Below are 72,089 nucleotides of genomic sequence, written 5' to 3' on the forward strand. Positions count from 1 at the left end.
TTTAATTTTTTCACCCCCAAAGCTATAATAAAATATTAGTACCTCTTACACTCAACATCATATAAATACTTAATGTTAAAATCCCAATTTCAAAAGAGAACCTATATCCCATCTACCTAGATGACAGATTAAAGACATCTGGAAAATGATTGTGATTTCAACACAATTCTTCAAAAAAACCTCTTGCTTCCTTGCACACAATTTGGTACATATGCATTAATAAACCTGACAAAAATGTAAATGAGAGACATGCCAGGAGTGAAACTTCTCCTTCAGAATTTTTTCAAACTAGTAAAATTCTTCTTAATCAAAAAATGCAAATCTTATAAGTCAAATGCTTTGTTAGAATCTCAATTCATTATTTTAAGATGGATCTATATTTAAAATTTCATTTCAGTGTCAGGGAAGATCACAGATGACACAGTAATTCTCAGCAAGAATATTTTAGGTGTACAATCCTTGAGGAGTCTCATCCCCGCTCATGGAATGCCACCACTTCAGAAGTAGAATTCAGCAGTTTTTAAAAGCTGCACACAGCTATCAAATGTGACCAGTCTTCTGAACAATCATGACTCCTTTTGGCTCCTACCCCTGCACATAATATGTGCTCAATAAACACTGAATTGACTAGCATTTAGCATGTCAAGCATGACATGTGAAAGACAAATTTTAGTGAGATAGTCATAGCTGTTTAACACCAGAAATCAAGAGCATCTGGGATAGATTTTTTTTTTTTAAGTAGAAATGGAGTCATTATTAACATGTTCATTTTAATAACCTCTTACGTCTGTTTCTCAGTGAAGAGTTTATAAATTAATGAAGCTATTAATTCATTAAACCTCACTCTAAGAATACTAGAAAGTTGGTATTTGTGTTTTCCTGCAGTAACAGAAAGCATGACCCAAAAGGTTAAGTGATATGCCTGAGTGTGTAGAAGGCACAGTTTGAACCCAGGTTTCCTGCCTCCGAGTCCCTGGTTGGCTGAGTGAGTTCAGATGCCTGTTTGGGGTTACTGATCCTATAGTATTTCAGCAGGTGCATCGCAACCTTGATGCCTCAAGCTGGACCGGGCCAGGAGAGGCAGATACCAACACCACGGGGCATCACCCTGGCCAGCACAGAATGACCATGATTTGTTACTATCACACTCCAAGTGTTATCATTTGCAAGTGATGTTCACTGCACTAAGTCAGGGGTATGGATGCCAGCCTTCATGGGCATACTTGAAATGAAAAATATGATCACTGTAGCACAACTGACAGGCCCCTGTCTGTTTTCACCATGAAGGGGAAAAAATGGATCATTTCCCATCCCAAGAAAGCACAGGTCTCTGTTTGAATCTAAACCCAAATAGGCATAATCAAACATGGCTTTAACGAAATGTCTGACCCACCTTACTAAATCAGATGTCACCTGTTTATTAGTCCCACCACCTTCTCACCCCCTTCTTTCCTTACTGCCTCACTGATGCTGGTTTTAGCTCCCTTCACACACCCACTGCTTTAGGCTGTGGGGAGGAATACTGACACTTCTAGGGCAGAATTCAGCAAAAGTTTTTTAAAAGATGTTCACAGCTATTGACGATGATCTGCCTTCTGAACAAGTAAGCCTGCTCTTAAAAGCAGCTCTTTTATGAGTCTGACATAAGGTGTGCAATTCCTCCCCTGGTATTAGAGAACTCTCAATATCTTCAGGAGCCCCTTAGAAGAAACCTCCTATGAAGCACCCTTAGCATTATCCACTTTTGGCAAAATGCTTGCCAATGTGTGTGCTATTGGGCCACTTTCCTCATCTGTAAAATAAATGGGTTGAGTCCATTTCTAAGGTCCATCCTGCCCTAATAGTATAAAAATGCTTTCTGAAATAACATACATGATCAAAATAAGGCACATTTTTAGCACTTACTACCTGCCAGGGTATGTGCTAAAGCATTTTATTGCACTAAGCACTTTATTTACATTCCTTCATTTAAACCTTAATAATACCCTTACCCCCAGGCAGACACTCTTACTATTTACAGCTGATGAAAGACAGCCTGAGTGCTTGAGCAGGAGAATCGTCCTCAACCAACCTTTCCTTGGCCAATCTAGCAAGTGCACTGACTCCAGTTCATTTTGTAAATCTACACTGTGATGAATGACCTCAGCACTGTGGATGTTAGTAGCTGGTAGCTGCTCTTAGGCAGGGTCTCCATACAGTTTACCCCTGCAAAGCTGTGTCCTTATCAAGAGTTAGTCGTGTTTGTCCCCAAACTTGTTTGTGCCAGTTATACTTGGCACCGCAAAAATGTAATTTAATAAAAATAGTACATAAGCCAATGACATATAATTATATAAAGAAAACACCATTTCAGTAACTCAGTAAGATGCTTTGGAGTGACAGGACAAATCATATACACACAAAAATCTTGTTGAGTATAATACACACAGGAGATAATAGTGCCAAAGATTAGGGGCCAGAAATTCCCAAAGTCAAGAGAGTTGGTAAATTTATATTGTTTCTCCTGCGCCTTTAAGTTCTCATTCCATTTTGAAGAAAACCAAATGGGAGGTTTCTTAGAGAATGCATCACAAAAGGAGATTTTGCAAGAAAGGCAGCCTGGTCCTATAAGTGCCAGAATCACAAGTTAAAACAAGCAAAAGAACCACATCTGCCCAATGAATGTGTAGGTCTTATATACATTTAAAAAAAAAAAAAAAAAAGGTTGATGGTATATAAATCATTGGGAGTGGGACTTATGTGCTTTATGGAGGGATCAGTTCAGTTGAGTTCAGTCCATCAGTTGTGTCCGACTCTTTGCAACCCCATGAATCACAGCACGCCAGTCCTCCCTGTCCATCACCAACACCCAGAGTTTACTCAAACCCGTGTCCATCGAGTCGGTGATGCCATCCAGCCATCTCATCCTCTGCCGTCCCCTTCTCCTCCTGCCACCAATCCCTCCCAGCATCAGGGTCTTTTCCAGTGAGTCAACTCTTCGCATGAGGTGGCCAAAGTATTGGAGTTTCTTTGGAGCTTCAGCATCTATAATTCACATAATAAACTACACATATATAAAGTATACAGTAAGTTTTGACATATATATAAGAAGTCATCATCAAAATCAAGATTATGAACACATCTTTCACCGCCAATGGAGAAGGAAATGGCAACCCACTCCAGTACTCTTGCCTGGAAAATTCCATGGACAGAGGAGTCTGGCAGGCTACAGTCCATGGGGTCGCCAACAGTCAGACACTGAGTGACTTCACTCACTCACTCACTCACTCATCACCCCCAAAAGGTCCTCTTGCCTCTTTGTAATCATTTCATCTACCCTCCCCCTCACTGTGCTCTGCTGTCGTTCAGTCATGTCCAACTCTTTGCAACCATGGACTGTAGCCTGCCAGGCTCCTCCATCCGTAGGGATTCTCCAGGCAAGAATACTAGAATGGGTTGTCACGCCCTCCTCCAGGGAAACTTCCCAACCCGGGGATCGAACCCAGGTCTCCGACATTATAGGCAGAATTTTTACCATCTGAGCCACCAAAGCAGCCCTCCCCCTAATATTCCTTTCCATCCCAGGCGAAACTGATCATCCAGCACAGTCTCATTTGCATTTTCTAATTCTACATAAATGGAGTCATAGAGGCTATACTTTCCTCCTCCTGACTTCCCTTTAGTGTAATTATTTTGAGACTCAGCCCTGTTGCATGCATCAATCGTTTGTTCCCTTTTATTGTGAAGTACTATTCTATAGAATAGGTAGCCCGCATTTTGTTCATCCATCCTCCTGTTGATATAGACATTTGTATTGTTCCTGTCAGACACTATTACAAATAAAGCTGCCAGAAACGTCTAACCAAGTCTTTTTGTGGACATGCTTTCACTTCTCTTGGGTAAACACATAGAAGTGGAATAGCCGGGACACAGAATAGGTATATGTTTAACTTTTTAAGAAACTACTGGCTATTTTCCATCAGCAGCGTGTGTTTTTTATGTCACGTTTTTTGCCAGCAATTGGCATTTTTTTTAAAAGTCATTCCAATGGGTGTGTGGTGGTATTTCATGATGGTTTTAACTTGCATATCCCTAGTGACTAATGATGTTGAGTATCTTATCATGTGTTTGTCATTTTTATTCTTTTGGCACAGTATTCAAATATTTTGCACTTTTTTTTAAAGTGGCTCATTTGTTTTATTACTACATTTTGGAGTTATTCATTATTTTCTGGATCTAAGCCCTTTTTCTTCCAGTTTGTGACTTTTTCCTTAACAATGTCTTTTGAGAAGCTCTTAATTTTAGTAAAATACAACTTATCTTTTCTAGATTTTACATTTATGATCCACCTTTAGTTAAAATTTTTTTCATAAGGTAAGAGTCTTGAACCAAGTCTGGTTTTTCACATATGGATATCAAATTCTCCAGTTCCATTTGTTACATTATCTTCTCTTCACTGAATTCTTTTTATGCCTTTGGCAAAAATTAATTGCCCATCTATGTAAGTGTGGTTTACTTTGGAACTCTATCCTTCCATGGATCAAACTGCCCACGTCTGTGCAGTCTTTCCTGGTGGTTCAGATGGTAAAGACTCTGCCTGCAATGCAGAAGACATGGGTTCAATCCCTGAATTGGGAAGACCCCCTGGAGTAGCAAATGGCAGCCCACTCCAGTATTCTTGCCTGGAGAAATCCATGGACAGAGAAGCCTGGCGGGCTGCAGTCCATGGGGTCCCAGAGTCGACATGACTAAGCGACAACACTTTCCCTTTCCCATTTCTGTGCCAACTGTAGCAATCTATTCAACTTTTTTGATTTACCAAACCAGCTCATGTCTAGGTTTGTCTGGGGGGTTTTACTGTATTCCTGCAATATGGGAGACCTGGGTTTGATCCCTGGGTTGGGAAGATCCCCTAGAGATGGGAATGGCTACCCACTCCAGTATTCTGGTCTGGAGACGTCCACGAACAGAGAAGGCTGGTGGGTTACAATCCATGGGGTTGCAAAGAGTCAGACACAACTGAGCCACCTTCACTTTACTATATTCCAGTGGTTAAGAAAACTGATAGGGAAGGGAAGACAGAAGAAAGGACAAGATGGACAGGTAGAAAAAGATAAAGCAAAGGTATCACAACAGGTAATAGCACAAAGATTAGAAAAAGCTGACACTTCCATTAATAAAAAGTGACTTTTTCTCAACTCTGCTGTCAACAAAGACCACCCCCCACCTAACAGAACTCTTATATTATTCTGAAAGGTTATGTCTATAAAATAAACAGCATTAGATATTAATTCATTTATCTTCTTATATATTATTCATCAAAGGCACATACTATTGTGTTTCTGAGCAGTATGAGATAACCAAGGTTGCTGTAACTTGTGCCAAAAATAAACTGACCTTTTAGATATCCTGTGCAGTCTTGCGATGGGCAATGTTCTGATCCGAATTAAGTTTTGTGAAATATTCCCAGAAGCCCTTGGGACTGCCACCGTCTCACTCTTGGCCCAAACCACTCTCTTCTGAGAGCCATGGGGTTCTTCTGGAGCTTCAGACAAACTCCAGCCCAGGGGCTTCACCTGGCTTTACTTTCTCCATCAACCACTTGCAGTGTCATCAGAGCCTCAGAAAAATATGTGATTCGTTGATGCAATAAAAAATAACAAGAAAGTGTAAGGCACTGATTGACAATCCATGGTTTTACAATCATTAGGAACGTCACTCGTGATTAGTTCAAGAGATAACCCCTGCACCATGAAGAAATGTATTTCTCTCAGCACTACAAATAAACAGTGATCAGGTAGGGCAACTCCAGAAAATCTGAAATACAAAGAGTACTGAGGAGAAACTGAACATGAAACACCCCGAGAGCAACTGTTTGAAAACTTAGTCAGAAAGGAAAACTCTGCCCCAGCTGGCGAGACCCAAGTTATCAAACCTGACAGCCTGACGTGTTTGAATCCAGAAACATCTTGAAGTCAGCTCCCGAGTGAAGAGTGACGGATTCTTAGTGTAGACTGTTAAATCACCCGACACTCAGACACAGCTCTCTTCAAGCAATGATTGATTTTAATGAAAGAACAGCAGTCAACAAATGAACACACAAAAAAAATGAGGGAAAAGACACAACTATTGTGATTTCAAATATTATTTCTCTTCTTTCGAAGTGAGCAGTGTTCCCGTTTGTTTTCTTCTTTCTGAAAATAGGAGCTGCTTCCCCACATGCTTGTCACCCTCACACAGGGGGCTCAGCAAGCCTCTCGGAATTACTTCCATTTTAGCACCACTGCTGCTGAAGTGAGAGCTACTGTTCCTTTGAAATCCAGCACCTTGTCCAAGGGCTTCCCTACGGCTCAGCGGGTGAAGAATCTGCCTGGAATGCAGGAGACACAGGAAACAGGGGTTTGGTCCCTGGGTCAGGAAGATGGGCTGGACGAGGAAACGGTAACCCACTTCAGTATTCTCAAAAATCCCATGGACAGAGGAGCCTGGCGGGCTACAGTCCATAGGGTTGCAAAGAGTCAGAGGCGACTAGGCACACACATGCCTTGTCAGAACAAATTCAAAGCGCTCTCTTAACTGAAAACAAAGTACACACTCACTGATATCATTTCGAGAAACAGGAGAGGAAATCCAGACTTAATTCCCAGTCAGCCATTAACTGTGCAGACTTATTTATGTAGATTTCAGTTCTCTGGGCCTCAGTTTATCTTTAAGATGAATATAACAGTCGATAAGATTGAAACAAACAAATGAAAATAACAAAACAGAACAAAACTACTGGTTACCAATGGGGAGAGGGAAGTGGGGAGGGGCATGATAGAAGGGATTAAGAGGTACAAATTACTATGTATAAAATATATAAGCTTTAAGGATATATGGTACAGCAGAGACAATATAGCCAAACTTTTACAACTGTAAATGGAATATAATCTATAAAAACATAGACTATGTTGCACATGTGAAACTAATATAATGTTGTAAATCAACTATACTTCAACTAAATGTGTGTATGCGTGTGTATGCTCAGTCGTGTCCAATTCTTTGCAGCCCTAGCCTGCCAGGCTCTTCTGTTCATGGAATTTTCAAGGCAAGAATACTGGAGCAGGTTGCCATTTCCTCCTCTAGATCTTCCCCACCCAGGGATCGAACCCGTGTCTCTTGCACTCCTGCACTGGCAGGCAGATTCTTTACCATTGAGCCACCTGGGAAACCCACGTACACGTACACGTGTACACACACACACACACACACACACCTGGGAAGCCCACATACATACACACACACACACACACACACCTGGGAAGCCCACATACGTACACACACACACACACACACACACACACACACACACCCCTGGGAAGCCAACATACATACACACACACACACACACACACACACACACACCTGGGAAGCCCACATACGTACACACACACACACACACACACACACCCCTGGGAAGCCAACATACATACACACACACACACACACACCTGGGAAGTCCATGTACACACACACACACACACACACACACAATGTGAACATGACAAAAAACACAGTCCTTGCTCTAAATTCTGGGATCTCTAATTCTATGACTGTTACAGCTATGAATTTTCTACTTTTAGGCTTATGGGGAATGTAATTAGATAATTCCAAACTTGATTTTAGTTATGATCTAAACTTTCAAACAACTGTATCAGAACCCCTGGCATGGTGTCCATCACCAGGAAATGGTGCTATGGGGCCAGATTCCATTTGGATTCCACTTGGATACTGACAAATGTAACCAGTGTTTTTACTGAATACCATGAGACAAAGTGCTTTATTTTTGCTGTCCCTGAGACAACACCAAATTGAGCTTATATGAATTAATTATCACAGTGCCAAAGACTGTCATTAGAATAAAAGTATTCTTTAAAAATACATTATTTCTAGTATATCTGCATGACACTTTACTATCTTCAAAGATATTTCATATTCATTAGATAAGGTTTATCCCAGGTACAGAGAACTGAAAGAACATAAAAAGAATAAAAGCTCAAGCAAAGCTTTTTTTCTTCCAAAATTTAACTCTTTACTAACAGCCTATAAAATTAGCAATCTAACTGCTGCTAAATTTAAGTCAAAGCTACATAAGCAAGATTTAGAGAAATGGAAACCACTAGGAACAAATAAAATTTTCCTCCATTAAACATAGTTCTTAATAATCAGTTTAACTTTTTTTCTTTCTGCCATAGTAAGAACTGTATGTTCCTTACAACTGGAAAGGAATTTTGTTGAAATAAATTACACTAGTAGCAATCATGAGATCCCAAGTTATTAAGGCTTTGAATAAATAAGATTTATACCTCAGATGTCTGTAGGAAATAATGGTAAAACAAGCTTAGAATCCCCTGGAGACTCTTTCCTCACCCTCCTTTCCACATGTTATTATGTACTCTAATGATTTTGTGGATTTCAATTCTTTGACTAAGAATAATATGTGAAATGAAGGGAACAAGGAAATTTGAAACATAAACTAAACTAGATCACAGTGCCTCAAGTCAGCAAGAAGTTTAACAACTCAGTTCTCATTTTCTTATAACGAAAAAGGATATAATCTAGTCTTTTCATTATGCAAATTGTTACAGGCCTAGAAACAACAGTAACAAATTGTAGAACAGGATTATCTAGTCAGTCAGATATAATTCCCTATAACCAGAACAATTGTGGGTCATCCACATGGAACCAACTCTGCTATGTAGAATGCTTATTTTGTTGTAAAGGGAATTTGTATGTGACGCATCACTTTTAAACAGCAAAAAAAGTTCTGAGTCTTTATTAGCTGCAGTAGTGACTTTGAAATATCTGCATGAATAGTGACCAAACCTTAGGAAAGACGTCTCTATTGTCTTTTCTGACCAAACAATCCCAAGATCAAAAGCCTAAAATCCCAACAGAAAATAAAGCGGCACACTAAAGAGAGAATACAATATTAGTTTCTGAAATTTTATTATTTTTAATACATACATTTCACAAACAGAAACCTTCTAACATCACACAATTCCAAATGTTTCAGTTTTATCAACATTCTTTAACTATTTACACAGTCTTCTCTCAACAAAAGTGCAATCCAAGACATCTTGACAAGAAATCTTTACTGACAAGAATGTATTTTTGAGCTGGTGTTAATGACGCCCATCCATTATGTTTTCTTTCAATGACCTGGAATAATAATAAAGTCGACAGGACACAGAGATGAGTTGGGTTAGGCAGCAACCTTTTACAGGAACCAAAACACTGAACAAGAGCACCTTCTCCTCACCTCCTCCCAACCTCTGGCTGCAATGACCCAACAGCTGCCACCATGAGACCAAAGAGAAGAGCAAACTGGAGTGCCTGACCCGGACACAGGAGCAGAGACTGTGTGTTTAGCACTGATCTTACAGGACAAAAAGAAGGATTTCAGGAAGTTAGTCTGGGTGATCTAACAAGTTACATTCAAAGTTTTTCTGTTAGTTTTAGGATTTAAACACCTAGGGATAGTCTTTCCTGAGGAGTTAATTTCCCCCCAGACAGATATGAAAATACTTTTTATTCCCAAAATGAATACACTTCTTTTACAAAAACTGGAAATTAAAGACTGTTTGGAGAAAGCTCTTTCTTAATTACAATGGGATAATTCAGCCCACTCCCTAACTTCATGGCCATAGGTGTATCAATTGCTTCAAATGCAACCAGAAGAGAGTGAAGAACTGAGCTAGCCTGAAGAGAAGATGACGAGACGATCAGAAATAGTCACCCCACTAAACTAAAGCAGGTAATTTTATTTGTTCAAGGTTTAACTCTTAAAAATAAATGATAAAACAAGTTAAAGTAGATAAAAATTACCTATAAGTGGGTTAATGTCATTGAACACTATCAGAAAACCAAAAAATGGACCTCTTGGGTGACTAATATCCTTTAACATCTGAACCTCAACCAAAATAATCATCTTTTTTGGTACATTCCAATTCTTATCAAGGTACTCAGAGAAAAGTACTTCTAGAAAGTATGATGAAAATACTAAGGTCAGCAGATTCCAAAATATAATTTATTCTTCACATGGTTGCATACTCAATTATATTTTATTCTCAAATCTGCCAAATTTTCCATTTTAGTCAAGAATGCAATGCCGTAAAGGCGTTATCAATTTAGCACCCACAGAATCCTAACAGAACCATCAAAATAAAGGCCACAAGCAAATTTTACTCAGTTATAGTGAAACCTCCTCATACTTCTTTCTCCAAGAGTAGACAACAATGTTAGGGGAAAATGTTGAACGCATCTGAGCTTGCAATAGTTTTAGGCTGAGGGACATGTAGGTGATCTACATGTAAGCTTTTAAGCTTCAGAACAACAATACAAGCAGGTTCCTCTTTAGAAATTTAGGTGGGTTAAAGAACAGCATTACAAATATTTTACTACTCATTTGAAATTCAGAAATAAAATCCAATGGTACTCTGAAAAGAAAAACTCCTCAATTTTTTTATACCTGGTACATGACAGAGAATCAACAGGGAAACAGCTGATTCAGTTACAGTTTTGTATATCAAAGACAGATTTGCAAGAGCTATGTCCTATAGACCTCTTTTCCTTGCATCAAACACTGTCAGACCAATAACAACTTGCTGTGTCATACGAGCATTGAGCATTTCCCCCCACTGTGAAATATTCTTCAGATCATCAAACATCAGACTAGATGTGACCAGCCAAATTATTATCATCCAAACCAAAAGACGAAGAGTATTAGTCAAACTCTCCCAGTCAGCTGTGTTCTTTCCAACAAAACATCAAATATTCCATGTAGCAGAACTGAAACTCACTTGCACTGATGCTTACACACTTCTGAGAGGAAAAACCACTGTTTTTTCTGGAGGGTGAGGGGGGTAAATGATATAAACTAAATAACAGAAAATATCCACATAACCCCAAATTTAGTTACCCATAAAAGGATATTCTCAGCATCCTTATAACACGTATGTGTATTATAGTTGAAATTACCAAATTCATTTTTTGAGAAATCATATTCCAATTCCAGTTTTATAAAGATATTGGGGTGTCAGTCTATTTAAAACAGGAAACTCTAATAAACAGAGGCTGTATTTTAGAAAGCTCAATGCTCTGACTAACAAAGTTCTATAAATTACCATCTTTTTCACCAGTGGTAAGGTATCATGGAGATCTTCAGAATAACCTATTCTCAAACATATTGTTATGCATTATAATTGGTGATCTTCCAAAATGAAACACTTTAAAAAGAAATACTAAAATTATTCTTTTCCTCAAAGCTTCACAATTAATTTTTTTCCATTCCTTCTGAAGATCAAATCTGATTTTGGGAACTCAGCACTAACAGAGTAAAATGCAGCCATAAGCAGTTTGGGGGGAAGGTAAGTGTGGCAATGATTGCTTGTGAAACTCACCAGTTAGGGTCTGTGGCTGTGAGATTTACCTGTGAGAAGGATCTGACATCAAATGACACTTCGACAGTGTGAACCTATATAAATCAGTACTGCCCAAATCATGTTCTTCATGGAATTCTCCTTACAAGCTTGTCTGACCAACCTCAAAGACACAATTCAAATGACTGGGCTCTGCCCTTGCGCCCTCGGAGTCAGTGTGCATCATTTCCAAATTCTTCCAGCATATTCTCTTTGTTACGCGTCAGTTTTACCTAAAAGTACGTGCAACACCCCTTGTTTTCATGTGCCTTTTAATCTGGACATCATTTTCAGTATGAAAACTGACTGCTAGAACACAACAGGGACAGAACCAGGGCTCAGCCCTCCCCAGTGACCTGTCAGTGGGGAGGCTGCAGGGCAGGGTGTGCCGCAGGTGCCAGGCTACAGGGCCGAGCGCACCAGCAGCTCTCCAGGCACAGCTTACATTCACTTGTCGCATGTTTCTCCCAAGGCCCCGAGGAGACCTCAAAGCGGATCTTTAGACAGTTACACCTTAGTAAGAGTTTCTTCCCAGCTCCTTCCATGCTCTCAGTTTATGACCATGTGATCGCTTTCCTAAAGTCACCCCATCCTCCCCACCACCCTAAAAGCGGCCTGAGAGGCTCCTAGTGAGCCGCTGCCCCGAGCTCACAGGAGTACCTGGCTGGGCTCTGGTCACGGCCACAGGCTAACACGTGGGAGTCAGAGAGGGCAAGGGGCAGGCGCCCTGGAAGTGGCACGTACACAAAGGAACTCTCCTTTCAATTAGAAAAGAAACGAGTGTCACAGAAGGCTTCCCTAGAAAAGATATGTAACAAAGTAATACCAATAAAATAGCTATTACTAAAGCAAAGCTTTCATCAATAAGCTTCAAGGACTTTGAAGGAGGAGAATGGCTTCACGAAATGGTAGTCCAGGTTGCCGCAGTGTGGACACTGCTGGACGTTGCTGTACTCGGAGAAGTACTGCATGCCAATCCGCACGTCGATCACCGGCTTCCCGCAGTGTTTGCAGTTCAGGCGGGCCTGCGGGGACACAAGATGCCGTGAGCCACACTAGCCCTCTGCCCCCAGCGTTGCCGACCAACACTCAAGACTGCTTAGCTGGGAAACGGATCAAGAGTCTAATAAGGCATCCCTTTATTACCCCAAACAGAGTGGGCAGAGCATCAGATAAGCAGGAGATATTATATACGCAAATATTTACCCATCCGCCTAAAAGATTAACGATTCTTCATTTCTTTCCTGATGTGCAGCACTGCTCGTAATTACTCTACTGATGGGAAGAAACCCGTACTGCCTAAACTTCTCCAGTAAAACACCTAACAAGCGAAAATCTCTTCCCTGTGGGTTTTAAAAAGTGGCTGAAACCAACCTCTCTCATCCGAACCTGCGTGAAATATCTTTGAAGACTTTTTTAATTTATTTCTTAAATGTATATACATTTTTCATTCTACTCCTAACTACACTTCTGCTTTCTTTGAGGTAAAAATAAAATTTCTCTCAAACACTGTAGTAAAATTGAGGATCTGGAAATAAGGGCCATGTTTACGCTGAGGCTTCTGGAACCAGCAAGAACACTGCACCTTCATTCATGTCCTGGCCCCCTCTATTAGCACCAAAAGCTTTCAGCAATAGGTCCAAGGACTTCAGTGAATAATAGGAAATTATAAAGTAGCATCTAACATTTGTACCTTTCTCAGTGAATATAGTTAATTGATTTTTTTTAAAGTCAAAAAAATTGATTTTTTTTTTTAAGTCCACTCCAGTAAGGGGTCAGAATAAAAAAAACAAAGTGTCTGGGATTAAATTGTTGTAAGGAAGAAATATATGGTGAGTAACAACAGGCTGGGTGTGCCACGATACCACTCTGCTTTTCTCCCTGAAGATAAGCCAGCAATCCCAGGGCCTGTCAGTGGGGAAGTAGAAAGAGCACCAGGCTATGGGTGACAGAGGTTTGTGGTCATGCAGTGATACGTGTGGGTAGACCTGGGGGAAAAGTTCTAATTGTTCAGGCCTCCACTGCTTGTGAAAAATAGAGAGTCCTTTCCAGTGCTAGCACTCTTACGAGTTATAGGCCCACACATTCTTTCACTTCCCTATTTCTTTAAAAGGTGGGTGTGGGAGAGAACTCTTCCTTTTGTTTCTCTCATCTCAAGAGCAGGCATCAAGGTACACTGGGTATTATAAAATGCTACAGGGAATAACTATTAGTAAAAGACAATGACATCTCATTTCTAAGGCTGTTTTAAAATGGAAATGTGGCCTGTATATGAGAATAGCATAAAAGCAATCAATTATATCTAGAATCAAATGACAGGCTACAAATGACCATTCAGGGCTCTAACAACTACATTTCTCTTCTAAGATCAGTAGTACAGACACAGAAAGGCTGAAATACCAACCCCACCAACCTCTTCACTCAACCAACACAGCTTATCTTCTGAATAAATTGCTAATGGTAAGGATGTTCTCTTTATAAAAATCAAATCATAATGCTAAAGATATAACACTATTAATAAACCACTGAAATGTTTATCAGGTGTTTATATTAAAGGCTTAACCACTTAAGAGGAAAGGAAAATAACCTCTCCAGCCTGTAAAAATATCAAGGAATTATACAAAAAGCATTTTCTTTTCCAAAGCACTTGGAAACAAATCAAGATATTTCCAAGGATTTTGTTTTGTCTCCTGTTTCTATGGACTTATTTAATGCATTTTCACATGCTAATACTTCCCTCTTTTCCTCATGACAGCTAAATTTCAGATGCATCAGAATATGCCTCCCCTTAGCAGAGCTTTAAGGATTACAAATCTTTCAAGTCAGCCTCAGACACATTCCAAGGCAGGCAGATCTTGTATAAACTGCACTGTCCCACACAAAGGAAACAAAAAGAAAAAATCCTATCTATGAGAGGAAGTGAGACTTTCTTCTTTCCTTTTAAATGACAACTTTTTCTTACATCTAAAGCTTTAAAAACTCTAAGTAAGCAAGAAGAAAACTAAAGGAACCACTGAGCATCCCATCCCATCATCCAGAGACAATCTCTAGTAACAGGCTAGCAGAGTCCTTTTCATGTTCACTTTTTACAAATCAAAGTGTGCTTTTCTGCCATTTAGGATGTGCTTTTTTGGACTTAAATTCCCACAGAATTATACATTATCCTGCAAGGTCCCGTTTAATGACCGCCAAGTATTCCGGGAACAGCGGCCCCCCTCACTGCTGGACTCCTGGAGGCCCTTGGCGCTCCTTCCTACCGCAGGTTCTGCGCGTCCTCCCACCCCTCCAGCGCCGCCCCAGGGCTCTCCCACATGCCCGGGGACAGAGCCCGAGCCCCCGCTGGCCCGCGGGTCGTCACCAACCTGGCAGCACGGCGAGGCGGCCAGGATGTCGTAGGTGTACATGGTACCCAGCTGGTGCCAGCTGCCGTCCCAGCGCGACTTACACTTGATGCAGATGATCTTGTGCACACCCTCCAGGCAGTCCACGCACACCGCATACAGGTGCATGAGCCTCCCTGTGCAGAGAAGACAGGGGCTGAGAGGCTGACAGCAGTCCCCTCTGGTCACCAAGGGGACTAAACAGTCGCTTACGTATCAGTTATGAGCCAACACTTCTTCATCTGAACAGATATAGAAAGCAAAATAGATGGTACACATCATATATCCCCAAGTTGTCTCTTTAGAATAATGATGGATTACCAACTACTGTCGATGAGACACGTTCTGTAAGTTCAACCTTATTAAACACCGGCTTCAACTCACTTTTCTGAAAAGTGCTGCCAAGTTTACAATACGTATATCCAAACTCATGTGACCAAGCCGCAGAGGCTCATAACCAACCTGGGATCATGCATGACTTTCTGCTCAGAGGTCTACTGTGGAATATGGAGGCTGAACCAGCAATGCTGGTCTGTGCTCAGGGGTTCTCATTGTCCCCTCATAAAAAGCCCAGAGTCTGTCTTGGTATTGATAGCCCAGAATTATGCCACAGCCAAAATTACTACGTTAACCGTTCTTGCCTCCAAAATTGCTCAGCCATCACCACATCCAATTTAGGAACCAGAATTATATCTTACTTGTGTTTTTTTCTGAAAGGAGTTCGATGTCTTGTTATTTACTAGGCTCTTGAAAGTCACAACCTCACCCCTCTACCATTTATCGACATCTAATGCATATAAAGGAAAGACATCACCCTAGTTTATATGGAATGGTTTAGGTTCAAATCAGGAAGAGTTAGAATGTCCAGCATCAGGCAACAGGTAGCAGCCACAACGTGCTCTCCTCGTGGGGATCAGGGTTCCACTGTGCTAAAAACCACCGTCAGCAGGACACACGCTCCTGCGCTGTTTCTTATTCAGAATGTGGGGCCCACTGCCATCTTCTCAGTTGTTAAGGGCCAGCCTGCTCCTTACCCACTGGAAAGGGATATATACAGTACTTATAAGGAAACCTTTCATTTCATTCATTTACAAGACTCTCTCCGCCTCTGTGAGAACTATGCCCTCCCTGAAGGTGCAATGTCTAGCACGGTATCTGGAACGTGGAAAGCACTCCATAATGGTATGTTGCATGAATGGATGGAATATGTTAACAGCCAAAGACATTTATACCTTGGCGGCCTCTGCCAAAAATGGGATGGATGACAAGAGTTTCTTGCAATACAGCCCACCTCTGCTCTGTAGTGTTCTGAAAATAAAATGATCTCACATGCCATGCCCACTCAGAGTGGCCGAGGGCAATTCAGGATGTCAGTTCAGTATCCAGCTGCCACTGGAAAAGGCTTCATTTCCAATCCCTCTCCCAGACTTACTCACTGCAGTTCTCCAACACTCAAAGACACCCCGGTGGCTGGTTGGGGCAGGGACAGATGGAGAAGTCACATGTTGGTAGCAATAACCACTATGATCAAGTTGACAGTGAACCTCACTGAGTGCTTACCCAGGGCCTGGCACTGTGCTTGGAGGCTATGTGACTCATTATTGTTATTCCCACTTCAGATAGGAGGAAGTAAAACTTACTAGAGCTGAAGTAGCTTGCTCAAGTTCAAAAAGATAGTAAGTAGCAAAGTTCAGACTTAAATTTCTATCTGACTCTTAACCTCCACTCTACAGCATGGGAATTCCTGGCCTGGACTGAGTCTCTGGATTTGTTTCAATTACTGCTTACACATTGTCCTAAGTACTGAGAATTTAAAATTTCTAAATCTGTTCTAGGATTGTGAATTCAAACAAATAGTAGATTTCTGTTGTTCTAAGTGGTAAAGAAGTACCAAAAGAAATTCTTAAGTCCATCTGTCTCAGTAAATTAATAAATTATTAAATCTTCATAAATGATCACAACTAAGCAAAAGCATCTTCATCTGGAAAAGTCAGGGAAGAGGAGCTGGAAGCTAGGGACAACAGTGACAGGGACAGGCCCCAGGGCAAGGGAATGACAATCCACAGGATCCACCATTGGAAATAACACAATATTTCAGGAGTGTATCACCAACTGCAGCCTGGAATCTCACGGCCTGGAATGGGCCTTTCTACTGGAACTGAAAACGCTTTGAGGAATACATGGTTGAAACTCTGGAATGGAAGAAAGAGTGACACTGGCTTGTTATATAAAAGACTGCATGGACTGCTCTTAGATGTGGCAATAAAAACACAGACAAACGCCAAGGCCCCACTTGTGCACTGACTTGTCAGGTACTGATAAAACACCCAGATCCTCAGATTTTTAATATCAACAATCAAACTGTTCAAGACCTTTGTAGTACACACCTAATGCACTCATTATCTGTGGATATCCACAGATATACACTGTACACAGTGTATATACACAGATCTGTATATACACAGATATACAGATGTACACTTCAGGTGTGTACAGACACATAAGTTTTCAGGCTATCTAATTTTTACCCTTCTCATCCACTCTCTGATGGGTATCCAAGATCAGTCCTGGACTCGGTCATATACTCCTGCTTTTCCTTCTCTTTTCTCCCCACTCAAGAGCTCTTCCACTCTTTTAGCCACTAACATTATAAATAAGCTTCAGTGTTCATCTTAGGTGTTTATTTCTCATAGCACTTGTGAGAGACATCTCCACACAAAAGTCCCAGCATCTCTTCAAACCCAATACACACAAATGCCTCATCTTCTTTCGTCTAAGGCCTGGTCCCTTCCCCAATTTTCTCCACTCCTGTTCATGATACCATTTACTTTGTCTACACTAAGAGTGAGCCAACAAGGACACATCTTCATGCTCCACAGTCAAGCTGTCTCCAAAGCTGTAATCTTCCCTTTAACATAACCTCTTACAGCTATTCCCACCTTTTAATCTCCACTGTCACCACTCGGCTGGTCCCTTTTCTCCTTGCATCTAGAATGGAGATTTAAGTTACAAATGCATAACAATTTTTCTCCCAAGTTACCATTGGCTTTTAAAAAAAAAAATGCTAAATTCTTCAACTCATCAACATGGCAAAGCTCTTTGTTATGGCTTGAAAGGACATCTATAATCTGTTCTTCACGTACTTTACTCATTTTCCACTCGAGAATCTCTGCTCCAGCCAAACGGTTCTCAGTTCTCTGTCTCCTGACCTTTTTATGAACCACCATTCCTTTGCTCACACTACTCCTTATCAACAAACACCTGATGTAGTAGTTAGACCCTGAGTTTATCAAAGTCCAGCACACCTCCTGATCTGTCTTCACACTGCCTCCTTTGACTATCCAGGTCAAAGTGCCCTTTCCTCCTCGGAAATGATAAGATGCTGCTTTATGTACATAATAGCCAGGTGATACCAGTTCCACAGGTGAGACTAGTGCCTCAGGCCTGGTAAAGCTAGTTACATTTTTATAAATGCATCTTACATCCTAAGATTATAGACTGATGAGTAGCAAGAACTGATAGTACTCAGTTCAAGTATGCAATGTGTAAGTCTGGCTGGTTGATGAACTGACTAAATGAAAGGAATTTGTCCATCATGAATAGAAAAAGGACAACTCTCCTCTCTTGTACCCTATACCCTTGTATCCTCATTCATTTTCATGAAGAATACTTCCAGTCATGAAATGATGAAGATGTTTCCATCTTCTTTCCTCTATAATTATCCCTGCACAGTAGAAAGATCATGTAACAAAATACAAATTCCATCTTCCATGAGACAATGACATACTTGTAACTGTGAACCAAAATATGAGGTCAGAAATAAAATGGAGAAATAGTAAATGGTGCAGCTCTGAAACTGGACAAAAAGCACGGGGGAGGTTGAGATGAAGTGCTAAAGGAGAAAGAGTAATTTATTACTAAATAACCACACAGTGTATACTTTCATCAAGAAGCAGAGTCTTCTGAATGATCCCCTGAATTTTGGAGAGCCTGACAGCTTATTTTGAAGAACAGAATGTGACTGAAGTGAGTTACTCAGTCCCACGCTTAAGTCTCAAGACGGAAAAGCCATGCAGCTCCATTCTCCCCATCTTCACTGTCGTCCCGAAAAAAGCATGTGAAAAAGCCTAGTCTACTGGCACATGAAAGGATGTATAAGCAGGGATAAGCCATTCTAGCCAAGGCTCCCAAGGTCAACCAGTCTGCCAACTGCGAGACGTGTAAGATGCCATCCTAACCAACCAACTCATAGAACTGTGAGAAATTATGAATTATCACTGTTCCACACCACTAAGTTTCAGAGTGGTCTGCCCAATAACAAAGGCGAAAAGACACAGAGGAATAGGTGAAATTCCAGAAAACGAGTAAGACCAAATTCAGCTCACTTTCCCTGCTGAGAAAAATAAAATTGAAATAGCATCCATGAAATAAGAACAGGATGCTATTAAAAAGAACTTTAGGAAATTACAAATACAACACAGAATAGAAAACCTTAAACTCAGTAGAAATATTGGAATATAAAATCACAGAAATCTTCCAGAGAAAAGAATGATAAAGAGATGAACAACAGGACCAAAAACATACATAATGAAGCATCTCTTCCACCTCAAAAAAAAAAAAAAAAGACCAGTCTAAGAGGTCCAACATCTGATTAACTGTTTTACAGAGTTAAAAAAAAAAAAAAAAAAAATGGGAAGAAAACGAAAATGGGAGTAAATCAAAGAAATAAATCAAAAGTAAATTTCCCCAAACTGAAGACTCTAAGTTTACAAAATCATAAAGTTAAGAAAGCATCTTGCACAATGAATGGGAAAAGAGACTCACATCATGGTGAAAGTTCAGAATACTAGAAAGAGAAAATCTAAAAACCTTTGGAGGATAGGAAGGAGGATAGGAAGAGATGAAGGAACAGGAGTAAGAATAATATTAGATTTCTCAGTAGCAACATGGGACAAGAGGAGTCAGTGAAGAAAAGCCTTCAAAATTCCAAAGGGAAAATAATTATAACTTGGAAGACTATACCCAGCCAACTACCAATCAAGTGTGAAGACAGAATCAAGATACTATCAAACTTTCAACATCTGAAAACATCTATTCCCAAGTCTCCTTTCTCAGAAAGTTCCCAAAGGATGCTTCTCAACAAACAGGAAATTAAGAATAAAAAAGAAAGTGTGAGATCAAGGAAGCAGAAGATAAAAAAAAGGAAAGATCATGTGTGTGGGCCAATGGAGCAGCTGATAGCATGGGATTCTGTCAGTGCGTGCTTCTGAAGAGTCGACAGTGCACAGCTGACCAGTATCCAACAAAACCAGCCACGCTGGAGCTTGATGAGCGGCAGCCATGGGTGTGATGGTGCATGATCTCAAGTTTTCAATCTGAGACCTCCAAGGTAAAAAAAAAAAAAAAAAAGGAAAGAGATGAAGGAATTCCTAGGACACCTAAGTAGTACAGCTAGGTAGTATTTAGGTGCACCAGGATGGACAGGAGCAGGAAGGTGAAAGTGTCCACAAAAAAAATTTCTAGAAAAAAATTCATAAAATGTTTGACTGGTAATGTGGAAATGTTTTTGAAAGGTGGTTTGTAGAGTTGCTGGAGAGTTAGAACTACCAACCAAAGCTTCAATAAAGGTTAAGCAATTATTAACTCTGATAAAAACAAAAGGTGTCCTGGAACACAAGACTCTCTATACAGGAAATACATCTATACTTACTGGCTCAAGACAAAATATTTACATACTCATAACAGCAAAATCACTAAGGATTCAGCTAAGAATTGTGATGTATTCAACTAAAAATTCTGATGCATTATCCTGAGAGAAAGGGGAAGATACAAGAAAGCATCAATCATCATCCACCTTAAAAGTAGATCAATACTTTACTTCCCTATGGGTAGCGGTAAAGAACCCACCTGCCAATACGGGAGACACAGGTTTGATCCCTGGTCCAGGAAGACCCCACATACGGCAGAGCAACTAAGCCCGTGAGCCCAACTATTGAGCCTGTGCTCTAGAGCTGGGAGCTGAAACTACTGAGCCCAAATGCCCTAACTACTGAAGCCCTCCACCCTGGAGCCCAGGCTCCACATTAAGAGAAGCCACCACAAGAAGCCCGCCCACGGCAACTACAGACTAGCCCCCCCCACCCCATAACAACTGGAGAAAAGCCCGTGCCCACAGCCCAAAAATTTTTTTTAATTTTTAAAGGTATATCAATAGGTAATACCTAAAACTGGAGAATGAAGTTAGTTGTTTTAAAATTATGATGGTAAAAATATGAAGTTAGTTAAGATGTGAGAGTGTCTCTGAGAAGTGAGACAGCAGGGGCTGGCAGGAAGAAGTTAAGTGGGGGTATATCCTTCTTACTATAGGCTTTCTCAGCACAGTTTTAAACATATAACACACCTGACATATAAACAGCTTATATGTCACATATCCCATATTTATATAAATTCAATAGTTTTACATGAATTGACAGCGTCTTCTGTCCACTGACCAAGGCTGTCCTTCACTTTTGGCTGAGATGTCTCAGTCTCCGTATGCTATCCGCAGCACTGACAAGCTCCCCACCTCCTGCTCTCGCCTGTGTGTGCTAAGTCGCTCAGTCATCTCCAGCTCTTTGTGACCCCATGGATTGCAGCCCGCCAGGCTCCTCTGTCCATAGGGATTCTCCAGGCAAGAATACTGGAGTGGGTTGCCATGGCCTCCTCCAGGGTATCGTCCCAACCTAGGGCTCAAACCCAGGTCTTTAGCATTGCAGGAAGATTCTTTACCTTCTGAGCCAAGGAAGCCTGAGAATACTGGAGTGGGCAGCCTACCCCTCCTCCAGGGGGTCTTCCCGACCCAGGAATCCAACCGGGGTCTCCTGCACCGCAGGCAGGTTCTTCACCAGCTGACCTACCAGGGAAGCCACCCCTCACTACCGGAGCAATATCTGACTTTTCCTTTTGTTGTGATCAAGAAAGTCTCACCTTCCACAAATTTTAACATTAATTCAACTAATCTAAAAACTCACTGTCTCTGACCCCTCCTTTTCCTTCACTGTGTTATGTTTACAAGGATCAAAGAGAATATACTATAGCTTGCTGAGTATATTAACACAGATTGCAAAGGCAACTATTTTATAGCAAGTAAAGCATTTTTATGCAATTCCTTCTCTAACTTTCTTCCCAATTACTAAACACTACACATCCGAATCCTCTCTTCAAATTAGAGCAAGACAAAAACATAAAATTACCCACCAGGACCACTGTATACTTGGTATACTGTGACATCAGAGTGAAGGATACCATCTCCACCACCTCACTGGGCAGAGCTGAAATATTCAAATGTTAGCTAGCTCCTGACTAGAACAAAAACACACCCGCAGTTAAAATGAAGCCTGAACACAGCCATCCCTTCTCGTTGGCTTTTCACTTCTCACACACAGAAAACAGGCAAGGTGAGTGAACACCTGTACCTTGAAGGTGACAGGGAACATCGTATTCGATCTCATCGTGTCTCGAGGGGCTTAAGAACAGAGTTCCGTCCACCAGCGGGAACTGCTCGAACACCGGGAGCGCCCGGTGGCACAGGGCGCAGTTCACCACGTTCCTGTGGCTGGCGCTCAGGGCTGCCAGGATGAACTTGCGCAGGTCCTCGCCCTGGCCCATCTGGGCATCGTCCTCCATCCGCACGTGGAAAGTGTTCAGCTTGTGGCGGGGGATGTGAGTCAGGAGCTCGGACAGGTCCAGGCGCCGGAGGAACTGCACGGGCGCATCGAAGTGGCCCCCCCTATGAACGGACAACCCCGCCGGACTGTAGTCAAAGTGGGCGTTTCGGAACACGTGGCCCCCGGCCAGGGCCTTTTTGTGAGGCTCCAGGTGGATGGCGTTCTTGAGGAACTCCCCGAGGTACCTGGAGGAGCGGGGGCCGCTGAAGTGGGCAGGGGAGAGGATGGAGTAGCCGGTGGGCGGGGACTGGCCCGGGGAGCCGCAGGGCGAGCGCGCCCCGTAGGCTGCCGCGCCGGCCCCGGCGCCGCCCTTCTCCTGCGAGTTCTGCCGGTCCATGGAGTGCCGGCGGGGCAGGTCGTGGCTCAGGCCTTTCTGGGGCTTGGAGGGCGGCCGGCACTTCTTGGCCTCCTCCACCGCCTCGCCGGGGGGCCTCCCGCTGTTCTTCTCCGACCCCGACTTCTTCTTCTTCTCGTCCTGCATCCGCTTCACCGGGTACCAGTCCGTGTCCTTCTTCAGGTGGCCCTGGCCGCAGCGGCAGGAGCAGAAGCGGAAGGCCAGGTCGTAGCCCTTCTTGGTCCACATGTTCTGGCGGCACTGCTTCTCGTTCCAGCTGCGGGCGCGGCCGATGCAGTTGAACTGGACCAGGATGCTGCTCTCCCACTCGTAGAAGCACTGCAGGTGCATCCAGGAGCTGTGCGGGCACTGCTCGTTGTTGCACACCACCTTCTGGTAGTCGTCCTTCTCCAGGTCCACCGGCCTCCCGAAGCTGCAGATCAGCGGCGTCGCACAAGGGGCTTCTGGGGAGAGGCAGAGAGAGAGAGATTCAGCGGGCGCGCTCTGCGATTCCAGCCGGCGCCAAGGGTGAGGGCAAAGCGCACTCACCATCCCGCCTGAGCCCGGTCATGCCAAAGGGACAGCACGTTTCTGGTGTGGAGATTCCCACTACTGGAATAACACCAGACCGGGTTAGAAAACGCTCACCGCTTTCTTTTGGTGGGATGAATTTATTCTGTGATATCTGTTATCAGCTGAAAAAACCATTAAGCTTCAAAAAGCCCAAATCCTTCACAGTGCAATTAGCTGCACATCAGTACTTGCAACAGTGTAGTATGAGGTCTTCCTGAGACATGAGTGCAATGACAGGCAGTTTCAGGGTTCTTTTAAAAATGAATCCCTCCGCTGAACTAGAAAATAGGATGCAGCTAAGGAACCAACAAGAGGGCTTCCCCAGTGGCTCAACCATAAAGAATCTGCCGGCCCAGCAGGAGATGTGGGTTCCACCCCTGGGTTGGGAAGATCCCCTGGAGGAGGACATGGCAACCCACTCCAGTATTCTTGCCTGGAAAATCCCATGGACAGAGGAGCCTGGTGGGCTACAGTTCATGAAGTGGCAAAGAGTTGGACAGGACTTAGCAACTAAATAACAAGAACAACTGAACCAACAAGTTCAGATGGTAGCTCCACAAGGGCTCTCAAACCCTTTCTCACAGGGTTGGGTAATCCTGAATACCATGGAGAAAGAAAACAGACTTGCTTCATGCCCAGCACTCTAGAATGGTCTGATACCTAATGGCGGGATGTTTGATTAAACTAATTGTTTGTCTACAGAGAATTACACTGCCAGTTCATGAAGAAAAAAACAATTCTCCTTAAGCTATGAGGACAGCAAGCAGGAGCACAAAGGTATCTCTACCCACAGGGTGTACAAAAGGCCAAGCAGGTTCCCAGAAGGGAGGTGAAACTTGGTAACACAGAGTAGACCCCATTTCTTAAGAAGTAAATAAGATTTATGAACATTTGGAAGCTATGCAATTTCCCTAAACCTTCCCAGCATCCCCGCTGCCCACCGATGACAAGTACAACATGCCACCAAACGAAGCGACGCCAACGATGGGGCCCACCAAGTCGATGGCCCTCTATGGTCCAATCATCCCCTTCAGTGTGGGGTTCCAGGAACTCAGCAAAGTGGCCCAAACTGACTCATCCACCTCCGTGATTACCATGGCTTCCCCATCTACCTCCTGGGAGTCACAACGCTTCATCTTCACTTGCCCAAGCCCCAAATGCCCAGGGTAGCAATTCACAGCATGAACTCTGCAGCCTGACTGCCTGGCTGAGAACTCCAGCAGTACCACCGATGAGCTGTGTGCTCGCCGACAGCTTACTTCTCTTTGTGTCAGCTTCCTCTGTACAAAATGCAGGTGTCAACTGAATGGACTTTAAATGGTTCTTAAAAGGATGAAATATATGGACACACAGGTGGTGCTTAGAGCAGAGCCTGGCATGCAGTAAACCACCTCCGCTTCCTCCCATTCTTCAAGGCCCACCTCTAGACACCAGGGCCCCCCTCTTCCCTTGCATCCTGATCTCCCCACTCCCAGGAAGGTTCTGATCTGAACCTTCTCTGAGTCCACACTGTGGTCTCATCAGGTGATGACTTAGGTGAGGATGCCTATTGCACTTATCTGATTTCCTGGCACCACTGGGCTCAGATCTTGCACACATCCAGTGCTGCATAAAGGCTCCCTAAAAAGACACTGGCACATGAAACCCACACATGATAAGCAGAGCAGAAGGGAGAGGCTGTGATCCTAGCAGAAAGACCAGGGTAGGGAAGCCCACTGAAAAGAAGAATTGTGTGTACACTGGGTAAATTAGCTGTAGTCACCTAGGCTCCTATGTCACAAACATAGTGTTTTAAAATGTTAATTAGTCAATTAAACAAAGTTCAGTGGCTTTTATCATCAATCCTGCAGAGGAACAGCTTTGAAGGGAGCAACTCTGAAATGTACAGACAAAAACCAAAATGATATTAACCCAAGACTAAGGAAATCAAATTTAAGAATGACCCAGGAGTACCTCTGCATTCACAATATCCAAAACTTTAAATTTTAAATGTTGAGATTGACTGATGTTTCTTTTAAAAGTTATTTTTCACATTAAAGAAAGGTAGACTAAAAGGGGAAAAATTAATTCTTACATCTTTTTTTTAAAGTTCCAAATGCATATCATTCAACCAATCCCGAGCACTTCCTACATATCATGTCTTTGGACTTGGAAAGATTGGCAAGCCATGGTAAGAGCTCTGAAGACGTCCATGCCTGGACCACATGCACAGAGGAGGGAACACAGCCCCTCGTCCCTGTCCCTCTAACACCATCCGTCTTCATCGCAGCCATTCCCACCTGCTTCTCCAGGGGGGACTCCACAGTGAAGTGTCTCCACTCCAACCTGCCAGCTCTGCTGGTTCACATGGCAGCCACTCTGATGTGGCCTTATGGTTAGATCTCATAAACATACATAAGGCCAAGTGTATCCATTAAGACACTTCAGTCATGCCCAACTCTCTGCAACCCTATGACTGTAGCCCACCAGGCTCCTCTGTCCATGGGATTCTCCAGGCAAGAATACTGGAGTGGGGTTGCCATTTCCTTCTCCGGGAGATCATCCCGACCCAGGTTTGAACCCAGGTATCCTGTGTCTCTTGCACTGGCAGGCAGGTTCCTTACCACTAGCTCCACCTGGGAAGCGCTAAATACAGCATTGGCATGCGTGCAAAGATATAAAGCCAGGGCTTGTTTAACACCAAACATATGCAAAAATAGACACTTCACCCTGTTACATACCTCCAGCCTTAGGGCGAGCCTCTGAGGAACAGGGTGAGGAATAGGGGAGCCTTGGGAAAGGGCCTCTGACAAGGCTTTTATATCTACACAGCCTTCTTTTTCTTCCCCCCTTTTCTTTTTCTTACACAGGCTTCTAGTGAAGCCATGGAGGGCTTGCCTTCCTGCTCAAAGACACGATTTCCTCCAGGATTTGTTTGGAAAGGCAGCTGGGAAGAATGAAAGGGGTGTGGGTGCCAGTTCCTCCACTGACTAGTTGTTTGACTTGGAGCAGTTTCCTCATCTGTAAAGTAAGGATACAGATGCCTGTGCTCACTCACCTCAAATACAGGTGGAAGCGCTTTGTGACTGTAAAGTTCCATAAAAACTCTCTAAATTTAGTGCTCCCCCGCTAAATGCAAGCTGCTCCAAGACATTTAGAAAGTAAGTCAATAAATGAATTATGTCATGCCTTTTTTTCAGTTTCCTATGTTTTGCAATTTACTGAAACATATAGCAAACGTTCTTTTAACTGTAAAAAAACAGCACTAGTGGCATTCAAATATCACACCTATAACAAAACTTGCCACATTATAGAACGTATTTGATTGTTTCCTGAAAGCTACTTCTAAATTTAGAAAATTCCTAGTTATTAAGAATAGCAGTCCCAAAAAGGTATAAATGAGGGGAAGTGAGGAGAAGGGAATCCTCACGTTCAGTGAGGCCCTCTGATACTCGCAGCCCTCGGGACTTTAGTCTGAGCTGTGCTGCCTAACAAGCAAAATGAGAAAACATTCCTTTATATGAAGAGAGTGTGGCTTTAAAAAACGTACAGGAACTCTCCAGTACCCGTTTTTACGGCTTCACCATCAAACATCTCACACTCAGTTTCTCTTTCTCCCTGCCTGAGTGAAAATAATCAGGGTTCACCTCCTTCTGCTCCCTGATAGCTCAGTTCGTAAAGAATCGCTTGCAATGCAGGAGATCCCAGTTCGATTCCTGGGTGGGGTAGATTCCCTGGAGGGATAGGCTACCCACCCCAGTATTCTTGGGCTTCCCTTGTGGCTCAGCTGGTAAAGAATCCGCCTGCAACCAACGCAGGAAACCTAGGTTCGATCCCTGGGTTGGGAAGATCCTCTGGAGAAGGGAAAGGCTACCCACTCCAGTATTCTGGCCTGGAGTCGGACAAGACTGAGTGACTTTCACTTCCAGTTTCACCTCATTCTGGGCAAAAATCTCAAGTCGTTTCCAGTGTGGACAATCAGATAAGGAGGCTGACATCACTTGGGCAACATCTGCCCCTCTCCGTCTCCTCCTGTATCCTCCCTCCCACCTCTGGCCTTGGTGTCCCCCTCCCCACCCCCAGCCCCGGCACCTAGTGAAAGGGAAGGATCTGACAGTGGCCATTTACACTGGCTGTCCAACCAACCCAAAGCTCTTGATAAACTCGTTCACACTGACAGGAACCCCCAAACCAGACACTGCTGTTTTCAGCTTCTTAACTGTGAAATTAACTGCTCTCACAGCTCTTAAAATAATTTCAAAAAAAAAAAAAAAAAATAATTTCAAGCATCACAGGCAGGTGGGGAGTTTGGCGGGTGGAGAGGCTTCTGAAGTCATGTGAGGCTTTCTAGACAAAGCCTAAGGTAGGGACTCTGTCACTTTCATCCTTGCAAACCCTCTGCAGTGAAAACTATGTCATGCCTAATGAGTGTCTCGTGGAAGGCAACTAGGGCCCAGTCAGATTTAGGAGTCTGCAGTGACGAGAGCTGCAGGAGGGAAGGCGGGGAAGGTGGCCCCCGGGGAGCTCAGCCCCCTGTGCATCAGTCTCCCCAGGCCTTGGAGACTCAGCCAGGAGTCCCTCTCAGGCACCACCTGGCCCTCACACTCACTTCCTCAAACTCACCGTGATCTATTCTACCCTCCTTCAGCATCCAGGTACCAAATGCACACTTTAAGGTTTCTGAACAACTGTTTTATGATACGGCTCTGATCCCTGTTCCGTACAGTAACTCCTTAGTGGGAGCACCCCCTCGTGTCTGCAGAGCAAGTTCCCGGGGCGGGGGGGGCGACTGTTCTGACCGGAGGATGCGCATCTATCTCCAAGCTTCCCGAGGGGCCAGAGCATGGTGATTGAGGATGCTGAGTCTGGAGCCAGCCAACCAGCCTGGATTGACTCTCAGCTCTGAATTTGGCAGTTTTAAGACCTCTGACTAGTCACTTCAACCTCCCTGAGCTTCTTTCTTCTCACCTGTAAAACAAGAGTAAGCACCTACCTCAAAGGGTTGCCGTGAATATCAAAGGAGTTATTAAGGCAGTTTGAATGGTGCCCCGCCCATAATGAGCACCATTTAAATACAAGCTATTATTATTAAAAGCCCTATCACTTTATATTACTTTATATTACTTGATGCAGAAACAAAAGGACTGCATTTAGAGCAAAGCTACAACCAGGAAGTGACCATCCTCCTTTCTCCATCTGTAAGTAAGTGCAAAAAATAAGTGCTTCCCCCCACAAACAAAGCAGGGTAGCATGCATAAAATAAGTCACTAAATATGCACTGACAAGCTTTAAAGAAGCAGAAGGAAAATTCTGTTCTCCTAGCCCCTTAAAGATCTTCTACTCAATGTCAGCCAAGTACCTTGCTATATGTAGTTTTAACCTAAAATGATCTTTTCCAAGCCTGGGTAACAGGGATTCACAAAAAGCATGGCTGCCTTTGATTCATGAGATGTGCTCCTAAAGAACTTACATAATTCAAGACTGATTATCTCACAGTCTGCGGGCGGAGTATGGGGAATGCATCCTCGGAACACATAAATCTGCAGCCCAGCCGCTGTGCTGCGTTTTTGCTTTACTGCTGCTTTTTAATATCAGCATTATCTCTAATATTTCTCAGTTGTACCTCATAAGTTGACAGTATGGCATAACACAGTGTTTTATCCTATTTCTGTTCTAAAGTTACAGACTTTCAGGATGTTTTCCAGCATGAGTATTATTAGCACAACTCGGATACTCTGAATGCTGTAATAAAGGTTTGAGTTATAAGCTAATTTGAAAATAATAACACAAATGTCACTTAAATCCATGAAGGATATCTGTAAGCAACAAGAGTTCACATAATATTGCCAAGGGTTAGAAGGTATTTCTCTTAAAAAGAAAAGGATGTGACATTGGGTAACAAAGCATTTTTACAATTCAGTTGACCTGCTGGCTTTGAAAACAGAGATGGCCTGATGCATAATTTGGGGAATGTGCCTGCTGAAATTTTGCACATAACATGAAACTTTTATTATCATTTATGTGTCAGTTGAAATTTACATAATTAAATTTGCATACAATGGGATCACGTGATACTAGGAAATAAATTAGCAGACTGCCTTTTCTCCTGCTTGGAGATTTAGATCTTGAGGGCACTGGATCACAGAGAACTACACAGCACCCTGGCATTTCATGTACTGCATGCACTCACTCTGAAGACTGGTCCATGAGCTCTCAGAACCAAACCACAATATCACAGGATACAGACAGAACTCCAGGTTAAGTACATGTGTATGTGCACGTGTGTGCCTGGATGTGTGCATATATGTAACAACAGACTGCCCAGCTATTAAACTATCCCACTGTTGAGACTCCAGAAAAGACCTCATGTTATCCTCCAGTATTATAATCCAGTTTTAAATCATTTTCCTTACTTCCCTGAAACACAAAAGAATCTGATTCTGATTATCCCTGTCAATGGCCTCCCCTTTGCATGCACAAATATTCCAAATACAGACATAATCAAAACTTCAAAATAATATTTTTATGTGATTCCCATTTACCACCTAAGTTACAAGTACAGTGTCCCAAAACTGCTAGCTAGCTAGCTTACTTCTCTCATGGTGCATCCAGAATGGTGCCTGAAGGCCAGAGGCCACAGTGGAGTTGGGCCCTCCCCTTGCCTCTGGATTCCCGAAGGCCTCAGCTGAAAAAACAAATGGCTTCACCTCCCCCCAGTCTGTCCGATGGGTAAAACATCCAGCTGTGTGATCAACTGGCAACAGGGGCCTGATCTGCAGACGAGGCACCTGTCAGAAAATATGCCCACGACTGACTGCTCTTCAATACCATCCAAACATTCTACTGAGAGAAACAAATTTTAGGAAAGATGTCATAGATGATGTCCACACTCTTCTAGATCTGAGCTCCAGTGGGGTGGTCTGGGCTGCAGTGTCTTATTAAACCAATACAGGGATTCTTGTTATGAAGTGTAAATGCCTTTTAGATGCATCGTGCCCTCTCTGGGTCATTCAGGTCTCCACTCCAGCCCTGTTCATGTACTCATTCAAATGCCAGGACCCTGGAGGCATCTGAGTGCGTCAGCCTTGCACCAGGTAAAAGCTCTCTCTTAGTTGAGCCAGGTGTCACAGGGCTGATCACCTGGACCACACTGTTTGATTCCCTGGACAGGCTGCTTTGCATGATGCGCACGCATGCATGCTCAGTTGCTCCATGTGTCTGACTCTTTGTGACCCCAGGGACTGTAGCCAACCAGGCTCCTCTGTCCATGGGAATCTCAGGCAAGAACACTGCAGTGGGTTGCCATGGCCTCCTCCAGGGAATCTTCCCGACTCAGGGATTCAAACCCGTGTCTCTCATAGTATGAAGGTATTACATGCATTGGCAGGTGAATTCTCTACCACTAGTGACACCTGGGAAGCCCCTTAATGATGTGAGCAGGCCTGATAAATCTATTTATGAAAGGGTATTGTCGTGGACAGTGTTCAGTATTTTATGACATTCTGTGACTCACTGGTTTTGTTTTGCTTTGCTTTTTGTCTGATGGACCCTGGAGTGCAGGCCTCTGCCTCTGTTTGCCTCTTCCCTCCGGGTACAAGAAATCAGAAAGCCGCATTTGTGACCCACCTCTTGCAATGCCCCAAGATATCCACTATTTTTCCTAACAGTATCATCCCTATTGCTAATATTCTCACTTATTTATTATTTCTTATAGTATTACATGTATTTTTGAAAGCCACTTTATTTGTAGGAGGAGGCTATAAATGATCAAAACAAAAATCCATTCCCCACCTTTTCCTGTAAATTTCAAACCAGCTTTGCCTAATTCATATCAAACTGTGGACTTGGGGTGGGGGGCAGATGCTCTCCTCCCTCCTCACTTTCCAAAGTCGGCCAGAAAAGGAGGCAAACTGAGAGGAGAGTCCAGTGCTGACCCACAGAGCCCATGAGCCCCACAAACACAGCCCCTTTGGGAAGGGTTGTCCCCTCTGCCTGCCTGCACCCCACCCCTGAGGAGCAGCTGCGGCATAAGCACCGAGTCCTGGAGCCGCTGTGCTCACCGGCTCCACACTCTCACTCCTTCCCCTGGGTTCAGCCCCTTCAGCTTCCCACCCTGCTGTTCCTACCTAGCCATCCACCTGTTCCCAACTGGCCTGGTGTCTCTCAGACACATCCCAGGCTGACTCCTGCTGCTCAGAGCTCTGCCGGCCAATCCAGCCCCTCTGGCCTCCTTGTCCCACCTGGACCAGACAGATGCCTCGTCCATCACCTGCTCGCAGCCTCCCTGGTGAAGTTGAGACATGATGAAGTGGACTCTGGCGCCTGCCAACTCGAACCTACCTCGTCGTCTTCTGGGAAGAGGGGATCCTGTCTCTGGGACTCTAACCCACGAAGTCTAGACTCTGTCATCCCCGTGTGGGCCCAGTCTTGTCTCCACTCAGCTCTTCCCAACAGCAGCCTCTTTACCTCCCCTTCTTCCCACTCCTCCCTCACCTAGCAAACCCAGGAATTCATTTCTGGCAAATAGGCAAAGGACAGTCCCATGTTCACTGCAGAGACTAGCTCTAAGGGGAAAGGCAGACAAAAGAGCAATGAACTGCGAAATGACAAGTATTACAGATGTGGCCACACAATCTGAACCTGCTGCGAGGTTACATGGCCATTGACAGCTATGAGAGTCCAACCAGCTTCACCTTCCACGGATGAACGTGTCAATCGCTCAGCTGTGTTTGGCTCTTTGCGATCCTATGGAAAGGGTAGCCATTCCCTTCTCCAGGGGATCTTCCCCACCCAGGGATCAAACCGGGGTCTCTCTCCTGCACTGCAGGCAGATTCTTTACCATCTGAGCCCTTAGAGGATGGCAAGTGAAAAAAATGCCGCTGTACAACCTAACAGCAACAACAGCAGATTACCACAGCCATCGAGCCTTTATTAATGGCATCAGCAATTATAATGACAACTTGTTTTAATAGTAAAAGTCACGTCCATTGGTACACTAATTATAAACACATGTACTCACATATAAGAATATAAGAAAAAACAAGTTTATAACATGTCAACTGAAATAAGGCACACAGTCATACATAGCGGTATGAGTGTATCTATGAATAACCAGATATCCCCCTAACAGTGTAATTTCATACACATGCAGGTGTACACGCATACACACCTACTCTAGATGCAACATTACTTCCACAGTGAACAACAACAAAAGACCCTGGCTTTTCCTAACCAAGTTCTTCAACAGTTAAATTTTAGCCTCAAGATCCACTGTAAACCCCAGTCCTTCTGGCAATTACAATTGCCAGTAAACAACTATTAGCTTTATAGTTTGCTCCTTCTCATGTCACTCTTTGAATATTGCAGCCTAGCATTAGCGTCGGCAGGGATCTGTCAACACCTTTTGGAATTCTGACCACATTCTCCAGGATATTAATCTTCCCTTGCCTTCCTGCCTGGCACCAATGCAAATTCAGTGAGCATCTTCTCCTTGCAGTGGTATGGGGTTTTGAGGCTTGCAGGTCCAGTAGGTTTGCTTCATCTTTTTTTTACAGACACTGGAGCAGAAAAGAATCATGAAAAATATAGAAAAATATACACAAATAAATATCTGAAACCAGGATATACTGATAACACTCTGTGCACTGATGTGATGTCTTCAGCAGTTCCACTTTCCTCCTCTGCTCCTGGGATGAATCAGGGGATGCCAACACAGTACATAACAACCCTGAATTTCTGCCATCCTCAAGACTAATCGTGAACACAGTAAAGGTTTATTTATCATCTGCAAATATTACAGATTTGAGGCCAGATTTGGTTTCCAGGTTTTTTAATAAGCATGTCCAGATATGTAGATGTAACACCGGTTTACTAGGTCTGACAACCTACAGTTTTGGAATCTTTACTATAAATAAGTCAAATACTGGATAACAGCACTCGATTACAGGTCTCTAGAGAGTTGGACATTTGCAAAACACTACAATAGTTATATTCTCAAAATGCTGTAAAAAGTCAAACTACACAGGCAAACTTCACACAGGAAATATTTCAAACTAATCTGGTCTCTGAATGAGGCGGTTTTCTTAGCAGATTTATTATACTTAATTAATTAAAGAGCTTTCAAATTTTCCAGAATACTAATAAACACTCATTTGGGCAAAGGTATGGTTTCTTTTAATAGTTATCATTTAATAAAGACCCTGTTCTAGGGGACAAAATAAACACACCAGGGTTTGCCTCAGGGTTAAACATGTAATACAAAAGCAAAGACACATAGGGTCTCTGAAAATCAGCTAATTACAGGTCAATTCATTAACACTCTGAACACCTGTTGTGTGCCCAGTGCAGAGCTTCACACAGGGGCTGCAAATGATGAATAAATTTGTTAGCCACACTTTCCTGTGTCTTTGAGTATCTTATACTTTTCTTGTTGAAAACTAGACACTTTTAATAACCGTGGCAACTCTGAAAACCAGATTTTCTCTCCTTCCAGGATGCTGCTGCTGTTGTTACTGCTGTTTGTTTGTTCAGTGACTAATTCTGTAAGGTCTCTATTTTCCATCACATGTAGCCACCGAAGTTTCTGCTCAGCTAGCTTAGTGGTCAGCTAATAGCTGGACGGAGACTCCCTCACAGGCCCTGAACAGTAAGTGTCCCACCCCGTGCCAGGGGCTGTGTGTGTGTCGGGTAAGCCTTCAACGCTTCAGCAATTTACAACCTTCCTGGCCTTTACTTTCAGCTTTTCTGGAGTCTCAAAATCAGCCAGAATCAAGAATGAGGGGCTCTTCAAGTCTTCCCTGGGCATGCTCTGAGCCCTGCCCACATGCACAGTCTTCTAGAGCAGCAGTCCCCAACTTCTTTGGACCAGGGATCGGTTTCATGGAAGACAATTTTTCCATAGATCAAGGGTTGGGGGGATGGTTTCGGGATGGCTCAAGTGCATTACATTTACTGTGCACATTATTTCTATTATTACTGCATCAACTCCACCTCAGATCATCAGGCATTAGATCCTGGAAGCTGGGGACCCCTGCTCTAGGGCACCAGGAATGTGTCAGAGCTTCTCAAAACCACTTACGGACTTCGCACTTTCAGAACATTCTTCTTAAGTGTTTTGACCCATTTCTTGTTTGCTCCAACTGGTATCACGGCTGCTGGCTAGTATCACAATTAAAAGAACAAACAGGAATGGGGAGGGGGTTGCAAAAAAAAAAAAAAAAAAAAAAAAAGAACAAACAACTGTTGCTGAGTGTGTTCAGCAGACATCCTAAGAGGGCTTCTAACACTGGGTAACCTCTGAGCCAGGTCAAATAAAGACCAGCCCTGTGAATGAGGTTTTACCAGGCAGCTTCCAGACACGTCAAACAATGGCAGGTCTCTGGGACTAGAGTTTTCTAGGAAGCTTCAAACCTGTTCTTCCCCCTCCAATGACTACTAGGCTGCTTGTTTTAAAACTACCATGCATATTACAGGGCTTCTCTCGGCGCTGAGCAGGTAAAGAACCCACCAGCAATGCAGATGACCTGAGTTCAATCCCTGGGATGGGAAGATCCCCTGGAGAAGTGAACAGCTACCCACGCCAGTATTCTGGCCTGGAGAATTCCATGCACTGTATAGTCCATGGGCTCGCAAAGAGCTACTTTCACATGCATATTACTATATATAAAATAGATAAACAACAAGGTCCTACTGTATACCACAAGGAATTATAGTCAATATAACAACCAAAGGAAAAGAATCTGAAAAGTATACATATAGATATGCATGTAGAAAACTAAATCACTTTGCTATACACCAGAAACTAACACAACATTGCAAATCAACCATCAACCATACTTCAGACACACACACACAAATGTAGATATTAAAAAAAAAAAAAAACAAGCCATCATGGAGTCAGGCAGAGGGAACAGGAACAGAGCAAGTTAAGAGTAAACAAAATTCATTGTTCCTACTATGACTCAGTCATTTCCCTTGAATAAAAACTCCAAGGATTATAGCAAGTCTTTTGTTAATTTCTAGAATTCTGAAAAGTTAATTTTGATCATTTTTTCCAGTGTTCACATTGTTTTTAAGGAGAGGCAGATATCTAGAGGTCTTTCTGCCATTCTGGAAGGAGTTCTTAATATAAATTTAAGTTTAAAGACATATTTTGTTATAGAAAAATGACAAGATGATAAAAATAGAAAAAAATGTAAAATTTCTGACCATGATCTTTTAAATGACTATGGCTATCAAGTTACTATGATATTTGGATTCCGTTTAAATACATCAAAATGACAAGATTTACAATAAACTGAAGACTGTACCCTCTGCATTTAAACTGAAACAAACAAACAAAAACAGGGTGAAACAGTATTAAGTAAAAGGGACTTTGCTTTCTCAAATTCCTTTAGGGGATACACAAGCAAAAAAAGTATTTTTAAAGTATTTTGTCAACTTGTTTTAATTAATACAGGAGCTATAGTAAAGCTCACTTAAGTATATCTGTCTTAAAAAAATTTTATCAACACCTTCAAATCAGCCTGCCGAAGATTACACAATGATGACATCACACATGCTTTCAGGAATCTCAGAAACTCCCAGCCCAAAGCCCCACGTCCCTCGGCTACACTCAGAGAGCGCCAGGACCAGGTCCAGGCCTGGATCTCCCACCTGGCCACCCACGAGGCCCGTGTGCCAAGCCTTTGCTGGGGTCACCAGCCCGCCCCGTGGGGCAGCACTGAGCGCAGACCAGAGGAGGAGGAGACGGGTGCCCACACCACACCTCAGGCTCACCAGGGGTTAGAAATCATTTCTTGACCAACTGCTGAGTGTTTTCTCAAGTGAAAACTAAAAAAGTTTTTAAGTAAATTTTCTCAACTATTTCGAGACCTTTCTCTACTAAAACTTTTTAAAAGATATTAAGTCCTGTAACGAAGGGAAACTAATACTTTCAGAGTATTTTGTCAACTTGTTTTAATTAGTATGGGAGCTATAGTAAAGCTCACTTAAGCATATCTGTCTTAACCTCTGATTTAGTTTATCCTCTCTGATGCTATTTTAGTGTGTGAGACTGTTCCAAAGAGGGTAGCAAGTTGAGTACATGGAGATTAAATTCAGTTAAACATATTTTCATGCTTTGAATAGGATTTAAACACAAGACTTTTACTCAGACAAACCACTCTACCCAAATAAACATGGAAGCCTCATATTTCCCCCACCAACCAAAAAAAAAAAGGAACAACAATGTGCTCTTCAACTATATTTAACAACTTGGGTTTTTTAAGTTGTCTCAATAGATTCAGTTTATTCTCCTAGACTCACTCTTTCTTAGGTTCAGTTAAAATTCACAAGCCTACCTAGTCTGAAGTTAAAACTAAATAGAAAGCTACAGATTTACATTTTATCCATTTAAAAATTTCCATCCTGGCTCAAAAACCCTGATACCAGTAAGAAATCTGTGTCAATAATGACTTTAAAGTAGAAAACTCACAGTTTTCTTGTCTACCAGAGATCATGTCAAGACCTAAAAGGACCCAGACCCCAAATACGTCTGCTTTAGGCTGAATATCAGGATGAATATAAAGGTTTCATAATTTGCCCTGAATGTTTCTTAAAAATACCAAAATTTCACACAATACAAATAAGACAATCCCTTGGTTCAGATTCTACAAACATGTCCTAAGCCCACAAGAGAATCCTTTAGTGCTCTGCCCAAGGTCATTAAGCTAGCAAGGCGCCTTCCCTCCTCCATACCCACCCACACTGCAGAGATCAATAAAGAGCACAGAGCCAGCTTACAAGGAGAGGCAGTGACCAATAATTCTGTGTAACAAGATACAGTAAGCAGTTCTCGAATTTGAAATAGTGTCTCATTCAAAATTATCAAACTACTTACTATGATCTGGTTACACAAGTTTATTCAGAACAGTCAATGCCCACATCAATCCAGAATTATTTAAAAACTAGGTCTACAGAAAGTCAAGTGAAAGAAACAAGTGCTTAAACCCAATTACAATATAAAGATTTCCTGACACCCAATCTTTGCACTCCTTAAAAACAAAGAAAGAGACTGAGGTAAATCTACTCTAGCTAACAGAAGTACTAATCTCAAAAAAAAAAAAAAAAAAAAGCCATGAGCAAAGGCTTACTCGTCAACAAGAATAAAACAACTTTTCTTGGAAAGAACACACAGATTTGGCACTGTATCAGCAGACACTGTGAAATGGGGTAGCAGAAAGAGCTGGCATTGAGAAGCAGAACCTCAACCTGCTTTGCCTGAACCCTGCTTGGGTCAACATGCCAACAACCCCCAAGAAGACTTTCAGGCTACTGTTGTCATTAAATCAATAAATCCCCAGCACAACGTGGCTAAATTCATTTCCCTACTCTATCCAGACTCCAAGCTAAATCAAATCCTTACACTCCTTTGTTTTCCATATTCCTTTCCTATCCTTACACTCCTTTGTTTTCCATATTCCTTTCCTATCCTGCTGAACTCCCTGAAAAATACACTTTCTCAGTTCCCTTGCCTTCCCTTCAAAATAAACCTGGGGGAAAGCGTTATAGCATTCCCTTCCACCCCTGCAGCCACTCTGCTGTGAGCCAGGGAGAGAAGACAAAGATTTAGCCTGGAGGGCCACACTACTTGGCCTATTTCTGAAACGCTGCATCAGCAACCAACAAGCAAGTTACAGAACCTGTTGTGACAAGGAGAGACTTGTCAAAGGAGAGGGTGCGTCTAAGCCTTATACGTGCCTCAGTGAAAATGAACACTAGACTCAAAAATAAATCGTGTCTATGTCCAAACTCAGTAGTTCACCACGTATACATACTCAATAAAGCTGCTATGACTTATTTTCAGAAGAGTACGCCATAAAATTTCCTACTGCAAAGGAAGCTCCAAGTTTTTACCCCACTGATATACTAAGCCAAAGATGCCATTATATTAATAACTAAACAATCATTCCTTTCCCAGTTACTAATTTTTGTGGGACACAAAATATAATTTTATAGTATAACTATTTTCAAAGGTTCAAAACTATTCATTTCTAAACAAGAGGGGAAATATACTATCTATAAAAGAGTTGGCAAAAATATCTAGAAATTTCTCTTTTGTCATAAAAGAACTTGTCCAGTTAAATACAATTATATTAAAGTATATAAACATATACAAATGTATATATGATTATACTCCATATAAATTCTAATCAGTATTTCCAAATCTGTCAAGAGAAAAAATTTCAAATTAATTCTTCAAAAACTCTTCCAAGTCATCTTTAGATCACACATCTCATGGAACATTAAAAAATAAATTATGAGGAAAACTGATACAAAGTCAAAAATTTCAAATCTGAATATCTCAAAGAGAAGGCTTGTTTCTAATCAACCAAATACCAAGAAAAATAATGATTTTAAAAAACGCATCCATATTTAAAAAACGCATCCATACATTTATAGAAACATACTGACACAGATACATACCAAGTATCATATGCCTATAGAAGTTATCTTGTTAAAATCCATAATTGGCATATTCACAATTCTTTAATCTTATTTAAGATGTAAAATCTGAAAGGGAGGTAAGGAAACAGCCCGAAGTGTTATGACCTGGAGGAGGAAATGGCAACCCACTCCAGCATTCTTGCCTGGAAAATCCCAAGGACAGAGGAGCCTGGCAGGCTCCATAGGATAGCACAGAGTCAGACACGACTGAAGCGACTTAGCACACATGCACAAAAGTGTTATGAAAGTATCCCAAACGCTTTTACAACACAAATTCCTACTCCACAGAACCCAAGAAGCTGGTAAAGAGCAGGGAGCACAAAGGCCTGAAGTGAATGGACACAAACTAAAGAAGGCATGATTACAGACACAGGCACACCAGTGCAAATCATGCAGTACAACAGGCCAAAGCAAGGCTCTGCTAATCAAATGGTTAAAACCACAGCACAGTTTGTGGTTATAATGAAACCTGGGGACAGATGATTCACAGAGCACAATGAAACAATCCACAAGTCAGCTCTACTCAGGCTGGGGGAGAGCACCCGCCCCATGGCTTCGGCCTCTGCAGGCCTTCCCCGCAGTGGGTCAGAAACCCTAGAAGAGCTCACTCAAGGAGGACGCTCGCCCTGAGACCAGCAGGTCAACACTGCAGATTCCTTGGGAAAACCCACACAGCAAGAGCTGCCAGACCTGAAGCTGCAGAGAAATGAAAGGCTCTCCCAAGGAAGCAGAATCAGCATTTTGGAAGAGCAACACTCACTGCAAGCTGTGGGGCAAAGCCCAGGTTGGCCCTGGGTTCTTTCAACAAATCAGAACATGCATTCACCACCAGGGGACGTGGACACACAACTCCATGACAAAGAGAAAACCAAAACACCAACTAGAAAACACCCAAACCCCAAAGCATGACACAACCATGAGCTTTTTCAAAGAGCCCTACAGTTTTTTGCAACAAGTTAGTCACACACAATATCATGTTATCCTGCTTTCCACAGATAAGAATAGTTGGCCTCAGAAAGTGCCATCAGCCTTGCAAAATGGCAGACCTCAAGCTAGGACCTGGGGCTCTCAAATCTCACACACTTCAAAAAAGCAGTGAGTTTGGGAATCTCTTGTAAGTCACATCTATCTCTGCTTTATTGACAATGCCAAAGCCTTTGACTGTGTGGATCACAATAAACTGTGGAAAATTCTGAAGGAGATGGGAATACCAGACCGCCTGACCGGCCTCTTGAGAAACCTGTATGCAGGTCAGGAAGCAACAACTAGAACTGGACATGGAACAACAGACTGGTTCCAAATAGGAAAAGGAGTATGTCAAGGCTGTATATTGTCACCCTGCTTATTTAACTTATATGCAGAGTACATCGTGAAAAACGCTGGGCTGGAGGAAGCACAAGCTGGAATCAAGATTGCTGGGAGAAATATCAATAACCTCAGTTATGCAGATGACACCACCCTTATGGCAGAAAGTGAAGAAGAACTAAAGAGCTTCTTGATGAAAGTGAAAGAAGAGAGTGGAAAAAGTTGGCTTAAAGCTCAACATTCATAAAACGAAGATCATGGCATCTAGTCCCATCACTTCATGGCAAATAGATGGGGAAACAGTGGAAACAGTGGCTGACTTTATTTTTTAGGGCTTCAAAATCACTGCAGATGGTGACTGCAGCCATGAAATTAAGACACTCCTTGGAAGGAAAGTTATGACCAACCTAGACAGCATATCAAAAAGCAGAGATATTACTTTGCGGACAAAGGTCTGTCTAGTCAAGGCTACGATTTTTCCAGTAGTCACGTAGGGATGTGAGAGCTGGACAGTGAAGAAAGCTGAGCGCTGAAGAATTGATGCTTTTGAATGGTGGTGCTGGAGAAGACGCTTGAGAGTCCCTTGGACTGCAAGAAGATCCAACCAGTCCTTCCTACAGGAGATCAGTCCTGGGTGTTCATTGGAAGGACTGATGTTGAAGCTGAAACTCCAATACTCTGGCCACCTGATGTGAAGAGCTGACTCTTTTGAAAAGACTCTGATGCTGGGAAAGATTGAGGGCAGGGGGAGAAGGGGACGACAGAGGATGAGATGGTTGGATGGCATCACTGACTCAATGGACATGGGTTTGGGTGGACTCCGGCAGTTGGTGATGGACAGGGAGGCCTGGCGTGCTGAGGTTCACGGGGTCACAAAAGAGTCAGACACGACTGAGCAACTGAACTGAACTGCAAGTCACAGACATTTGAGAAGCACAGGGCAGACTGGATCAGTGTGATGAACAGGGTGCAAATAAACTCTTGGTCCAGGTGAGTTCTGTGTTCTCACTTTCTTAACACAGAAATGTAATTTCAATCCAAGTGCCAGAATGAAAAAAAGTGAGAACTTTCCTATAATTTAGCATTTAAGTTTATGATCACAGGGAATTTACGGGTAACTTAGCCATAAGAGGCCTCAGTTTGTAACAGAGGTGATAAGTAAATAGTAAGCTTTTATCTACAAGTTTCAAAGTCCTTGGAACTGGCTGGAATAAAAACTGCAGGGGACTTTAAGAATGAGCAGGAAAAGACAGGTGTTGAGCATGGGAGCTCAGCTGTCAACTGGATAAGAGTGGTCAGGGAAGAGGTGAAGGAGGGTGGCAGGAACTATAATCAATCCTGTGAAACAAATACAAAAAGGAAACAGAACCTCACAAACCTAACAGTGCTACTATGCACTGATACCCAAATAAATTCAGTCACTACCCTGACTCCAGGCCCGAACTGCTTTTCCTACAAGTAATTTTACAGACAACTTTCCCACTCTCTCTTGTCTTTCTCTTGAGTTTCTATCTCTACGTGGATTTTCTGGGATCATACAAATCTATAACATTTCTAACCAGCCAGGATGCTTCAAACAAGGTAAGAAGATAAACAATCAGCCAGGGGAAATGTATGTCAAAAAGTATGCTGAATATACAAAGACCGTGTGCAGATCAATGCCCATTAGTTACATGGACAAAAAACACAAACAGGGAAAAGCACAAATGAACAGTATACACAGAAAAAGACATTCACTCAGCTGGCAATTCAATAAACGGAAATGAAAATTACAATGGGATGTGACTTTTCACCTATCTGATTGGCATATGAATGGAGCACTCCATGCAGCGCCAGAGTCAGTGGGAAGAGGGAAACCCTTTAGGGACAGCAGTTTGGCAACATGTATCAAAGCCTTGAAAGTCACATGCCTGGTGACCGGTGGGTGATCTCACTTCACTTCTAGGACTTTGGCCTAAAGAAGATAATCGCATCCTCGCTATGAACTGTGTCCATTCAAATGTCCTGTTTCCGCCATCCCAAGCCCAGGAAGTCCTTCTGTCATGAGAAGGATCAGATTAACATGAGTGTACAATGTGTAAGCTAAGTGCTTCCTTGCTCAAGTGTTTTCTTGTTTCACAAATTTAATTTCAGTTCAAGCACCAGAAAGATAAGCATGAGGTCTTTTAAAAGTAATTTAAATGGCCCTGTTGCTTTCTTGGGATTCCCTGGTGGCTCAGCGGTGAAGAATCTGCCTGCAATGCAGGAGGCCTGAGTTTGATCCCTGGATTGGCAAGATCCCTTGGAGAAGAGAATGGCTACCCGCTCCAGGATTTTTGCCTAGGAAACCCCACACACAGAGGAGCCTAGCGGACTAGAGTCCATGGGATCTAAAAGAGCTGAACACAACTTAGTGACTAAACAATAATAACAATGATTGCTTCCCTTAATGTTTTTATACTAAATTTAAGCCCTCTACTTAAAAACTTGTTCATCATTCATACACAGGTTTGCATATCAGTCTAAACAGACCCAGTATCATGTAAGATCTGATTGCAACATCAGGGTCCAGCACATCTCTCCAACACCAGTGTGCCTTTTCTGCAAAAAGAGATGGAGGCCATCTCTGGAGCTTCGTGTCCCTGTCCTCCAACACAGACTGCAGACGGCAGGGGTCCCACCTGGCTCCCAGTCAGAGCTCCATAAAGGGAGTGATCATTGTTCCTGTTGCCGACAACAGCTGCTCCTGCTTTCTGTGGGTTCCAGGGGTTCTACAGCCCCAACATAACTACCATCCAGGCATTTTACCTAATTTGCTACTGAACCACAACACATCATCAGCATTCGTAAAACTAAATGCCCAATACAGCGGGATCATGTCATTATAGGATTAACAATACTCCAACTTCTAAGCACTGCCCAGTAAGAACAGATCTAAGGAGGTGAAGTGGAAGAATTCTCCAAGCTGCCCTGTGTATCAGACATGCACGTTTCTGCCCCCATCACAGAAAAACGCTTCCTGTTTTCCAATGCCAGGCTCTCTCGTGGCCTCTGGCAGCGCTGTTCATAACAACCACCACCAAGCATCCCAGGTTCAGCCTCTCAGATTACAGCCTGCACCTGCTGCCAATCAAAAACAGCCAGACCTTGATTCCCTCCATTCCCCATTCCCTCCATTTCTGTCCAGGCACTGAGGTCTGTCAGGCATAACATGAATGTGTCAGTTTAACAAATTCTACAGTTCAACTAAATATTATATTGATGTAATTGTCACATTCAGGAGTGCTCATTTAGAAACCTAAAATAGTCCGTGATTTAGTTTCAATACCAGTGTCAAAAGACTCCTGAGATGCTTTTATGATTTACAGGGACATGATCTAAGGTATCAAACCTATACTAACCCCTAGGAAAAACATCCATTTGAAATTTGAAGAGTGTATCTTCTTTACTTATAGGGAGCAAGTTGATATCTTCCTAACTTTTGCCTAATTTATCCTCTCAGTTTATAAAGGCATATGCCTTAAGGACATCTATTTAATAAACGTCCAATAAAATGAAAAATAGAAATTCAGAATTATAGCACTATCTTTCGTAACTGCTATTATGGGGGTGATACTGAACTTCAACAAGTTTTGAAGGGGTTCAGAATCTGCCACTGTGGCCTAAAAATTATTTTAAGCTGAAGGCATTTGAGTTCTTAAAATCTCTGCCTAAAAACAGAGCCTCTCAAAAGAACTCAATTGTCATAAATCCCCTTTCAAAAGCAACCTGAGAACCTTTTACCATCAGAAATAAGTCTCCACACCACACCTAAACACACACTGTCACAAAATGATCATCACCTGTGTCTTATTTTAGGGCCCACTGAGCTCTTCAAAAATTCGTTTGCTTTCCTATAGGCACCCTTTCTCCCTCTCCCCTACTCTTACTAAGAAGCCACTCGCTTTCCTAGAAGAACCCTTCTCCCCTCCCCATCTCTTATTAAGATAGTATATAAGCCACAAATTCTAACCACCCCTTTGAGTCACATTTTTGTGAGTAAATCTGTCTTTTCTCTTGCTACTCTGTCAGTTTAATTTGCAAGCCCCAAAATCATGAACCTAAGAGGGGAGAAGAAAAGTTTTTTCCTCCTTGACAATCAGTGAAGTATCAATACACCGCACTATATGTGTACATATGAAAACCATGCAAACATTCTTATTATTCTAAACAATGATATGATTAACATTTAACACTTCCTTTTTAGGTTCTCCTTCACTTTTCTTTAAACTTCCTCTTAATATCTTTCTTGTTTCTAACTTTTAGATTCCTTTCAAGTACTATCCTCCTAAGTATAATTTAGAAGAAATAATTTGTTTTTCTATCCACTTCTGATAAATCAGAACATACAATTAAGAATTAGAAATGCTACTTATTTTTTGCCAGTTTACACAAACCTCTCAAGTACAACTGAGCTAAAGCATCCTGTTGATTAAATAAAGCAAGCTACTATTTCACCAACCACTGAGAAATAGAAGCTTTCTGAAATGCACAGACTTAAAAAGTTATTTTGTATAAAATAATGACATCTCCCTCACCAGAGTTTATTGTTTTAAAACTGATTCAATGAAGATAAAAAATAAAATGACAAATATAATTAGCCCAACCTAGCACAGAGATAGACACCTTCTATCAAGATGTGAAAAATAAACCATAGCGATAGCCCCTCCATCCAGAGGAAGCCCTTCAGCTCATATGGTAGCCAGCCCTCCCTTGGCGTCAGGTTCTCTGAAGTTCACCTCAATTAGCTAACCTCCCATGGCTAACAGAGCGTCAGGATGCTGGTGCCTACAATTAAGAGAGACTTTTCCTCGGGGCTGTCACACTTTCATCTTTCTCTGCAGAAAAGCAGTGTGTGCCGTGTGCCCACTACTTTACTAAAAAATCACAATCAACGGTCAGCGGCAGGCTGGACCACCAAACCATGATTAGCGGTAATAAAAGAAAGACTGCCGAAAGATACCCATGATGTTAAAATAAACAACAACTTTACAAGCTTGCCAACCTATGATTACTCCCCCTCGCAGGCTCAACCAATCATGTCTTTGCTTATAAACCTCAGGGATGGTTCTGTACTGGTGACAAAGCATCCAGAGTTGACTGTCTGGACCCACTTCCTTTCCACCACCGAACCTCACACCAGCCACGAACGACTACAGCAGCAACCAGAACTCAAGGCTCTCGCCCTCCGCCCCCAGCCACCCCCGAAACACCCTTCCTCTGCTTTCAGAGCTAACTGCTTCTCTTCCTGCAAGACTCAGCTCAAATTCTTTCTTGTACTGGGCACCTATGATCATCACCCCTGACGTGTACATGTCTCTCTCCCAGGTTCACCATGAGCCTGTGGGGGTGCAGATTCTGGTGTCTCCACGTACAATTCAATGTTACACTCCCAGTCATAGAAGGCAGCGGGCACGTAACAAATGTTTAGTAAACGCACAAGTGCACAGATGAACAAAATAGTGAATGAGCAAACAAACACAGGAGCTAATGAATGAACTTTCAAGCTGTCACCTGGGGAGAGGAAAGGGTCTTTTAATTCTTAATAATATTAAGCCCCAGTTGACCCCCAAAGAACACCCGGAGCACGTCACCTCCTCTGAATTACTCTTCACTTTTATGTGTTCGGAGGAGGAAATGGCAACCCACTCCAGTATTCTTGCCTGGAGAATCCCATGGACAGAGGAACCTGGCAGGCTACAGTCCATGGGGTCGTAAAAGTCAGGCACGATTTAGCAACTAAACCACCACCTATACTGAAGAAGTCCCTGGAGAAGGAAATGGCAACCCACTCCAGTATTCTTGCCTGGAGAATCCCATGGACGGAGGAGCCTGATGGGGTACAGTCCACGGGGTCACAAAGAGTCGAACACGACTGAGTAACTAACTTAACTTTATGTGTTCAGTTCATTTGCCCATGTCCTCAGACACAAGGCCCAGCTTTAATCCAATAAGTGACCACCTCACAAGTTCCTGCTCCTCATTCCATAGCTGCCTTTGTGTAGCACAAGCAATAACCTACTCTCATTCATTTCCATAAAGACTCCCAACTAAGCCATAAGCCCCCAGGGCCTGATTGTTTTGTCCTTGTAATCCCAGAGCCTAACACAGTGCCTGACAAATAGCAGGCGCTCAATACATATTAGATGGATAAACGAATGAATGAAGAAAGGAAGAGGAAACCGTTTTCACAGTTTGCTTTTTACTTTTTTCTTTTGGCTAAATCCTCTGATTTTTCCAGATAAGCTATGGAAAAAGAGAGATGATAAGGGAAAAATAGAAAATCGTGTATAGTCAAATCAATGCCTGAATAAAAATCTGTATGATACCACAGTCTTTTTATACATTAAGAAATCAGCTTATTGTCTCTCAGTTCTCAACAGAATAGTTTAACAAGTTTTGTAACTGGATAAGGCTGAACAAATCACAAAACTTATAAGACATTGTTAACAGTGTTCATATCTGCCAGGCCCTATGCCAAGATCTTTCACATATACCGTTTTTCTTAATCTGCCAAAACACTCCAAAGGGTTGTGTTCAAACAGTGGAGACTGAGAGAGGTTAGGTCACTTTGCCCTTAAGTTGTGGCACCTTGGGTTACACCCAGGTCTGTTCAAACACCACGCTTTGACTAAAACTTACAAAAAAGTTCTACGGCTTATTTTTTTAAGACTAGAACAACAGTGCAGAAAGAATTTCAAAAGCTTATGCTTGCATCCTCACTAACGATTGTGCATGCATGTTCAATCCCTGAGTCGTGTCTGACTCTTTGTGATCCCAGGGACTATCACCAGTTACTAAGACACCATTTACCATGATTAGGTATTTTGTTGAATCCTTGTTAGCCACCAGATCACTAAAAAGCACAGGAGAAATAAATGCAGCCTTGGAAAATACCCCTAAATATGGCAGCATCTGCCCCAGGATCTGAATCCAAACAGGACCTCCCTACTGCAGATACGTTTGGGAGTACCAGCAATTCTCCAGCATACCTTTAAAACAGTAAGAACTAGAAACTGAAGAGGCCGGGGGGAAAGGGCACTCTGACCACAGTGAAGTTAAAATGGTACAACCTTTCCATAGGGCAATCTGCAGGCATGTGTTAAAAGTCATAACAAAGTGCATATTCTAGGACATAGCAAGTCTTCAGGTAATAGTTTATCTTAAAGAAGTAACTGAATAATGCTTAGAGATGTACAAATAAGAACTTAAAGATCAAACAAGAGCAGAATGATCAGTTTATCCAAGATGCAGACACACAATGGTATACTATGCAATCATTAAAAATAGCGATGTACCTGTACTTACTACTCTGCTGAAATATCCACAGAAGCTCTACAGCTAACAGTTGTCACCCACCTCCCAGATCATTCTCTCTTCCTGGGGGCACCCCATGTCCAGTGACCAACCAATGTGTATGTGGGGGCGGGGGGTAGTTAAGGTCCCACCCACACACCTCAAGGTAAGATAACTCAGGAGGGCCAGCCCACTCCAGACCTCCCTCACATCACAGCTCAGCTCCTCCCTCTGCTCAGTCTTGCTTCCCTCACTCCCTGACCAGTAACAATGCAAAGAGCACATCCAGTAAAGAGCTGGCAGGTAAACCTTTGTCTCAAAGACTATTTCCAGAATCTAAGATGAGTGGCTAACTCTTAGTAGGCTGGTATCATGTAAGTCAGCCACTATATATATATATATATATATAAATGTATAATATTATATATTGCTGTTGTTGTTCAGTTGCTAAGTCATGTCTGACTATTTGGACCCTATGGACTTCAGCACATCAGGTTCCTCCGTCCTCCACTGTCTCCTGGAGTTTGCTCAAATTCATGTCCACTGAGTCAGTGATGCTACCTAACCAACTCATCCTCTGTCACCCTCTTCTTCTCCTGCCTTCATCTTTACCAGCATCAGGGTCTTTTCCAATGAGTCGGCTCTTCGTATCAGGTGGCCAAACTACTGGAGCTTAAGCATCAGCTTAATATTATGTATAGTATTATATACATTTTAATAAATGCAAGATCAATCACTGGGTAAACTAACCCAATATACTACAAAGAATAATGAATGAATGGTTGAATGAATGAAGGCAAACTCAGCAACCCAGAGGTTCTGGCGATAGTCAGGAATGAATGGAATGGTGAACCATGGTCATCCATAAAACAGAAATTTATAAACAGGATTTGAGATTCAGGCCCATTAAAAAGTAGATACTATGACGGAGAGTTCATATATTTTTAGGCTTCAAGCAAAAACCAGTGGCCATACAGAACCAGAATTCCAGAGTGAAACTATACATGGGTATAATCTACTGCGTGATTACTAGAACCTAAAAATAATCACTGGCAAATCTTGTCCATCTACAATCAAAATGTTGCAATATGTGCAGACAGATGTTTACTATGTAGAAAGAGGACAGCGCTTCCTCATCTTTTACTCCAATCCCCACAAAAACTTCATAAACCAGTATCTGAAAATGTACTAATTAATTTCTTCTTGGGGTACAAAGTCCTTACAATTAATATTCAACTTAACCAAGAAGTCTAACTTCAAGTAGTTTAACTTCAACTATATAACCCAGCCATGGCTTCCTCAAGGTTTCCCAAACCACCAAATCTTTTTTATAGAATCAGTAGTTATAAATAACTACTGACTAACAGTGAAAAACTAAGAACAATATTACCCTGCCCTGGTGTCCACACTGCCCAGGAAGCACAAGACATAAAACCATCCTATGAACTCCAAACAACTACAAATAAGTACTATTAACTTTAGGTGAAGTCATATAGTTTGAATGCTTGCAGATGTAGGTCACAACGGACTTGAACAGTGAGAGCAAATCATTTAAAAGTTTAATAATGTAAATGTACTACACTCTTGAAATAACTGATGTGTAATATTCACAATCACAAAATCTAATGTCACAGCTAAATAAAAAAATTGACTTAGAAATACTATGAGTTCAATTAATGTCATCCTGAAATTTAAAAATCAGTGGGTTTTATCAGTTGATTGAGAGGTTGCAAGTATCAGTTGCCCCTTCCTTTAAAAATTCACCAATGCCACCTCTCCCACATCCACATTAAAAAACACATCTTTAAATGGAAAAAAAAAAAAGAACAAAAAAGCATTTATAATTTCCTTATTTACCAATTTTGCACACAGGAAACCTCAGCACCCATGTGCAATTATCATCAACAGCAGTGAAAGATTCTTCACATTAAGGTGGATCACTCACTGAGACTTCACACCACGTCAGAATCAAGAATTTGGCATCATAAAATTCAACTCACTGGGGACTCCTTGGTGGTTCAGTGGCTAAGACTCCACCCGTGCTCCCAGTGCAGTGGGCCCAGATTCAATCCCTGGCCAGGGAACTAGATCCCACATGCTGCAACTAAAGATCCTGCATGCCCAACTGAGACATGAAACAGCCAAATATATAAATAAACAAACATTAAAAACAAACAAAAAAATTGCAACTCACTGCTCTAACATAAGTTTGTACCTTCTCTAAGTATGATTATTACAATGTTTGGCCCCTTTCTTCCTTTTCTCCCCCATTCATGTAATAAAACAAGCTCCAAATCACAAATACATACCTTCACATGGACACACACAGAACTGCTAAATATACCTGAGACTGCCACTTCAGTGGAGAGCAGTAACCCGGCACCATAACCACAGCCTAAGGAAAACATGCCCTCACACCGCCTTTACGAGGTCTTCCCTTTTGAAGAAAGAAGGGAACAGTCAACCTGAAACTTTCAAGCAGATGCAGGGTAAACCCTCTGAGCCATCCCAGGAAAGCAAGCTCCCGCGAGGACCAGGGGTCCTTCCTTGACTGCCGCCTGTCCTTTAATACTTAACACAGTACTTGTAACATGGTCAATGCTCAGTATCTTTTGAATGAGTGAGTAACAGCTGTCATCCACTGATCACTTACTTTCCTTGACAAACTTGACTAAGCTTGCTACAAATGTAACCAGCCTCTAAAACAGCAAGTTCTGGGGACTGGGTAGAGAAGGGACACTCTGAGCCTCATGATAACCTCCTGAGGGAGCCGATACAATCAGTATAATTCTTTTTCCCGATGTTACAAGGTAGGAAATGAGGCTCAGAACAGCTGTCCTTCCCAAGATGACAAAACTGAATGGCTGAGCAAGGAGTCTTTTCTTTCCCCTCTGCCACATCAATACCAAGATGAAGCTTAGTACAAAAAAAAAAGGGGGGGGGGGGTCCATTAAAGTGACTCAGAGGGTAAAGAAGGCGGAGACCCAGGTTTGATCCCTGGGTCAGGAAGATCCCTGGAGAAGGGATCGGCAACCCACTCAGTATTCTTGCCTGGAGAATTTCACAGAGGAACCTGGCAGGCTACAGTCCATGGGGGGGCAAAGAGTTGGACACAGATGAGCAACTACACGATTTTTCACAGGGGAAAAAAAAAAAGAAGAACACGCCAAACACAGTCTGGCCAAAATTTGACTTTTCAAACATTCACAAATGGGATGTTTCTTCCTGGGGGGGGACTTCCTATTTCGAAATTGCAGAGATATAGCCAATGGGGCCTAAGGTTCTGTTTCTAATAGGCTAATCTTCAGCCTCCTCTGCTCTGATCACCGTGGGGGTACTTCTAAGAGCAGTTCACCTGTTTAAAAGTAAATGATCTACCTAAAGAAGGGCTTTGGAAGCTGAAACCTACAAGTTAAAAGTCAGATATTAAGAACCCAATCTCTCTTCATCAAAATATACCTATATTCCCTGCCCTGAAAACCTGCTTGACCAGAGGAATTCAAAGAACTGCCCAAGTCCGAAAAAGTGTTTGCCCAGAACCCTATAAGACTGTGTCTCTGCAGTGACAACGGCAATCCTGTGGCATCTTCACTATTCCTTAAATGCTCCCTCAAAAGGTGCATTCAGATTATTAAGCTTCCTCCTAAAATGTGAAGTCGAATTAAATAATGATTTTTTTTTTTTTTTTAACTCCGGGCTGAGAACGGAAGTCAAGTTCAGAGTCTCTTCCTTCCTCAAGCGAACAGAATTAAAGAGCACACCCCCGCCCCCTCACCCCAGCGACACACACACACACACACCCTACAGTAAAAATGTCTCGGGGCCTCTTCACCTGTGGCAATCGACACAGCAAGCCCCGGTCGGCCGGGATGTGAGGCTCCCCTTCACTCAGGGGCGGGGAAGGCGGGTGGGTGAGGGGAGCACGGGGGAGAAGGAACTGGTGCCTAAGTTTTCAATCGGACCATTCTTCTCAACTTGAGCAGCTTTCTTTCCTTCCTTCCTTCCTTCCCCTGGTCTGAGGCACACACTCGGCTTTGCCAGCGCGGGGACAACGGGCAGGGCCCGAGGGGAGCGCCGCCCCGACCCGGGACCCGGAAGCCCCTCAGAGTTTGGGGCGCAGGCTGCCCGGGGCGCGCGGCCGGAGAGCCGCGCGGACACCGAGCCGGGGCCGCCGATCGATCGCCGCCGCCGTGCGTGGGGACCGGGAAGGGGCAGCCGCGGCGGGGCGGAGGGGCGGGGTGAGCACTTCCTGACTCTCGCATTGTCCACGCATCGCCCGCGCCACCCTGGGCCCCGCCGCCGCCGCGCCGTCCCCGTCGGTGAGGAAGTTGGCGCTCGCCCGACCGGACCCGACTTACCGTTCTTGGCGTCGCCCGCGGCTGCAGCCCCCGCGGCGGCCGCGGCGTTGGCGGCGCCCGGCCCCGCGCCTCCCGCGCCCGCCGCGCCCCCGGTGCCGGGTGCGCCCGCCGCCGCCGCTCCGCAGCCGGCCGCCGCCGCCAGGGCCCCCCCGGCCGCCGCGCCCGCCGCGCCCGCCACTGCCAGGGCCCCGGCTCCATTTTCCTGCTCGTCCCCGCTGCTGTTGGCGCGCTTGTTTTTGCGGCCGCCTTTACTGTTTTTGGGGTTGGGCATCTCGCGAGCGTCCAGGTGCCCCGCGTCGGTGAAGGCGGCTCCCAGCGGCGCGACGCCGGGTCCGGGAGGCCGAGAACGGAGGGCGCGGGCCGGCGGCTCCGCTGGCGCCCGTCTAGCCGCGCGGCCCGCGCCGCGCCATCCCGGCTGCCGCGCCCTCCCCGGCTTCCTGGAGCCGGCGCGCGGTCACCCGAGGCTCGCAGCCGCGCGGGCGCCGCGGGCTCGGGGCGCGAGCAAGACGCTCTCCAGCCGGAGGGAAAAGGCGGGTCTCGGGCTTGTTTTGATTCGGCTTCGCTGACACGCTCTGGCCCCGCCCCCTCCCGTGACGACACTGGGGATTCGGCCTGGCCGCACCCACCAGGTGACCTCACGGTGGCCTGGCCCGCCCTCGTGACGTCACGCCCCGCGCTGAGCCGGCAGCCTTGGAGTGACGTCATCGGGGCGCCCGCACTCGGGTCTCCGACTGCACCTGGGCGCATGCGGACATACCTTCCTGAAGTGCCCCTAAACGCCAATCCAGTGGCATCTGGAGTTAGTCGGGGGCCTTCTGACCTTCATGTAATTGAGGCTTAGAACAATGTGATCGGGGAAAAATAGGGGGGTGACCAGAACAGAATTGGAAAACAGAGGGTTTCTAATTAATCATCCATCAAAAGGCTCTGCCATTCATAAAATTGTAGATTCACTAATTAAAGAAATCGAGTCAAGTTCCTAGACAATGAGAAAGGACTGAAGAGTCCGTGAATGGAAGCCCGTCACAGTCTAGCGGTGAAACCGTTGGTTCAAACAGAACCCACCATCCAGGGATGATACTCAACGTCTCCTGGGTCGGAGAAGCAGGCCCTGCCTGGAGGGGAAACCCAATCCCCGTGGCCTGAGTTGTCCTGAAAGACCGACGGCCACTGTTGTGAGCAGGTGGAGAGCAGAGGGCGACACCAGTGATAAGGCAGTGGCTTGAGGCGCAGGGGACCCCAGGAGCAGTTTCACGTGGCCTCTTTTTCTGCAGCTCTTTTTCGGCTTTTTTGAAAACCAGCTCCTTCCCACCCTTCAGGTCTCAGCTCAAACACATCACTTCCTTCAAAATGATAGAACTGACACCCTTCCCTAAAAGGGCTATCAGAAGTACCACCTCATCCATCTCTAATTATATTGTCTATGTATATATGTTTACTTATTTCCTGTCTGTCTGCTTCTCAAATGAAAGCTTAACAAGTAGGAGATTTTATCTGTCTTGGGCAGCTCAGCAAGACACCTGGCATGTATTTGTTGAATGTATACGTTAAGTTCTTTTCCCGTGAACTGTGGAGGGAAAACTATGTTAACTGACGATTGACAGTTCTCCCTTCCTATACAGTGTGATCTTTTTTAATTAACCCAGCTCTCCAATAAAGAATCTTGGAACTCTGCTCAATGTTATGTGACAATCTGGATGGGAGGGGAGTACAGGGGAGAATGGATTTATCAATATGTATGACTGAGTCCCTTTGCTGTCCACCTGAAACTACCACAACATCATTAATTGGCTATACTCTAATACAAAATTAAAAGGGTTTAGTTTTTTTTAACTTTTTAAAAAATCTTTAGTTGTGTTCTGAAACATAAAGAGGTAGACGGGGAAGTACTTACCCTGTGTTCACGTAATGGGGAGACTGCCTGGGGATATTGGGCATTCATAACAGAGCCAGGAGCTGCAAGAGAGCGCACTCAAGAGCAATTGCAGGTTGGACTTTTCAGTAGGAAAGTGATGAACCTTTTAATTCCCTAATTTTGCCAGAGGAGAGTTGATTTCCTTTGCATAAGGAAATCAACCCTGAGTATTCATTGGAAGGACTGATGCTGAGGTGAAGCTCCAATATTTTGGCCACCTAATCTTTCATCAAGAGGCTCTTTAGTTCTTCACTTTCTGCCATAAGGGTGGTGTCATCTGCATATCTGAGGTTATTGATATTGAGAACTATCAATAAAGAGGAGAGTGAAAAAGTTGGCTTAAAGCTCAACATTCAGAAAACTAAGATCATGGTATCTAGTCCCATCACTTCCTGGCAAATAGATGGGGAAACAGTGGCTGACTTTATTTTTTAGGGCTCCAGAATCACTGCAGATAGTGATTGCAGCCATGAAATTAAAAGACGCTTACTCCTTGGAAGGAAAGTTATGACCAACCTAGACAGCATATCAAAAAGCAGAGACATTACTTTGTCAACAAAGGTCCATCTAGTCAAGGCTATGGTTTTTCCAGTGGTCATGTATGGGTGTGAGAGTTGACTATAAAGAAAGCTGAGCACAGAAGAATTGATACTTTTGAACTGTGGGGTTGGAGAAGACTCTTGGACTTGAAGAGTCCCTTGGACTTCAAGAAAATCCAACCAATCTATCCTACAGGAGATCAGTCCTGTGTGTTCTTTGGAAGGACTGATGTTGAAGCTGAAACTTCAATACTTTGGCCACCTGATGCAAAGAGCTGACTCATTGGGAAAGACCCTGATGCTGGGAAAGATTGAGGGCAGGAGGAGAAGGGGACAACAGAGGATGAGATGGTTGGGTGGCATCACCAACTCAATGGACATGGATTTGGGTGGACTCCGGGAGTTGGTGATGGACAGGGAGGCCTGGTGTGCCTCCCTGGCATGTATTTGTTGAATGTATACGTTAAGTTCTTTTCCCATGAACTGTTGGAAAAGACTCTGATGCTGGGAACGATTGAGGGCAGGAGGAGAGGTGGGCAACAGAGGATGAGATAGTTGGATGGCATCACCGACTCAATGAACATGAGTTTGAGCAAATTCTGGAAGACAATGGACAGGGAAGTGTGGCATGCTGCAGTCCATGGGGTCGCAAAGAGTCAGACACCACTTAGCAACTGAATAACAAGAGTTTTCATGTCTCTGTCTCCCTCACCCCGACTCCCCTAAGCAGTCAGAGAGGCAGGATTGTCTATCTTTCTAACTCGGCAGAATCTAGCATAAAGCCTGACCCGCAGTTAGTGTTCGATAAAATTTTTTAGAATGGATGATGCCTAAAGCATTCTTCTTCTGGCTACATTCTTCTGAACCTTTCAGTCTCAGCTACATCATCAGTTCTCTGGGATCCCAATGTAATCCCACAAGATCTTGCACACAGTATGGACATTGCTTGTTTACTTGTCTCTTGCCTGGGCCCCCCATCCAGATGCTAAGCTGTGTGATGGCAGAAGTTATCTTTCTGAGGTGTCACTATATCGCATGGTGCCTAACACAGTGCATCGTACACAGTAGGTATTTAGTAAGTGCATGACAAATACATGAGTAAGTAAATGGACAAATGCTTTGAAGGTAGATGCGGCAGGATTTGGTGGCCATTTGGATGTGAGGGATGAAGGAGAGAGGTAAGAAATTTTGAAAATTGAGAGGAGGATGGTAGTTAATGAAATGAAGACTTCAAGGGGAGGCTATTGGAGCTGTGGAGGAAGATAGTAGTAAATGTGGGCCATTACACTTAATTTCATTACTGATATCCCTCCCTAGAGGTGGCTGAGAGATCTCAAAATATTTTTGGTGACTTCGGCTTTGACCTTTTTGTCTCTTTAAGGCTTTTGGGGGTTTTATTTTTAAGTGGTGAGGATAAAGATGGTTTAAAGTCCAGGGAAATTGAGACCATTACTTTTTTGAATAAGCACATTGCTGTCATGCCATATTGGATCAGAGTAATCATGCATGTACCCTGCAGACAGACATTCACACCAGCTGCCTCCCACCTCTACATAACTGAGACTTCAGAATTGGAAACTTTCCCACAAAAATATCATAATTGGCTGAAAGAACACAGACACCCAGCCAGTTGCTGTTCTTGTTCATTGTGTGAGCCACCTCCTTCTCATTCAAACTGAAACAAAAGGAAAGGGAGGAAGAAGAAGCTGGGCCACTTCTTTCATGCTCAACCTTGCTAGCCTATTTTTAGCCTTAGTCAAATTTGACACACAGGCGATAGTTCCGATTTTATTGCAACAACAACAACAACAAAAAAAAAGTGCTAAAATCAAAATGTTAAAAATGAAACTTAGGTAGGATTAAAGGATTTCATTTTTTACTTCCATACAACATGTGGAATTTTACAGAACTCTTACTGTTCCAGCCCTGTTATGTTTCCCTTTTCCCCACCATTTCTGAAGGTGGGACGAAGAGAGGGAGCGACGGAGCAAAGGAGGGAGGGAGGAAAAGAGGAAAGACAGAACCAGGCTAAAAAGCACAAGATGGCAGAGGTGATACAAAGTCCTGTCCTCAGATACTTCCAGAGGAAACATGAAGAGCTCTAAGAAACCAAGGAAGCTACTGTGTTCTGCATATCCACCCATGGCTTCTTTCTCTTTAATTTCCCTGATCAACTCATGTACTCTGAAATAAACTTCAAAAAATTGTAACTCTACCTAAGGTTTCCTTCCCCCAAACTTCATCACCCACTCCATCACTCAGGTCTTCGCACAATTAAATAAAACACAGCAACAAACCAAGGTCACTAAGCTAAACAATTGACACCCTTGAGAAAAGGGGCAACAAGCTAATCTTCAGGGCTGGATGAGAATAAGTGGTCATTGTTTCAATGTGGCTCTTCTGTTTGGCTTCTTGTTTGAAATTTGTGCTTGCCTTCTGAACTCTCAGGCTTCCCTGTGGCTCAGATGGTAAAGAATTTGCCTGCAATTCAGGAGACCTGGGTTCAATCCCTGGGTTGAGAAGATCCCCTGGAGAAGGAAACAGCTACCCACTCCAGTATTCTGGCCTGGAAAATTCCGTGGACAGAGGAGCCTAGCAGGCTAAGTCCCCAGGGTCGCAGAGAGTCAGACATGACTGAGCGACTTTCACTTTCACTTTCTGAACTCTCAGAGTGAACTGATTCGTTTGGGCCAGATTTAGCCTGATCTGCTAATATCACTTCAAGTAAAGATACCCGGAACCATGTATATTATCTCTTTGCACCAGTGTTTCCTCTGGAAATAGCTTCTCCGTTAGCCTGGTTGGATACTAAGACCCCGCATGCCATGTGGTCAGGAATAAGAATGCAGCATCCAAAGGGAGAGAGAAAGCCTTAGAGACTGGTGGTTTGTCAGGTTGAACTGGAACACAGTCAGATTACAATGGGCCCAGTGAAGCAGTGGACACGCCGCTGGTTAGACTCCAGACCTTGATACCTGGTAAGAAAACTAGAACTCCCTCCGTCTCTCCTTTTCTTGCTTCCTTTTCCCCCAGTAGTACTGAATAACTATACTACATATTTTTTCTTTTTGTTCGTATGTGATATGTCAATGTTTATTTACTTTGTTTACTGTCTTTTGTCACTAGATTTCAAGAGGGTGAGGATTTCTTCATGGAATCCTCAGTGCCTGAAACAGTGCTAAGCAGATAGTTAAGTATTCGATACAGATCTGTGGGTTAAAACAATGTATAGAAGAACACCTAAAAGGAACAGTCCAAACCTGAGTTCACGGTGAGGGGGGCGGGAAGGGGAAGAACCTTCTATAACCACATGAGGGGCTTCCCTGGTGGCTGAGTGGTAAAGAATCCGCCTGCCAATGCAGGAGACATGGGTTCAACCCTGATCTGGAATGATCCCCCATGCTGCAGAGCAGATAAGCCCATGAGCCACAACCATTTGAGCTTGTGCTCTAGAGGCCGGGAGCCTCAACGACTGAAGCCCACCCGCTCTGAGCTCCACAGCAAGAGAAGTCACCACAGACAGAAGACCATGCACCGCCAAGAAAAGCAGCCCCTGCTCGCAGCAACTACAGAAAAGCCCACGTGGCAACGAAGACCCAGCACAGCCACAAATAAATAAATAAAGCAGATTACTATGTTCCTGCTGGCCCTAACATCTTTCCCCCGTAACTAGCATAATAGTTAAACCAAAGGGTGATCTCTTGGAGGCTAGTTTTGTATAACAAGGAGCCCTATGACAACCATATCTTCTTCAGCAATTGCAGTGACCACACTATTATCACTTTCTACATCCTCTATCTCCTCCTGAACTGGCACAGAAAATGTCAAGACTCTTCTTACCTAAATTTCATCTTCAAGATCCTGTTTGTTTCTCCCAACTAAATCAGGACTTTTCTACACTGTCACTCTAAAGCACGATTTCCCCACAACGCTTTATTCGTTTCTTCTGCTACCTGCAAGGTTCGATTCAGATAAGACAGCACTGGTATTCTCGAAATACCTCTCTTAATACTAAATCGCCCCACCATTTAGCAGCTCCGAACAACAAACACATTCTTTCACAGCTTCTGCATCAGGAATGTAGGCATGGCTTAGCAGGGTCCTCGGTCTCAGGGTCTCTCACAAGGCCAGGTTCAGGTGTCAACAGGGATGCAGTCCTGTCAAGTCAAAGCTTAACTGGGGGATGATCCGCTTCCAGATTCACTCCTGAGGCTGTTGCGGGATTCAGCTCCTCGGAGCTGCTGACCTGAGGCCTCCCTCAATTCCTTATCATTCGAACCTCCGCACAGAGGGCAACAACCTCATCTGAGTGTGTCAGAGAGCAGGAAAGAGTAAGCAAGACAGAAGCCAGTCACTTGCAACCTAATCTCAGAAGTAATATCCACCACCTTTGCTGCATTCTGTTCCTTAGAAGAAACTCACTAAGCTCAGCCTACAGTCAGGAGGAGAAGAGTATACAGGACATGAATACCAGGATTTGGGCATCATTGAAAACTATATGAGAAGTCGCCTACAAGTATGCTTGGCATCCAAATTCTAATTCCTAATGCTGCAAATTTAGTTTATAAGAAGGGTGGAGTGTGGTAATCATTTCATCATGCTTACATATATCCAAACATTGATCTCTATACACCATAAACAACTTTTCTTTGTCAATGTGACAAAAAATAGAAAAGGTACAAACTTGTTCCGGTTCTCTCTTTCTAAGTTACTGTTTCAACGAAATCTTTGATAACTAAATTTAATGAATGTAAAATAACTTTAGCAAAATGATTTTTAAACTGTTTCAGTCCTCTGTGTTCAAAATACTGCTGATGTTTAGAACAAACACAGTATAGTACATTACTGGATTCAAGTGCCTGCTTCAAGGACAGCACTTTTTTTAAGTGCTAAGGCTACAGCTCTGCCTGTTTGGGGAGTAAATTTTGATTGATTTTAAATAGAATTCTCAAGATTTTTCTTCCTCCTTTATTTTCATCTAGTATAATTTCTACCAGGGGTATCCTGAGGAACACTAGTTATGTAAGATGTGCCTCTATTTCTATGGTTAAATAAGTCTAAAAAACACTGTATATTTTATGAGTTATGATATACACTACTAGAGTAAACACCCTAAGAAATCCAGCAGTAAAGAAACCTGCTTACTCCTAACTTAGAATTTCCTGAGCTTATACAACCTATAAATTCCTTGATGTGTAATACCCATTAACATTCTGTGAAACTAGAGTTCTGCTTTTTTGGGAAAATAGTGCCTTAGAGTGGAGAAGGAAATGGCAACCCACTCCAGTACTCTTGCCTGGAAAATCCCATGGACGGAGGAGCCTGGTGCGCTGCTGAATAAGGGGTCGCTCAGGGTCGGACATGACTGAAGGGACTAGTGCCTTAGAACAAAAAATACATGCTCCTAGCATTAGCATTCTAGTGGAAAGATACAAAGGTGAAAATTCAGATGAAAATAGACACTGATCCCTCTTGTAAACAACCAGTTCTTTAGAAAACATCTTGGGAAAGATCCTTAAAAACTCTATAAACTCTGTTATAATGACAAGGATGCATAAAACATTAATTCTAAATGATATAAAACAGTCAAACATTCGCCATACTGCTTCCATTTTCAGGAGCATCTTTTTGGCTATCATTATTCCTTTGAAGAACAAAAAATTAGTATCAGCAACCTACTAAGGACTACTTATTTTTCCAGTGGGAAAATGTCTTCACCAATATTACAACCAGAAGTGGCATCCAACTTGTTCAGAACCTTTGATATAATAAATACAATATAATCTGAAAATAAGCACGTGTACCCTCAGGGTATGGTAACACTTCTATTCTTTGCCATTTCATGAATTATCAGGTTCACCTTTAGTCCACTTATAAGGGCTGTTATGTATATTTCTGGAGTTAATTTTGACTGATCCTGAATACAATTGTCTCTCAAGATTTCCTTTCCTTCTGCTGAGTATTCACTCATGAGTACTTGTAAATGTAAATATGGTACCACATGGATGAAAGATGACCACAGTTTACTACTCCTCACTTCAAGACATGGAGTCTATTTCCCCTCCCCTCCAATCTGACCTGGACGTGTGGCTTCCTTTGACCAATTAAAAATACAGTGAAAGTGATGTTGCTCCAGTTAGCATTTGCTCTTATTGTCTTAAAGCTAGACACTGTTGCAGAGCAGCTTGAACTAGACTGCAGAATGATGAGAGTCCACACTGAGACGACAAAGACTCTTTTGTTGACCAAAGTTGAGTCAGACTCCTCAGAGCCCTCCTGCTGATTGGACTCTAATCTCAGGTTCTGTCCTTGGTCTGCTTAGTTTAGTTTTAGTAAGAATCATGCTGATTCAGTTTATCAAGAATATTCCATGCTTGGTCTTTTATTGCCCAGGCCGCCTTCAGCAAGAATCCTATCAAGTTGGTTTAGCCAGTGTCTCGACCCCTGATGTTTCCTCTTGGTAATTTTCCATCCACTGACCCCGTAACCCTGCTCTGTGGCTATAAATTCCTACTTTTCTTGCTGTATTCGGAGTTGAACCCAATCTCTCTCCCCATGTAGTAGTCCCCCTGAATAAAGTCTGCCTAGCCATCTTATAGGGCTTCCCTGGTGGCCCAGACGGTAAAGAATCCACCTGCAATACAGAAAACCTGGGTTCGATCCCTGGGTTGGGAAGATCCCCTGGAGAAGGGAAAGGCTACCCATTCCAGTATTCTTGCCTGAGAAATCCCATGGACAGAGGAGCCTGGCAGGCTACAGTCCAAAGGGATGCAAGGAGTCGGACATGACTGAGCCACCATCTTAGACATTTCAGGAATACATTCTCCTTTAACAAAGGATCCTTGACAACTGGAAGAAAAGGAACAATCTTTGACGTTTCAGCCTCAGCCAAGCTCCTGGGTTAAAGGTTCTCAGCCTGAGCACTTTTACCCTGCATTTTTGGTTGTCCCTTCTAGCATTGAGTAGGTAGAGACCAAAGATGCAGCTAAAATCCTGCAATGTACAGGATAACCTCCACCACAAAGAATTATCTAGCTCCGAATGTAATGCCAAACTTGAGAAATCCTATCCTAGCTGCAGGCAGCCGTAGAAGTCACCGTCGCTTCACCATATAAAGCAGATTGCCCAGATGAGCCCAGTCAGCTCACAGAATTGTAAGAAGTAGTACACAGCTGCTGTTCTAGGGGGAGGTACTTTTGTTAAACCGCTGAAGAGGGGAAGGGAAGGAGTCACAACTTGTGGTGTTTGCACCTGCCCAAGGTGCTCCTACCATGGCGGAGTTTAGGCTACCAACATGAGCCATTGGATACGAGGCTAGAAAGAAGTGTGACAACTGGCTCTTTGAGTCACTAGGACTTGATTACACTGTAACAGGCAACTGAGGCAACATCTCATGTCCAATGTCTCTTTAGATCTGAATTCTCGGCATAGGCTTTCCCACATTCCGTTGACTGTCTAGTCAGTTCTCTCTACTCATATATGGTCTGTGATCACATTTCTGTTGGAAGTGTCTTTAAATGGGAGACACTGATTCTAGTCTTTCTGACTTGAGCCGTTTTTTACACCATTAAAACTGTCATATTGGGTTTAGTCAAGAGGCTCTCACAGAGCATCACAGCATGGACTTAACTACAGAGTAATCCCACTGCACTCTAATCTGTGGTACTCAGGCGAATGGTCTCATTTGGAATAAAACACCGTGCTCTCTAAACTGTGGGTTTTCTTTGTGAAACATGTCTGCCGAACAATAACTCGAGGAACCAGACAAAAATGGAAGCGAGGTGGGGAGATGACCATCTAGGCTGGCTTTGGGCCCATGATAAATCACGATTTTGTTAAAAAATAATAATAATAATTTTCTTCCAGATAGATGGCATTTCTTCTACAATATAAGCCCAAAATATTATTTCCTAGAGCAGCCATTTCTCTGGTTTCAGGGTGGATACTGGATTTAGGTTCTATTAAGAGTTATTATAGGGCTTCCCTAATGGCTCAGCAGTAAAGAATATACATGCAATGTAGGAGACGTGGGTTCGATCCCTGAGTCAGGAAGATCTTCTGGAGGAGGAAATGGCAACCCACTCCAGTATTCTTGCCTGGGAAATTTCAAGGCCAGAGAAGCCTGGCGGGCTACAGTTCATGGGGTCACTACAGTCAGACACGACTTAGCGACTAAACCACCACCACCAGAGTTGTTATAGTTGTGTGGTTAGGAGACTATTCCTGGAGCCAAATTTCCCAGATTTCAGGCTTGGCTTACTGTGTGACCTTGGACAACTTATTTGTGAGATAGAAATAATAATGGTATCTATTTCAGAGTTAAGGTAGATAACATTTGTGTAGTTCCTAGCATATAATAAGTTCTCAATACATAATAGCCATCACCATTTTTATTAGCAGAAGCATTTAAAGCCTGCATTCATTGTTGCTACTCAAACACCCTCCTTTTAACTGAAAATGCGATTTAACTTTTCACTTCAACTGTAAACAAGTTTTTTTTTCTAAAAGCAGCACTGGTTCTAGGTCAAGGATAAACTGTTTTCAGCACACAACTTTAGTCTCATCCAAGAACAAACCACACCCTACTTCCTGTTGTGTGCAAATACGGGTACTTTAAAGGGAGAGTCAAAACCAGGGACCCATGCGATGCTAAGATTGCAACAGAGCGCACTCTGGTGTACACAGTTGGAAACCAGAAAGGGAGCTATAAGAAGCAACGCTTTCTTTGCCCAAAAGTTTGAAGTTGATTTGTGTGGGTATAAGAAATTATAACTAAGTTACTAGATAAAAAATAATACTATGAAAATAGTATTTTTGGAAGAATAGTCTGACAGTAACATTCAGGACAGACAGGATAGAAAAAGTGGTGACTCAGAAGCCAGAAGAAAATCTACTACTGTACCATTTTGGGGATGAGATCATGAGAGTTTGGGGTTAGGAGATTAACAGCGGAACCCAGAGGAAAGGATGTACATGACAGACATTTTGAAGGAAGAAATCATAGATTCTAAAGACAAAAGTCTTTGATCTTAAAGAAAGACAGTCTCATCCATATCTTATTTGGTTTAGATTGATACCATGAATTCCAATACTCATTAATAAATTGGTAGCATATTCTATTCTGGGAAAGCCCATAAGGGTAAAAAAGAACCATATTACCATATTGTTTTGTTTGCTTTTAAAGATCAAAATTATTTTATTACTAATCAAGATTTGAAAGTTCTATGTAACACTGGGCATTTTGTCATTGAAAGATGCTGCTCAGTGAACTAGATGTCTTTTGTACCAATTCTGGATTAAATCAATAATCCCAATAATCCCAATTTCTCAAGACATTTTTAAGTTTCAGTCTAAGATGAAAAAATTGCCAGACATTTCCTGCTCAGCCTTTTAGGTGATTCTATTTCTCAATCTCGTATCCAGAGAAGTAGATTTATCTACTCAACATGTATTTTTCTGGTACCAATTTTATGCAAAGCCCTGTTATAGATGGATAGCAAGACCGTTCATTTATAAGTGACAAAAGTGTCATCACCATAGTATGAACAGGTAAAACAGAAGGAACTTTGGATTTAGTTCATCTAATTTATCTTTGACTCGTATATGATATATCTTCTGCCTTTTGTCTATAGGTGATAATTTGATTCACAGTCTTTTCCCTTTATCTTACCACATGGCTGTTTAGCCATGGATCAAATTACCAGATGATTCTTTTCTATAATGGCAACTTAATTTTCTTTATTTTAAAAATGTTTACTGAACATATAATGTAGGTTTGTGCCAGATCCAGCTGCAGTGATGAAGAAACAAACCCAGTCCACTCTCAGGGGGCTCAGAGCCTGGTGAGACACCTACAGATACCGTCCTCATTCTTGTGCTTTTCTTCAAAAGATCTTACAGAGAACAAAGAGATGTGCAACAAAAGAAAATGAAGTATATCAGCAGAAAATAAGAAAGACACAAAGGGAAAGCAATGATGGAATCATACAACAGAGGTGGACTAATACACAAAATAAATACAATGAAGGCCTACATGTGTTTGCTAAGGATCCACCAGGAATCTGGCTCTAATTTTTTTGGCAACCTCTGTAAAAGAAGAAACACAATGCACGGGCTCCACCGATAAAAGCAACCAACTGCTCAGGAAAAATATACCTAATCCTGATATAAGGCCAAACCAAAAACCCTCAAGGACCCTTCAAATGCAACCTACTGATATCCTGAAGAGCATCCTCAATAATATCCTCACAGCCAAAGAGTAGGTCTATTTCTTACAACACTAAGTGTGTGCTAATGGCTTATCCTCAAAGTCCAATTCGGTAAAAGCAATTTTGCAGGGGTTCACTTAAGCAGAAAAATTCACTATAATGTGATAGAAATATGCGTAAAGTGCTATAGAAGAACAGAGGGGACACAACTGCAATTTCATTATTCAAACTATTGGAGCAGTTTGAGGAGGAATCACTCTCATCGTTGAGGAGAGATTCTGGGAACTGCAATTTCCAAAGGAAATATTCAAGTATTTTGCAAATACTTAACCTTCTTAGCGTTCATTATGGATGGAATATTGTTTTAAAAGGCCATTCTCATCATGGTAAAATTCACATTAAAAAAATCAAAACACTGGAACTTCCCTGGTGGTCCAGTAGTTAAGAATCAGCCATCCAATGCAGGGGATTCGGGTTCAGTGCCTGGTCGGGGAACTAAGATCCCACATGCCATAGGGCTACTGAGTCCACGTACCACACCAAGACCTGATACAGCCAAAAATAAATAAATAAATATTTTAAAAAATCAAAACACACCTTCAATTGAAAGATTCTCATTTTCTCTGTAGAGTACATATCTCAGATCACCTGGAATATTAAATATAATGGATAATAAATTTAGAATAAAGGAGTCTACTAATATGAGATGTGGATGCCCACAGAATTAATGAGAGGTTAGAGTTAAATTGAGTTTATAGTAGGCTCCTTCAGAAATCCAAGACCACAAAGCAAAAGGAGTTTGGGAGATAAGTTCTGATTCCATACTAATCTGCATTTTTAAAAAAATGATAGGGTCATGAGTTTCATTTCCACCTGATACTAGAAAAAGAAAGGGCAAACAGAAAAGGAAGTTGTCAATATAAAAGAAAGAATTAATACATCTGGTATCAAAGAGTCTTCAATTTCTAAGCAAATTCAATAAAAAGGGGTGACAAGACTTGTCTTGAAGGGAAAGGAAAGAAAAAAGAATGCAGAAGCTTTTATGGTTGTTTTTATGAAGATAGTATTTCTCTTCAGTATTCAAACCGGTATGAAAGGGAAGTAGTATTTTCCAGCCATTTGTACCACGACTAGCCTCCTCATCAACGGATACTGGGCAGACTGGGTGAACCAGACAAGTGAGCGGCAGAAAGACCTCCATAGCAAGGTGATTGGGACCAACAGAACAAAAAGTAAAGTGAAAGTGAAAGTCGCTCAGTCATGTCCAACTCGTTGTGACCCAATGGACTATACATATGGACCATAGAATGGACCCATAGAATTCTCCAGGCCAGAATACTGGAGTGGGCAGCCTTTCCCAAATCTCTGCAGATAAAAATAAGCAAAACAATCAAGATTGGCACAGATGAGAAATCTACTTGCCCATCACCAGTCAGAGAGCACTGGGAACCGTTTGCATTGATTCTATTATTTCCCAGTACCTTTGATAGGCTGCCGAGATTACAAAATGATATTTAAGATCTGCACGCAGCAGTGCTTTTAGATACTAAGGTTGACAAATTTGTGTGTGTGACAGAAATAAAAATTGAGTATTTCAAATCCATCTGCCACCCTGTAAAGAGGGTGGATCTTTCAGCTTAAGGATCTTTTGTTTGTTGAGCACAAATGAAGTCATCCTTGGTACTACAGACACTTAGAGACTGCATTAAGTGAGGGTGAGGAGGCGGGGTGATGAGATATATTTCTGTGCAGAGGGAAGGGAAAGGTGGGTGGGGAGGAAACCAAGAAGGGGAGCAAGATGGAGGTGTTATGCAAGGGAGAGAAGAGGAAAGTCAGGGAGCCAGAGACAGAAGGGAGTAGATCTGGGGGAGAAACAAGACTTGAGGGAGAAGACTTGCCTCTTACAAGGAAAGGACTTGCCCCGTAACAATCCGCCCCAGTCTCCATACACACACAAGACACAATATAAAACCTCCTGTACAGTATCAGCCTCTCAACACTGGCTTCTGGGGTGGATTTCCTTTGGGGGAACCAATAGTCGTGTTTGATCCTACTTCACAGCTGGAGTGAGGCAAGAGCAGAAGGGGCCCTGAGAGAAAAGGCACATCCATCCCAGATGTCTTCCCAACTCTGCGATGGACCAATAAAAATCACTGAAAAGATGCAGCCGTCTTTCTGTCCCCCTCACTCTCCCCACTTCATCCATGGAGAGTCCAGACGCTGTGGATTCTGCCTCTCCCGGTCTCCCCTCAGTAAACGCCCTTCCTTTCTATTCCCGCCGCCATTTCCGCTGTCTGACCTGCGCCGACTTCCGGAAGGGTGCCATCTTTCCCAGCCCTCAGTACCCGCCGCACTTTTCTGCATTTCACTTATCCCTTAGATCTGTTCTAAATTATTTTTTGAATTTTTTACGAACATACAGACCCCCTGAGTGCAGTGGCAGCTCTATGAGGACTGCTTTCTCCTCAACTTTATAGATTTGACAATTTTAGGAAATCTTTGTGAAAGCAAAGGAGCGAGAAGGAAAAGGGAATGAAGAGGACAGTGGAAAGGGATGGAATAAAATGAAAGGAGAGAGAAGGAAGGGTGTGGAAGAAATTCAGTAGTATCTTTTTATCCTGGGAGTATAATAGGTCTTCGGTACTAGTTTAATTGTTTTTCTTCTCAAAACAAGCTTTTTCATACTTTTTCTTTTTTTCATAACTGCATCCCTATTTTATTTGGAATTGGTAAACCACACAACATTTATACATATTCAAATATCAGTGTTTAGCCCCATATTTTCCTCTTACTCCAATACCTCTTCTACTTTGATTTGCTTTATAATCAATGTTCTTTATTCTTAAGATAGAAGGGTGGGTGGTTTAGTCACTAAGTCATGTCCGACTCTTGCACCCCACGGACTGTGTGCAACCCTCCAGGCTCTTCTGTTCATGGAATTTTCCAGGCAAAAATACTGGAATGGGTTGCTATTTACTTCTCCAGGGGAGCTTCCTGATTCAGGGATCCAGCGGAATCTCCTGAATTGTAGGCAGGTTCCTTACTGACTGAGCCACCAGTAGAAAAATAGACTAAATAGCTTAGAGACTGTTCAAAATAATTTTACAATGTACTTCATTTATTTTTCCTGAGTATTGGAGGTATTTCATGAGGGCCAGTATGTTATATTTCTAAAATGATTATTTTTCTCATTTCTGTAGCTCAGAAATATCTGACAAGAACCTGCAGATATGTGATTCCCCAGCCAAGTGCAGAGACAATGGCTATCTATTAATATCCCATGCCAGCTGTTACCTCAACATGTGGGATGCTGAGGCATTGGGGAGAAAGACTTGATTTTATCTGTGGCCTCCCCTTACATTTTTGGTAAGGAAAAAACTTTGCTATCAGTTTTGAAATAGCTTCTAATAAGTTAAAAGGAATAAATTATGTTTTATGAAATATATTTTTCACCTGGAAGCACCAATGATAGATCTTTTTGGCTATCCTAATGTCTGCAGTAGACACAGGACACAGTATGCAAAAGTTATTGGTGAAATGATGTATATATATTGGTTTCACTCTAGTCTGCCATGGAAATCAATCCACCATTAAAGTACCCCATCTTCCAGTATAAGTGAACATAATGAACAGGTAAAACATGAAACAGAAGAATATATTGGCAGCTAAGATATAAGAGGACCAAGGGAATATGTGTAAAAGGAATCCAAGACAATAAATATGAGTGATACTTCAGTTTTTAAAACTAAGGAACTCTCAGAATATAGCAAGAGGGTCTCCAGCTTGCAATTAGGCCATATTCACCATTCTCTCAGTTGTAAGTTAATGCCTTATTCATAAATGCTTGATGAATTATCATCTAAAATCAGAAAGGTGGCAGAAACCAAGATATTCTGTGTCAAATTTATTTTATCCAAAGTCGTATAAACTTTTTTAAAATGTATATTAATATTTTAAATTATTTACTTGTCTTTTTGCTTTGTGCAGGCTTTCTCTAGTCGTGGAGAGCAGGAGCTACTTATTGTAGTTCAGGGGCTTCTCATTGCTGTGGCTTCTCTTGTTGTTGAGCACAGGCTCTAGGGATGCTGGCTTCAGTAGTTGCAGCATGCAGACTCAGTAGTTGTAGCTCATGGGCTTAGTTGCTCCGAGGCATGTGAAATCTTCCCAAATCAGAGATCAAACCCCGGTGTTCTGCTTTGGCAGAGTGATTCTTACCCATTGCTCCAGCAGGGAAGTCCCCAAATCATATAATTTTATATTGGGAGGAGACTTTGCAATCTAAGCTCTTACTGAGCCCTGGAATTCCTTCTACTACGGCCTGAAGCAGATGATCATTTAGCCTTAGGCCAACTCCAAACTTGCTTCATCTTTAGCCTTAACTTGAAATCTTCCCAGGACAGTGAGCGAAGGCAGACTCTTTATTAGACATTTTTGTTTCCCAGAAAGTTCCTTTGTATGTTGCGGTGAATCTTGCATACTTATAATTTTTCTCCATTGATCATAGTTTTGCTGTCTGGAAGATTCTATGTTATAATTTGTGGAAAAATCTTTGAGTAGCTAGAGTGACAATTTAAGATATCCTAGGCCTGAAGAGTACAGAATTAAGAGGGATGAAATAAAATACATATGTATATATCCAGTAGTGCCTTTTGAATCAAAGTAAATAGCATAACTCATTATTCCAACTTACATTCAAGGCATATAGTGTATGGAGTTAAAATTTAAGTGTTGACTCAGTGGTAAAGAATCCACCTGCAATGTAGGAGACACAGGATTGATCCCTGGGTTGGGAAGATCCCCTGGAGAAGGAAATGGCAACCCACTCCAGTATTCTTGCCTGGAAAATCCTATGGACAGAGGAGCCTGGGCTCCTTCATATGGGCTACAGTCCATATGGTTCCAAGCGTTGGACCCAACTTCGTGACTAAACCATCACCACTACCCCCAATACAATACTACAATCTCTGTAACTAGATTCAACTATCATCACTCGACTTCTTACACTGTTTCAATTTCTGTAGTCTCTCCAGCTTAAAACCAAGCAGATGAAAGGCTTTGGGAATAGGAAACAAAGGGAAATAATTTTTCCAAGAATTTTTTTCCTTAAAAAATATTAGGGAATGGCATTTATTTTTGTTTAATTCTTAGCCCAATAAACTTGATGTTAAAATTTGTCACATGAAATCAGAGAGGCCTTGGGAGACATCTGCATCACTTCAGCCTCAGGCAAAACTTTAGACTTTACAAACAACACCCTGAAACTCTTACCACTTCCCCTGCATCTGAAGTTAAAAGCAAGTGCTTGCCCTCATTACTCTGGTTAAGATCTTATCTTCTGTTGTTTTTCTTCCTCTGATAGGCTGCCCTGGGCATAAGAGAAAAGAGCTTTGATATTTGCTTTCCTTCAGGCTCAAACTAGAAGAAGACCATCAGGAAAATACAGTCACACACACAGAGATACACATGCACACATACACAGCATTAGTCTACTGCATTTCTAATACTCCTTCCTCGTTTGTGATGGGTAACTCACAATGTCCTCTAACTGCTTTGGATTTTTATAACCATAACTTCACAAAGAAGTTTGTTTACTTCAAATAATTAATTTTTTCTTCCTCTAAACAAATTTTGAAAGTGATATATTTTCAACACTGTAGATTAGTTCTCTTATAGGTTACTAATACGATAAATTCCTTTTGAACAACAACGGAGCGTATATTTCTATCACATGCTTCAAAGAGTAGAGCAGGCTGAGTTCTAGAAAGCTGGAATACTTTCTAGAAATGGACACAGTTTTAAAACCAAAAGGCCGAAAACCCCAGATTATGCTGGGAAACTTTGAGATGTTTAAAAATCATTAGAATTGGCAGAATAAAGAAATACTTATTTAAATGCAAAGGAGTTTTTTCTTTTTACCTTTTTAAGGTCAGTGAAAGAAGGTTCTCACAATTTTACAACTGTTAACAAATTAAACTATGTATCATCTACTTTCACAACTATTTACCCAATTTAATCTTCAAAACAAGCCTGGAGGCATTACTGTCCTCATTATTGCAAATAAGGAAACAGGCTGAAGGAGGAAGAGCTGAGACACACTCAGTATTCCAGGAGCCAAACTTGACGTCTCAGAGCCAGATGTGTCCACCACAGCATCACTGTTCCACTGATCCCTGGGTTCACTCTTGTCTGCTACTCCAAATACAAAGGACCCTTGCATTTTCTTTCTAGATAATTATATTCCAAACATCTTTTACTTAGTAAATCTTGATATTTTTCAAATGGTGCTTTATTCATGGATTGAGTAAACCAGGTCCTTCACAGGAGATTTTCAAAAATAAAAAATTAATTGGAAGAGATGACCTATGAGTTTTAATTTTAACACTAGTAATTCTAGTCCCTGGTGGTCCAGTGTTAAGACAATTCCACTGAGGAGGCATAAGTTCCACCTCTGGTTAGGGAACTAAGATCTTGCATGCCACATGGTGTTGTGGTCAGTAAATAAATAAAATGGTAATTCTGTAAGATTACACACACACACACTCACACACAAAGCAAGAAACATAGACAGATGTATTAGGTTACTTGAGAGTCCTGTTTTGTGCAGCACAGGGTCTTACCCTTAGACCAATATTAAAATGATCTGAAAATTTTTAAAAATAAACTGTGAGAGCCTCACCCTCAGAGACTATGATTTAATTAGCCTGACCAAGATCTCCCAAATTAGGTTTTTCTTAATCTTCTTAAAAGAGCTTCTTTAAAGATCCTTGTATCATTCTAATGTGCGCTCAGGAATAAGGACTACTGATCTGGCGTATTGAGGTGTATCTGTGGGAAATTTGGAGAATGGAAGTTGGGCAGATGACAGTTCATACTTTCTCTTCTTGAGAGTCAATATTTCTGCTTCTATGAAAGAGATTGCGGGGATAAATGCCACTTGAGGCATCCATTGGTATTAGTCTGGGAAGGCTTTTAAAAGAGACGAGGCTTAAGCAGAATTTTGAAAGAGAATGGAGCATAATTTGATTATAAGAATAGAGGAGCCAAGATTAGGTCAGGGAGTTAGATGTGTAAGCATGTATTATGTTCAGAACCGAAACAGAGCTTTTAACTGAGAACAATTAAGGGATACCAAGAAACCCATCATCAAAATTTTGTTTCTTCTAGGCACTCAATAAATAGTAATTAAACTTCATTGTTATTGAATTGAAATAACCTTAATGGAAGATCATTAAGTGGCTCAGATTAAGTTCTATATTTGTCACTATATCTGTTTAATCCTGGGTCTGCTCTCAGAGATTTAGAAATATTAAGACCCAAGGATCATGCTCTTCACTCTCTCTTCCTACTGCATACTGTCTTTATTTGAATGGAAATGCAATCTATTAGTAATTTCTTATTTTCAGCAGACCAAATGTTACCCTGATCACATTGAGTGAAAGATAACTCTGAGATCATGTAAAATTTCCCAATATCCCCAAACATTAGTAGGTAGCTGTTAAGGGTTCTATGTTGATAGTTCTATGGCCATGGGGGGAAATGGATTATATATTAAT

At 42.6% G+C, this 72,089-nt stretch overlaps 1 protein-coding gene across 1 annotated transcript; it reads right to left on the bottom strand.

Moving 5' to 3' along the window:
* Nucleotides 1-8,950: 8,950 nt before the first annotated feature.
* HECA (hdc homolog, cell cycle regulator) lies at nucleotides 8,951-52,408 on the bottom strand. Its single transcript, XM_065931258.1, has 4 exons — nucleotides 51,875-52,408; nucleotides 22,273-23,322; nucleotides 14,801-14,955; nucleotides 8,951-12,463 (listed from the first exon to the last, which is right to left on the bottom strand). The coding sequence occupies exons 1-4, from the start codon at nucleotides 52,143-52,145 to the stop codon at nucleotides 12,299-12,301; spliced, it is 1,641 nt and encodes a 546-aa protein (XP_065787330.1). The 5' UTR covers nucleotides 52,146-52,408; the 3' UTR covers nucleotides 8,951-12,298.
* Nucleotides 52,409-72,089: the final 19,681 nt, after the last annotated feature.

This window comes from Muntiacus reevesi, chromosome 3 (assembly GCF_963930625.1).
Source record: "Muntiacus reevesi chromosome 3, mMunRee1.1, whole genome shotgun sequence".
NCBI classification, from domain to species: domain Eukaryota; kingdom Metazoa; phylum Chordata; class Mammalia; order Artiodactyla; family Cervidae; genus Muntiacus; species Muntiacus reevesi.

Excerpts from the sequence above, each read along its gene's own strand:
- HECA (XM_065931258.1), bottom strand. The coding sequence starts at position 52,145 with ATGCCCAACCCCAAAAACAGTAAAGGCGGCCGCAAAAACAAGCGCGCC. Across the intron at positions 23,323-51,874 it reads CGCGGGCGACGCCAAGAACG|AAGCCCCTTGTGCGACGCCG; the intron begins GTAAGTCGGGTC and ends GCCTCTCCCCAG. Across the intron at positions 14,956-22,272 it reads TGTTCCCTGTCACCTTCAAG|GGAGGCTCATGCACCTGTAT; the intron begins GTACAGGTGTTC and ends TTCTCTGCACAG.